This window comes from Populus trichocarpa, chromosome 1 (assembly GCF_000002775.5).
Source record: "Populus trichocarpa isolate Nisqually-1 chromosome 1, P.trichocarpa_v4.1, whole genome shotgun sequence".
NCBI classification, from domain to species: domain Eukaryota; kingdom Viridiplantae; phylum Streptophyta; class Magnoliopsida; order Malpighiales; family Salicaceae; genus Populus; species Populus trichocarpa.
Window position 1 is genome coordinate 39,700,268 of NC_037285.2, and position 72,089 is coordinate 39,772,356.

A 72,089-nucleotide genomic window follows, 5' to 3' on the forward strand; every position below is an offset into this window, starting at 1 on the left:
TTCTGATAGATTTATTAAGTGATACAAATCTAGGTTGATTGTAATAGCTTCAGTTTATCAGTGGTATATCTCTCAACTTGATGTTAAAAATATCTTTTTGAATGAAGATATTTAAGAAGAAGTTTATTTGGCGCCTATCATGGTGTTTCACATGATTTTAGGTATGTTTGCAAGCTCAAAAAAGCATTATATGGTCTTAAACAAGCACCTCATACTTTGTTTGAGAAATTTTCTAAGTATAGATTCATAATGCTTAGGTTCCTTTGAGCCACTTTGAGATTTTATAAGTACGGGCTTCACCCTTTATGAGTTCTCCTTGACCTCTTAATATTTTTTTTTCTAAATATAAATTCACCCTTCTTATGTTCCTCCAGCTACTTAAAATTTTTTTTAAGTATATACTCATTTTTCTTGGGTTCCTCCCGGTCACTTAAAACTTTTCTAAGTACAGGCTCCACCTTCTATAGTTTTCTCCACCTATTAGAAAACTTTTCTAAGTATAAAGTCATTTATATCTTACCTCACTCTCCTAGAATTTTTTTTAAGTATGGGTTCTTCCATGGTCCCCTTTATATACTTAGAAATTTCTTCAAACAATGTGCAAGCCTCTACACATAGACTCTTCGATGTATTACCTGGGGTTTTCACCTCTCTTCTCATACAAAGAAAATTTTATGAACTCATCATAATAACCAAGTATTTTTACAAGTTTTTGCGTATAAATATCACAAATACCTGGGGGCTACTAATAAATCCAAATTCAATAGACCTGAAAAAACCTTGAAAGCCTAAAAACTTATTGTCTTAGGCAACATACCTGGGCATAATTGTCTCCTGAGTTTAGCTTAGAAGAAGAGTCTAACCTTCATGGGCTAAACCTTGGAGAATAACCTAACACCATGGGCTAAGTCTTAGGGAAAAGCCCAACGCCATGAGCTCAACCTAGAGGATGAGCTCAACCCTTGTTAATGTTTGTTTAAGGAATATTTATCTATCATTAATACTATAAGAAAAAAAATGACATTCCAACCTCTCATTTCCACAAAATAACTGACTCATGAGCTATCAATACCTCATGAATAATCATTTTCAAGCTCTAGATTCATAATCTTCATTCTCTATTATATACATATTTTCAAAACATCTCTCTCTAAAATATCATTGCATTCTTTCTTTAAAAAGATACGCATTTAAGCATCTAAGAATCCCCAATTATACTGTAAGGGACCTTATACAGACACTAGGCACCAACCACTTTAGTTAGGAAAAATAAATCAGATTCTTACAACCAAGAAATTAACCAATTATCCAATATATAATAAGCCTTGCTCTTAAAGGTACTTTAAATTTTTGAGACATCATCACTTGGCTAAGGAGTTTTCCCATCTTCTTGTAATAAAAATAATCTAAACCAATATCATTTATGACTCCTATGATGTATAGGCCTAATTTTTCATTTTATGATGTAATTATTTGTTCATGTTATATCTAATTAACATATCAATGAATTACAATTAATTATTGATTCTAATTGAGTCAATTTTACAAACATAGAATATTTTTAAAGTACAAATTTATTAATTTAAGGGGTAATTTTGAATAATTAAGACAAATATATGAGCAAATTATAAATTAGGTATTGGTATAGAATTTTAAAAAGATTCATTCCTCCTTTGACTTTTAGGTTCAAATACTTGAACCATCACTTATGAAATAGTCAATGGTAATTAGAAAAGACTAGAACATTAAGGGCCCTTTGTCGCTATTCAAGTTTTTTTTAATGCAAAAAAAAAATCTAGTCATAAATACCGTGTTTTATAAAAGAATAAAACTTTACTCACGAATGCAAAATTTGACGATATATTTTTTCAATACCAAGACAGTGACATATTAGACAATTGTTTTTAAATGTTGAGATGACAACATGTTAAATAGATTTGTGTCAACTTGGTTTAACCAACTACTTAGACAATTTTAAAAGGATGAAAATGCAGCAATATTTTTTTAAAAAAATTAACAATCACGCCATACCCATTAAAAGAGGTCCGACATGCGTGCTAGGTCTTTTTTTTCCAATATCAGAGGGCAAACAATGTGTTATCCGCCTCTATTTTTTCAAATGATGCAACATCTTTAGAATCCAACAATCGCAGAGTCTCTAAAAAATAAAAGAGAGGGTATTTAATGCTTAAAAATCATTTTTAACCTATTTTTGATCCAAAACACTTAGAAAACACCTTAAAGACCTTGATAAATCAGTTTACATCCTCAAATAACCCAAAGACTAGTCAAAAAATCCAAAACTAACCCGAATTCAAAATATTTACCGAGCTCACATATACTCTTTCAAGTGATAGTAAAGCCAAAAAACACTCTAGTGGAACTTCTCTCATTGAATGAGACCCATTAACACTAAGATCGACCTCTTATGTGGCCAAACCAATATTCTCTCTCTTTCCACCATAATCGGTTACTTTCTCTGTTCTCTCTCAAACCAAGAACTAAAAAAGTAAGAAAAATGAAGTTTTGAACCAAAAATTATTTTTATTGAAACTAAAGGGACCAAAAATGTTAATTTGGAAAGTATGAGGACTAAAATGATTTTGTTGTGCTGATTTGAAACAACTACCTATTTTCCCTACTACTTTCACATGAATCCTTTGCCTTTTAATTATATTCTTTGTTAACAATTTAAAAGCAATTAGCCATTAATTTGGTCAGAACATGATTTAATCAAAGAGAAAAAAGTACGAGGATCAATTTTTTTTAAAAAAATCATTGATCTAATCTAAAGTGAAATATGAGAGGGAGAACATTGATTGGAGCTACAATATTTTCCTCAGAAGGCTTAATTTATTTTAATTCATCCAATCATAAATTTTAAATTTGAGATTTTTCATTAATTTCTTAATAAGATAGCATACTACTCAAATTAGTCCAACTTATATCATAAAAGAATTGTTTGGCATAGAAGAATCATTGTGCACCCTTTTTCATATTACAATGGACGAGAACAATATCTTTTTTAAGTTATTGAACGAAAGATAAGGGGGAGTGAGGAAAGAGGAAAAAAGAAGAAGAAGAAAAAAAAGGCGTTGGAGCTGCGTCATGTCTTCATCGACGACATGCACTACCCAAACATGGCAACTTCCTCACACTCTGACGCGTGTTTTACACGCGCCAACCAAATTATTTTTTAGCCACTCATTATTATTTTTTATCTAGTCCCTTTCTTTTTGTTAACTATTATATTTTTTGATTTGGTCCCTAAATCTTTTATAGGTCTTTAGTTTGGTCCCAAACTTCATTCCACCCAAGCCTAAAGAAGATTCAATCGAGGAGAAAGAAAGGAATGGAAATGAAAGAGATTTTTTTTTGTTCGGTCCCTGGTTCTCTGATAACTCTTGGATTTTTTTTAATTGTGGTTCCTGGTTTTTTTGTGGCTTTGTAGTTTGGTCCTAAACTTCATCCTTCCCGAGCCCAATGAAGGCCAACCAAAGAAAGAAATAATAGAAAAGACAACTAGCTAAACTGAGTTACCTCATTATGGTCATGTCATGACCTTACTTGCACATTTAGTGAGTTAACTTGGGTCGGTAGAGATCGACCTAATATGATGTTATCTTTTTATTCCTCTTTTTTTTAATCTATTTTTTGTGATTTTTTCTTTTTTTATTAGTTGTTTTGTATTTGAGCCTGATTAAGTTAGGCAGGGGTTGAAATGACAGTGTCTTTAAAGTTTTTTAAAGCCAGATCGGGTTTTGAACATGGCAGCCGAGTCGTGATTTATCCCTTTGGTCAAATGGCATATGCTAAAGCAATTCATCGAGTTAGACAAGGGTTAAAATAACAGTGTCCTTAGCCAAAATAGGTTTTGAATAGGTTGAATGGGTCGCGATTGGCCCCTTAGTCAAATAACACATATTGAACAAACTTTAACATAGTTGAATTTAAACCCGGACCATCCAATGGTCTACAACATGGAGCAACCATGACAAAAAAAGAAGAAGAAGCAAAGGAACCATGCTAGCATGTTGTTTTGTTTACAATTCAATTTTTATTTTTTCATCCTAAAAAAAACATTGACAAATAATTAAATAAATATTTTTAGTATATTTTTATGCATATAAATTTTGATTAATTTTATTGAATACATTGATCAATGCATATTTTAGATTTGTTTTATCTTCCACGTAGAATTTAACACTATCCATGCTTTGTTTTGTTCTTTTTTTCCCTGCACGCAACGTAGCATGGACTAGTACATTTGCCTGTGCTCCGTTGCGGGCCAAATTATTTTTTTTTCTAAACTTAAAAAAAAATATTGAGTATGTAGAATTTTTTGACAGTATTATTAAATCCAATCAAGTAGTTCAATCTTGAAACCTCCCAACCCGGCTCCTTACCTAACTCGAGTTTCAAATTAAACTGCGTGAGAGTTGATCTAAAATGAATTATTCAATTTAATGAGTTGAAAGATAACTTGAATGACCGGTAAAAATATAACATAACTTTTTTAAAAAAATTTAAGATGACAATTTGTTTTTTTATTGAGACGATGTCAAATTAGATCGATCTCAGTCACCCTGCGTCCTGTGTCATGGACTTCAATAGGTTTACTAACTTTATTATTTTTGTAAATAATTTTTATTTAATTTTATGATAACATTAGATGCTTTCAAAGTCGAGTATCAATCCTAAAAAAGATATTTATTTGAAATCGTGATAATCGTATAGAAAATAAAAATAAATAAATTATGAATTCCATTTCTCAACTAATCCAATACTAAATAAGAATGAAATAAAAAACAATTAAAAAAAATTAAAAGACCAAAAACTAAAAAAAAAATTGTATCATGTTTGACGAGTAAACCAACTAAACCCGTGAATTAGATAACCCGGGTCAACGCATCAAACCTGTAAACTAGGTAATGGACTCCATTGACATTAATAACTTATTTTTTCTAAACTATTATTTATTTAACTATATGATAAGAAAAATAGACTGTTGCAAAATTGAGTGTCAAACCAATACTGAAATTTTTTTTAAGACTAAAATAATCTCATAAAAAAATAAAATTGAAAAAAATAAATTTATTAAAAAAAAGGGTTAAACTTGCCACACAATAAATTTTAAATCTTACTTGGCGATTAAATTTTAACATCATAGTCTAGATTAAATTTTAAAATATATTTAGATTGAAAAATTATTAAGTCCAAACATTCTCTCACGACTATCATGTTACCAAACAGAGGTGAAAAAAAAAAGAAGCAAAACTGTACTATTCCTTTTGGGGGAGAGAGAGAGAGAGAGAGGATAGGGAATGACAATCCCAACAAACCCATAATAGTAGCAGCAGTTACAGATGACATATCAGAATCCATAGTCTCTCTCTCTCTCACAAACAAACAAAGTAACAACAACTTTAGCTGCTTAAGTCATCTTACGTTAGCAGCTGTCCTTCCTCTCCATTTTTAACGTTCCTCCCTTTCAACTCTCTCTCTTCTTCTCCCCCTCTATTGAGTAAGAGGGAACATTCTCAAAAAAAAAAAAAAAAAAGAAAGAAAAAAAACAAACAAATAAAAAAGCCAAATGTTCTTCTCTCGCATTTTCACCTCCCACTGCCAAAAACCCTAACTTTATTTCGCTCTCTCTCTCTCTCTCTTTACGTTCTCTCACTGCAGAATAAATAAATAAATAAATAGAACTAACAACTTTGATCACTCATTCCTCTTTTTTTTTTTCCTTTCCATTTCGGCTTAATATGTATCATCTCTGTCAGAATTCATCATCATCTTCATCATCATCATCGTATCCCTTTAATCTCTCTCTATAAGCTTATTACATTTCTATACATTTTCCTCTTCCTATCTGATCTTGCCTCTATTTCTCTTTCTCTTTCCTTTTCACTGATAGAAATAAAAAAAAAACTTGGTTGGATTTTATGCTCAGTAGTGTTTCTTGATTTCCAATAAATAAATAAAGTTAAGGTCTTTCTGGTTTCTGGGTTTTTTAGCATCTATCCATGGCTGCGGTTGCTGAGATTACCAGTGAGGCTGCAGTGGCTTCCAACAACACCACCACCGCCGCCAACAAAAATGATAACAACAATAATTTGGACTCAGAAACAAAGCCAGCATCAGAATCTGAATTCACTGTCCAAAAGCTTGTGGATATGTTCACCAAGCTGAATCCCTTGGCTAAGGAGTTTTTCCCATCGTCTTATAGTAAAAATAATCCAAACGAACTTCATTTCAACAATTTTGCAGTCCCTGTTAAGCAATCGGCCAATGACAACTTCCCTAAAAGGGTACTCTTTTTTTTTTTTTGTCTGATCGTTTCCATTTTGATCTTGCATTTCTGTTTTTTATATTTTTTTAATTGGTTCTATTTAGTTTTGATTGGTGTTTGGTCAATTCTTCTTCTTCTTCTTCTTCTTTCTGTGTTATTTGGGTTTTGTTTGTGTTTTTGACAAATGGGTTTTTTGGATTCTGCCAGATTTTGGAGTTCCCTATTTTTTGTACTCTTTGAGGTTATATATCTATCTATCAAATTTTGAATTTGATGACTGATCCATTTGTTTTCGGCTATAAAAATTATGTTGTTGATTTCTAAAATTAGCTAACAATTTGTTGTAATGTTATCGTTGGATTGAATATCATAACTGCCATTATGATTTCAACGATAACTGGGGTTTTAGGTTTTTATATATATTTTTTTTGTTAATCATTGGTCAATATGATTTTAGCTGGGTATGATAGAAGGGCTTTGTTATCTTAATCAGATCCTAAATTAATATGGTTGGTTGAATTAGAAGATAGGTTTCCCCATTTTACGTCTTAATTCGATTTTGTAGTTCTTACCGTGTATTAATCCTTCTTTATAATATTAATTTATATGTTATGAAGCGGGTTTCTGATATATGGTATGTTGTCTTTGAGTTAATTCGATTTTATAATATTAATTCGATTTTGTAGTTCTTACCGTGCATTTTTTTTTCTTAACCGTCGGTAGGATCACTCTGCATGTTTTTAGTTCTAAGCTGCTCGGCCTTTCATTCAACCGGGGATAGTTTTTTTCCCTCTTTTTTCTGCGTGTTTTTTTTTTATTAAAGTTTTAAGATTTTGGCAATTTCAGCAAACATTTCTTTTTCGGAATTAATATGGCAACGCCACTGGAAAACTATGAGAGAAGCTTTTGTGTCATGCTACTCTTTTTTATCTGTTCTTTTTCTTGGTTATGTTTGCTGAAATCTTACTTGTGTTTTTACAGAAAAGAAATAACTTTAACCAGGGGAGGAGGAAGTTGAATGGGAGAGCTTATAGAGCCCAACAAGAAGACAGTATTAGACGAACAGTATATGTTTCTGACATTGATCAACATGTATGTTTCTGAGTTCCATAGCAAAAGTTTTACGCTACGTTGATGCATCGATTTTTATAGCTAGTGGTTTTGCTCTTCTGTTCTGAGTTTAGAGAAACTGGTTCACAATTTAGGTAACTGAAGAGCGGCTTGCTGGCTTATTTAGTGGTTGTGGACAAGTAAGTTACGATCCTCATTAATATTAATTCGTTATTTGGCAGTTTCTACTACAAGGATAATTCTGAATCTCGGTTATCCATGTTAGTACATCATGCGTTTTTTTTATTTTTTTATTTTTTTTAATTTTATTATCATGATGGCCCTGTTTCACTTCAAAATGATCTTTTCCCCCCCAGCGAAGTGGATTTCATTTCCTTATTCATTAGTTGTGTTTAGTTCATCCTAAAGAACTAGAACTTGGAATATGTGCTCGCTTGATATTTTGCTCGTATGTTGTGTGTTTTTCCTTTGATCAATTGGTTCCTGTAGTTTTTCCACAGTTTATGATCATTATTTTTTCCTGTTTCTCAACAATATTGATGTCATTCTAATGAACAAGGATGAAGACATGCCAAATTCTCAGATATGGTGTCCTTACTTTAGTTTGGAAATTCTTAGAGTTTCGTTCATTTGTTTTCAATAAGAATTTGTTCAATTCAAGTACCATTGCTGTGTTTTCTGGAGACCACTAATTCTTTGGACCATACCATGAAAGTTCTATGGAAGGCAAATCTAAAGTTTGCCTTGAGGTTGCCCTTGATGTGAGGTACAAATTGCTGTTAGGTGTAAGTTGCCATTTGGCACTAAATCACAAGGAGCATACTTTATGTGCCCTAATCCAGTTGAATCATACCATTTTAACCTCAACTCATAGTGTTGCTGCACATTTTTCTTTCTCTTTTATATTTTTCCTTTCTAAAAAAAATTGAATTATGCACAACTTATGGGATAACTTTCCTTTCTTTTATTGATGGTGGGAGTGAGTAGAGTTTGATCAAGGTTCATGGAAGGACTTTAACTTTTCCAATTTAGCTTCTATTAATCCTACTAATAATATTTAAGGGCTCTCGGTCGGCGCGCAAACTGAAAGAAAAAACACAAGTTAGCACACCCACAGTTAATTGTTTGGGAGTGTGATAATAGTTGCTTTTCATCTAGAAATGCATTAAAATAATATTTTTTTATTTTTTAAAAATCATTTTGACATCAGCACATCAAAACGATTTGAAAACATTTAAAAAAATTAAATTTAAGCAAAAAAAAAATTTTTTTTTTTTGAATTTTTGTGGAACGCGGTTTGTACCGCGTTCTCAAACAGTCTCTTAGTTGCATATACTCATAATTGGTTTCAGATTTTGCATTTGAGTATAATTTTTAATAAAAAAAATATTTTTTATGTTGTTACTTTACCAATTCAATATATTTGTTTTATTATTTGGTCGTGTCGGATTCTTAGAATTACTGTTGATAGTTTCACACATTTGTTAAATCCTATTGGACTTAATAAAATTCAAGCTAGTTGTGGTAGTATGGCGATGTTTTCACTAGGAGATTTATGTTTTCCTTCTTGATCTTCATCTGGTATGTAGTTTTCATAATGGATGCTATTTATGGAACTGGCCTCGTGTGTTTCTGTTATTGACATATTTCTTTTCTTCTCACTGTTTTAACTTCTGCTAGAGAGTTGCAGTTCATGTTATCAGTTCTATATTGCTGGTTTTATTACATTATAATGACTTTATGTTGCATAAGAGCTTGTGAAGTTTTTGTCTTCTCATAGTTTAAAAGATTTGTAGTTTCAATGGATCTCTGCTATCATCTTTCTATCATACAATATAGTTTCCATACAAACATGATGGCAAGCATTTTTATCTCTCCAGAGGTTATAGGTGTATTATGTGCATGTACAGATATGCGCACATAATCAATTTGTGGTGAGTGTTTTAGTACTGTCTTGTATTTCATTATTTGTCAATTTGTGCCTCCACTTTTTTCTTTTTGTTTTCATCCATAATATGTTGGGTCCATGCTATTACCAATGGTTAAAAGTTCCCTTTTTATTTATTTTATCTCACATGCAAACTTAGACCATATTTTGAAGGATGTTTACAAGTCAGGTTCCACATTTACTTGTATTGAAGAATGAAGAAGTGACCTAAATTCTCAGCCTGGGCTATAAATAACAAGATAGCCTATGATTATCTACCATTTGTGTAACAGACAAAACTGGTTGAAATTTCTTATAACCCCTGAACCAACTTAATGATTGATGATTTACTTGTTTTGTTACTGCTTTCTTGTAATTGTTCAGTAGATGGTTTCCCTTTCACATTTTGCCATTCATTAACTTTGCTTTCACACAAGAGCCACCTTTTTTTAATGCTTAAAATTCAGATAAATTATAAATTAGTCCTTGTAGTTTTGAGAAATGAATTAATTAGTCCCCCCCTTTTCAAAAACTAATTATTTAATACTTTTCATCCATTTTATGTTCTTTTCCAATTTTAAAAAATCATAAAAGGAAAAAAATAAATAGATATTATGGAAATATTGATAAGAAAAGAAGACAATTTTTGAAATAAATTAATATTAAATTAAGCATGGTCATCACTGGCCAATAGACTAAATAATTAGGTTTTGATACATGGGGGACTAATTAATTTGTTTCTCAAAACTAGAGGGACTAATTTATAATTTACTCTTAAAGATTCACATTAGAATTATTAATTAGATTTTATGAGCTACTATCTATTGGTTCTCGTAGTTCATGAGATATTTGGTTGTTTGCATATAAATTGAGGTAACCTGAAAAAATGGTTCAAAATTTGCAAGATGATAGATTTTCACAATTCCAAAGACTCATAACCAACCAGTGCTTGCGTCCTAGTTGCTGCACTGCAGCTCCTTGAGTCCTTTAGCCACAATTTTCCTCCTTCCATGTGTTTTATGGTGTTTATAACTTTAACTATACCCTTGTGCTTTTGTCTTGAGACTTTGCCTTTATGGGCATATCAAAAGGAAATACATTACCTTGCCCCTTTTTGTTCAAGCTGCATGCCCCTTTTTTCATGAGCATGGTTTTTGCTATCTCATCAGTATTTATATGTTGGATTGAAGGTTGTTGATTGCCGGGTTTGTGGTGATCCGCATTCAGTTCTTCGTTTTGCATTTGTGGAGTTTGCTGATGAGCGTGAGTGAACAGCTGCCTGCAATCATTTAACATATGTATTTGTATTTGCACAATCTATATGTAATTATAAGTATTTCTTACATGAGAAGTTGGATTTATTTCAACAGAAGGAGCAAGAGCAGCTTTAAACCTCGGTGGGACAATGCTAGGATACTATCCAGTCAGAGTGCTACCTTCAAAAACTGCTATCCTTCCAGTGAATCCTACATTCCTCCCTAGGGTATGAATGAATTTTATTTTGTCCCTTTTAACTTGTGTTAATTTCTGCATGATAGTGCTATTTTAGCAAGTGCACAAGTTTTGATGCTTGAGAGGGGGCTTTCTTGATGATACCAACATTTTTACTAACTGCAGTCTGAAGATGAACGGGAGATGTGCACTAGGACAGTCTATTGTACCAACATCGATAAAAAGGTAACACCTCCTCCTTGCATTAAAAAGATTGATGAACCTTTGAGTCTATTGGCATCATGGGCTCAACTGTCTTCTGATATTTGCCATTGTACTGTTATGCTTGCTGATTTAGTTCACAACTTCACTCCTATTTAAATTCTTCCAGTTAATGAAGTTCATTGTAAATGCAGGTTTCTCAAGTTGAAGTCAAGAATTTCTTTGAATCAATATGTGGTGAGGTGAGCATAGCACCAAAACATCTCCACCCTCCCCCTTCAGACGAGTGAATGCCAAGAGTTCTTCATTGAGTGACCCAACTCTTTCTCTTGTCTTGTTTTATTGACAGGTTACTCGCTTGAGACTTTTAGGGGATCAGGTGCATTCAACTCGTATAGCATTTGTTGAATTTGCTATGGTAAGCTATGATGTTGATGTTATTGAAAATTCTTGAAATTGCATCAAGTTTATGAAATTGATGGCTAGTGTGGTCACACACACACACACACACACACACTCTTATGTAACAAAAGCAACATACTGGAAGCATGTTCGGCTTTTAATTTTGCTGGTTTGCACAAACTTTCCTTAATGAACAAAATTATTCTTTCATCTGTGTTTTTCACACACAACAATAGCTGACATAGTGTAAACATGTCTGTCTTTTCTTGGTACTGGTTTGAATGACCTGCCATTGGTTTTGTTTTTATGTTTTTCTTTATTTTTAAATTGAGGAGTTTTGGGGGCAGGGAGTATGGGAGCTATCTTGACTATTTTGATTTCAATTTTCTCTTATGGATTTTTGTTTTACCTATTTGGAGATATAAGTAGTCATTCTTCAACTCTGTATCATGGTTAGACTTAATGTAGTGAGAATAAACTTCTCGTGTTAAGAATAGGGTTCATATACTTTTCCACATAATATGCATCCTATCACACCATTTTACCCTTTTAGTGTCCTGTTTGTTGATGGCAGAGGCTGTGTGTATGCTATCTTGGGCAACTTGGAAGTACAATTGTTGTGATCGGTGGTTATTGAGCGGGATGCATGGAAATTTCATGGAAATTTTATATATATTTTTAGTATCCTATTGGATCTTGTATTTCCTTATGTTCATGTAGGATACACTTCTAGGACCTGCCCATGGATGTGGGAGAGGTAGTACTGACACTAAGTGCTGAATAAATTGTGACTATATTGAATGCATATTTGTTGCACTGCATCACATTTCATGGAACTTTAGGAGTATTTTTAGAATTTCAAGGTTTTCAAATCTTTTGAATTTCATACGAGTTTAGGAGAGTAATCTTGGGATTTAACAGACAAATGATATTTAAAATTTGATTATTTAAGATTTTGATCTATTAGGATTTTTGATCATGTCTAGTGATAAGTTTCCCAAGTTTTTGGGTTTGTAAGTGCAGTCTTGGCTCAATAACCTGAACTTGCTACAAAATTATTTAAAGGATCTTAACAGTGCATTAAAGGTGAAAATTTTAAAAGGGCTATTCTCGTATTTTAAAAGCTGGACCAACTAAAGTTTTAAATTTTATTGAGACCCTCACCTCCTTAACTCTTTGACCAAATACCTCCACTAACCTGTCTCACTATTGTGAATTGCTGTGTATCCTTTCTTTTCATGTCATATGTTCCTTCATGTAGGTTCAGCTTCTCTCTCTCTCTCTCTCTCTCTCTATACACAACAATAACCATGAACTTGGCAAAAAAATTTTGAACTCTAAATATTAAAAAATCTTATTGACTGGACTTACTAAAGATTTGAATTTTATTGACTCACACTCATTTTCTCTCCCACTTTTCTAACACCTCCTTCCTCCATTTACTTTGTGAACACATACCTTCACCAACTTTTTCTCTCTATTGTGAATTGCTGTCATGCTGTGTGTCCTTTCCTTGCTTGTTAGATTTTCGTTCTTGTAGGTTCAGCCTTTGTATGTTTGCGTGTTGCACGTTTACTTGCACGTGAGAGCAAAAATCATGCCCTGTATCTATAAAATATCATTTTCATGGATGCAATGAGAGAGTATTGTACAAGTTTTAGTGTGAATTTATTTCCAAGGTTGTTTAAGCTATTCAATTTGACAAAGGTGATTAATGATTCATTATGAAGAAAGTGGAACCTAGCATACCTCTAAAAGTTTGGTGTTGAACTAGATTTAATATCAGATAGTTGTTTAAGACAGGGAAATTGATAGGACTGGAGATGGTATAAGATAGCAACAGTAATCTCTATATAAGCTGCACTAGTACGTACTATACCCTATATTCTTCTTCTTCTTCTTCTTACGATGGAGCTATTAATCATGTGCTTACATTCTCAGAAAAAGCAAAAAAAAAAAAAGAAAAAAAGAAAAAGAAAAAAAAGCATTGCTTACCACTGATGTTGATTGTAATAGCTGTATTGCATCTTGCCGGCAACTGTATCGATTTATGTGCATGGTATTTTTACATGTAAATTAATCATCATAATGTTTAATATAGACAGCAAAGATGAAACATTTAGCTGTGATGCTCCCAGTTGATTTCATTTAATCATGCAAACAACTGCCATTCCTTTCCTTTTGCAATCTTGCTCTTTTCTGATTCTTTTGATTTTGTAAACAGGCAGAAAGTGCCATCGTTGCACTGAATTGCAGTGGGATGGCCCTGGGATCCCAGCCTGTCAGGTATATTGTCACTGAACTTGAATTGAATTTTCTTTTTAGAGGATTTGAACTAAGCCAATGCAACACATCTAAAGTATTTGAGTTTTTTTAGGGTAAGTCCTTCAAAGACTCCCGTGAGGCCGCGAGTTACTCGCCCAGCAATGCATTAACTAATCACAAGAGTCTAAGACCCTTGGATAGAATTCAGTTATTTCCTAGTTGAGAGGAACTCTGTCGTGCTGAAGGGATGGTGAAACTTTCTCTTGTTTCAGTGTTTCCATCTTTTCCATCGCAACCGAACTTTTAATGTGACTGAAACATATTGTTGCCTGCTTCAAATTGAAGTTTTTACAAGACTGTCTCAGTCTCCAAGGACCTTTTACCTTAATTCCATCCCTTTGTTTAAACCATTTCATCTGCTTTCTTAATTTTACCATCAATTGCATCTGTTATGATCGCGGTTCGCATATAACTTGATCAGGTAATTTCTTTAAATAAATTTTTAGTGCATTTTGCAGCAGTAATTGGGTGCCCCATCCTTGTAGTTGTGGAGGGGGCATTAATTCAGAAAAAAAGCTAACGTTTCAAGCAACCATGAATGATGCGGCACCTTCCTGACTACAACACTCAAATATTATTAGGGTTTACAAGTCATAGCCAGATCCGAGGGGTTAGGAAATGAGGGAATTGGTGATGGGTGACGATTAGGATGTGTTTACTGAGTATTTGGAATCTTGAAAAAAGGAAAAACAAAGCTCTTAGAAGTCACTCCTAGGCTTCACGATTCACACCTTGGATAAAATGGAGCACGCTTTTACCATAAATTCAGATTCCTAGATCGGATGTTCTAAAGGAGGTCCACCATAGCTTGTGCCAGGTAATCCCGAAAGAGTTGATTGGTCAATCTGAGAAAATTACAAAACTACCCCTTATCATACCACCGTAATTATTCTCTAATAACTAGCAGAGCAATGTGATCCAAGTTAACCCCGACTGGGAGGAGTTAAATGATATTTTTAATAGTAATAAATGTTATATTTTATAGTGTTTTTTATTTAAAAATATATTGAGATAATATTTTTTTATATTTTTAATATTAATACATTAAAATAATGAAAGATATTTAATTTAAAGTAAAGAAAAATTTAAAATTTCAACCATAGAGTCAAATACCTCATTATGTTTTTCATAAAGATTGAGATCGAGGCTTTAAAAAATTTCTGAGAAGCGATCTATGGCCATAAAGATTGTCATGGCTTGGCTTTAATTTGTTCTTGACAATCCAATACTAGGGCTTTAGACAAGGCTACCGTGGAATGAGAAACAGAGACCGGAATTCTGGCTCTTTCTGCTAGCCAATTAGCAAGTTTAGCAGAGTCTCCATCTTCATGGAGGCAGGCCCTCTCCTGTGTATTTCTCGTATATCTAACCTGGTCATGAATAGAATAGTCAGAAGCAAAGTCAATAACTTTAACATAGGTGTTCTTTTGGAGAGTCTTTGTTGAGATTTGTACATCTAGCGTAACTTTTATATCCATAGTAATAAGTAGAAACAACATTTTGCTAAAATTCTCAATGAGTTTGTATTCGACTCATCATGCGTCACATGTCGTTAAGCTTGGAGCCTAGAAAATGATATTTGACTATATTTGTTGCTTTTTTTTAGATTAATGTGGGTGTCTGGAGCAGCTTACGCGTATCTACCCTGAAGTTAACGACTATATAAGTCTTTAGTGGTCGTAAAATTTGTTAAACTTGAATTGATGATCTCTAGGGAGCAAAATATTTGTTGCTTTCTTACTCAAAGTCTTCATTGACTAGGAATTGATGTGTTCTTGCACATTTATAACTTCATTAATCGCTAGTGTAGAAAGTTATTTTAGTCTCATAGCATGCTGGTTTAAACTTACAGCTTGCTTACATTTTCTCTCTCGTTAGTCTTGCTTTTTTCCATGTTATTTTTGCATTTTAACTCACCGACTATTCTCTATTTTATTCTCTATCAACATTTTGAATTGGTTTTTCATTCTCCACGTTGATATATAGTTTAGGTTTAGTGAAGTATTAATATTGGCCATACTCTGTACGCTTTAAACAAGTGTCCCAACCATTAGGCTTCTTCAATGCCATTGTCATTGCCCTTTTCTTTTTCTAGGAATATAGGACTAATTAGAAGTTATATGATTTGCATAAAAAGTTTGAGATTATCCTGAATTCTAGACAATGTTGAATCTTTTAAGGCTAAATGGGTTAAACCTTTCTTAAATTTTAAGTCATATATAAACGGGTCCTTCAGCTAAAAAATTTAGAATGGACCTCCTACATCTTTATCTTGTTTAAAATTGAGTCATTTTATTAGATTTTGTAGGGTTTCATTCATTAATTATAGGGTTTTTGCACATAAAAGTGATGTGACTTGGGCACAAATTGATCTAAATCCTTGACTTATTGACTTATTTTTGAATTCTTAGATGATTTTGACTTTTAAATTGAAAAATTTAAATCTAATATAAATATCCATAATTATAATATTTTTTAAAAAATTATATATGAGTCACATGACTTTCATATGAAAAAAATCATTAATTAATTGATGAAACTCAAAATCTAATAGAAAGACCCAATCTAAAATGGGTTAAAGTTATATATATATAAAGTCTTTTTCTTGTTTACTACCTGTTAACAAATGATCTGATAATACTTTGCAAACACTAATTAGAAACCAAATAAATAGAAAACACACAAAAATTAAATGCACAAGATATTTAGTTACGAAGGGAAAACCTTTTGAATAACTCTTCAAAAGATAAAAAAAAACCTTTCAAAATAGATAACTTTTCACTAGTTTGAAAAATTACAAGAGGAGTATCTCTGATCACAAACCCTTTGTGTCTATACTACCTTACTTGTTGAGATAGTGAACTACATCATGTCTCCTATCGTAGTAACTTGCCAGTATACCTGATGATCTTCAAACTATTGTCATCCTAACTAGAACATCCAATTGTTAACAATTCACATAAGAACTCCTTATAGGAATCTGCAGGCTCTTCAACTCTTCAGGGACCAATTATAATCAAGAATTTCCTACACATTCATCGTGTGTCAAGAATATATGTTGCGTAACTTTGTGTAAACTCCTTAGTTGATTGGCACACTTACTTCAATATAATTCCTACTTTTATGTTATGAAACTCTCGTTTAAAGCACCTTTTTCTTCAGACTTAACCCTCCTTATATACATGTCTTATGTGATAAGGATAAAGATAATCTTCAAGCTTCCTAGTCTGTTACATTGATAACATATGTGTTTTACAAAAACACTGATAAAATTATTTTTGGATAACCTTTTCTTTTCTATCTGAACTTATCTCACTATCACAATCTTTAGATTTACCGACAGAATTTTCCGTCGGTATTTGTACTATCATTCTGTTGGTAATTAATTTACCAACAAAATCACCGACGGAAATGATTATCCGTAGGTCGGTAATTCTTTTTCTGTCGGTAAGTTCGTTGGTAATAAAAAAATATTATTACTGATGGATTTACTAACGGAAAAGGCACGCAAAAAAAATTATTCACTTCATTCCGTCGGTATTTCCCTCGGAAAAAACCGTGTGTAATTCCGTCGGTAATTATTTAAAAATATTTTTAAAAAATCCATTTTACAAAACTATAAAATAATTAAATTAATATAATCAACACTCTATAATACTCAAAACACTTGAAAAAAAGAAGAAAAAAATCCTACAACAATATTCATACAATTATTAAGAACAAAAACAATTAAAAATAAAATAAAATAACAAATATAGTGAAAAAAAACATGAAAAAAAAATCTTACCTTAATGTGGTTGCAAGTGAAGCTGAGAAGAGAAAAAAAAATAAAATTGTAAAGTATATTAATTAAAAAAAACTAAGAAGAAAAAAAAAGAAAATGAGAAGAATACATATCTGAGCATGGAGGAGAAGAGAAGGAGTTGAGGAGAGAATATAAGAGAAATAAATGGATATTGATGTTTTTTACATACGGGGAAGGGGAAGAAGAAGAAGAAGAAAGGAGCCATGTCTATTGTGAAATTATGGATTCTAAGCTTTTTATTGTGGCGTGTTATCGACGGTTTTACCGATGGATAATTAAATATTAATATTTTTAATCATTCCGTTAGTGATTCCATCTATAATATTTAATTTAAATTTTCAATTTAATAAATTTTTTTCAGAAACCGCCAAATATCACCGACGCCTTTTTAATCCGTCGGTGATTCCGTCTGTAATATTTAATTTAAAATTTTAATTTAATCGAAACTTTACAGAAAACCGCCAAATAACACCGACGACTTTTCAATCCGTCAGTGATTTTTTCTGTAAAGAATAGTAATTAACAGTGCAAATGGGAAGTGAACAATTCCAGAGCTCTCTGGAAAATACCAACGGAATTTTTCCGTTGGTGATTCCCTTTGTAATTGACATGATGAATAGTGTTCATAGTTTACCAACGAATTTACCAATAGATTTTACCGACAAAATTTATTCCTTCCCTAATTCCGTTGGTAAAAATGGCACGTCATTGTTTTTTTTGCTTTATTTTAATTATTTTTTTACCACTGTAATTCCCTCGGTAAATACCAAGGGAATATTTATGTCGGTAAAATCCGTCGGCAATTTACCAACAAAAATATTTTATCTGTATTTCCGTTTGTATTTATCGATTTTTCTGGTAGTGTCTCTTATATTAACTAAATTAATAAGATAATTACAAAGAAGATCTTGATAAACTTTTATTGTAAACCAACTATCTTCTTACCAATCATAAAAGGATCTTCACTGATCTAAACCAATAAAACAACATTTACAATCTTCCTTTTCGGCTTGATTTGTGACAAAACACAAAAACATGGAGTAATAAGCATCAAGTTTAAGTTTAGATCAAACAAAAATTCCTGTAGACATAATCAGTTAATATGTGAACAATTATCAGTGTTCTTACAATTTATAACTTGTATCATACTAACAATTTATAACATGCTCAAAAAATACTTCTATGCAAAAATTTTAAACAATTATTCAAATAATATATAATGCATATACATAAAGTTCGGATTAAAAATATTACATACAGCCAAAACATAAAAATTCTTATGCTTATCCCCGCCCGATATTAAAATCAATTCAAAACTTAAAATCAGCGGGAATAGAACAAAGTAACAAATGTTAGTAGCTTGCAGTTGCATTCCTCCATAAGAGACTACAAATTACCATAACCGTCCATTCACCATATGATCTGAAACTAAATCTTATTTTCAGAAGTTTTTGTTGAGTGAAATAAATTATTGGAAATTCTGTCTATATATTCTCATGCCGAAGGTGTCTTGATTTGATTGCGCAATGATATAAATCCACAACATCACGCATGCATAAAAGAAGAAGAAAAAAAAGAAAAGATATATGTACAGAAAGTCTAATTTCAACTCAATACGCAAAACCATGACAAGGCTTCGAGAGAAGAAAAAAAAACCCTTCAATAACCTCCTTAATTTTTTTAATGAAAATATTCATTGAGCCTCAGTGATATTACAAAGAAATATGGATAAAAACCAGTTTCATCCATGACCGTCAAAAGTCACTAAATCACTGAAGTAAACTAGATACTGTACGTTAATAAGGAAGACCAAAGTTCTAAATCTGAACATACAAAATGAAGAACTATATATATGCAGTCAAGCTAAATCCAGGTACTAGAAGCAAGAGGGTGGTGTTTGACGGCCATAAGAAGTACCCCTGGCGTTGGAACATAACGACCTTACAGAACCTCCACGACCGTGGAAAAAACTGATGTCTTTTAGCAGTATATTCTTGCATGGAACGGTTCGACTACAATTTAAAGTAACTGCAACATTCGATTCAGAAGTGCCCCAAATGTTGTTGAATGTAATGTCTTTGATTTGAATGCGTGAGGGAGTCTATGAACATGAAAGGAAAAGAATAGAAAGGTTAGGCAAAGTACTTGCTTGCTTCCCATGAAACAAGAACATAGCAACTCATTAAAGAACTCCTACGCAAAAAATGGATTCTGAAACAACATAATATAAGGGGTTTTAGGAAAATCTTGGCAAGATCGAATCATGCATGATGGTGGAAATTAGAGCTTGTAAAATAAGCTTGAATATGAACAAGATAATACCTTCATACCACAGGGAGGGTAAGGGCAATAATCTTGATCGATAATGATAGGATTGCCAACATTCATCATTCGAATGTTCTCATATATGAAATTGGAAGCAACACCGGCAGTGGAGGAAGCCCATGTTTTGATTCTTGTACCATCACTTGTACCGTTAAAGGTGCAATCCTTCACAGTTACTCCCACCACACTCTCTGTCACACTACCCTCCCCTCCCATACTTCCAACACTAATTCCATGCCCAGGGCCACAATGGACTTGAGAAATATTAATGTTCTTACTTCCAGAGAGTATAGCTACACAATCATCGCCGGTGCCAATTCTTGTTTTGGAAATCTTAATCTCTTCTGAACTCCCAATTTTGATCCCATCAGTGTTAGGGCTATCACCTGGAGCTGATAGTCTAAGATTAGACATGTTTAAGTTGACGCACCCAAAGAGTGACATGTGGGCGTTCTGGCTGTTGATTGATCTTATATGGCTGACCATCCCATTTTGGATAAATTCGAGTCTCAATGACTGATCCAAAATATCAAAAATTATTAGATGATTTGCATATTCAACTCAAGATACTAAATAAACGAGCATATACTTCACCTCTAATTAAAGGATTCAATGAAATCCCCCATTGAAAGAAGATAAATGTGTTCCAAATTAACTTATACATGGGAATCTAGAGCGTTGTGGCATTAATTGAATTAATATTACTATGAACTTACAATGGCAAGAGGATGGCAGTTATGGTTTTTGAGACAATCATGGCGGTTCCAATGCTTGTATCCTTCCCCATCCAAGGTACCACCGCCTCCGAGAAAGAACCCTTTAATATACCGGAAAGTAATCCACTGATCAGAAGTCTGCAGAATGCCTTTTGGCTTTAAAATCCCCTTCAAGTTAAATGCCATGTAACCATTGCATTCACCTAAAAATAGCACCGAGTCCAAAATGTATACTCCTCTTGGGATCAAAACCATAGCCTTTCCATGCCATTGACATGCCTCACTCCATGCTTTCAAGAACGCCTAAACTCAAATTGATTTGAAAGATAAGCATGTGCTTATTTTTAATAAAAAGACAAGAAAATCTAGTATATATTAAGGCAGTGATCAGCAAGCATGCACTAAATAAAGCAACTAAACTTGGAAATGAAACAGTACAAGAACATTAATTCATAGAAGGGAGGTTGCTTCTTCTTTTTTTTTTTTTTAATAGCTACCTCTTAACACTTGCAAAGTCCCCCAAGATGAAATAGCCATGAAAACAGAAATAAACCAACTAAATCGTCCCTTAAGTTATCAAGTGATAGTTATGCCTACGAAACATGATTATCTGAAATGGCCAGAAATATCAAATTAATGAATGATTTATTTATTACCTTGTTATTCTCTGTCTTGCCATCGGAGACTGCACCGTATCTCTTCACATTGAAAACCTTGTAGCCATTGCTAGCTCCAGCATCAGTATACCAGACCAAAAGGAACGTAAGAAACAAAACCCTAACAAAAGCCAAAATCAAACCCATCTTTCCGCCTGTTCTTTTTCAGAATGTTAATGAACTTTTTGCTTCTTGCAAATTATGAGGAGAATGTGTGCATATATATATATATTGACGGTTGAAAAACGTTCTGTTACCTTGTTTATCACTAACATTCTGCATATGCTTTGATTTCTTAGGATTCAGTGGATACGGTTTCATGATATTGATTAAGTTGACATAGTTAGGGAAATATGTTTGGAAATGTTTTGATTGCAGTTCCTCTATTTTAATTCTCACCGATATATTTCAACCTTTATTACAAGAAAATATTTTTAAGAAATTATAAAAAGGTAAATAATTAAAAGGCCTTTCGATTCTTGGAGTCGACTTAATTACCATATTATAAATCACAACCGAAGAAATTGTGATGTATGTTACCTCCCAATTATAATTTGTACATAATATAGGATAAGTATGGGTTCCTTAATTCACTCCCAGTTTCCATAATCAATTTAGTTTTATGGAAAAGTTTTGGAAAATATAGATATATACTGGATCTCAATTAAGGCCTTTGTCTGTAGATACTTAATTTATCAAAAGATATATATATATATATATAACAAATGGGAATGTATACTTTAGATAAACCTCAGCATGAGAGATTATATGGTTAATTCTTGGATAATAATTTTCCCATAACTGGAATCAAGTGGATTTTTAAGATCAAATTAGATGAGCATGAAAAAATCATAAGAAACAAAGCAAGACTAGTGGCACAAGGATACACTCAAGTCGAAAGGATTTATTTTGATGAAACATTTACACCAGTATCTCATTTGGTATTTGTTTACATATTACTTACAATTGTTTGTCACTTGAATTTTAAACAGTATCAAATGGATGTCAAGAGTGATTCCTAAATGAAATTTTACAATAAGAGGTCTACATAGAACAACCCAAAGATTTCACTAATCATTTGTTTCTTGATCATTTGTGCAGGTTGAAGAAAGCTCTTTATGGTCTAAACAAGCACTGCGAGCATGGTACGAATAGTTAACAAAATATTTGTTAGATAACAATTTCAAAAGAGAACAAACTAACAAGACATTTTTTATAAGAAAAACTGGTAAACATCTACTCATTTCTTAGATTTATGTTGATGACATTATATTTATAGCTATCCGTGATTCATTTTCTCATGAGTTTTCCAAAAAATGAAATCTGAATTTGAAAGGAGTATGATCGGTGAGTTAAACTTCTTCTTTGGCATACAAATTAAGTATATGTAGTGAAAATTGAATTTTTATTTCTCAATCTAAGTATGTTAGAAATATGGTTAATAAGTGTGGTATTGAAGGAAAGAGTCATGCTCATACACTTATGAACATGTATGTCTAAACCAGCTGATTATATAAGTAAGGGTGTTGATTCTACACTTTATAAAAGCATGATAAAGAGTCTACTTTACATTACTACAAGTAGACTTGGTATTGCTTTTAGTGTTGGTGTTTGTGTTAGATTTTAATATAATCCTAAAGAATCACATCCTACAGCAGTTAAAAGAATCTTAAAATATCTTAGTGCTATAATTGATTTTGAAATGTTATTCTTTTAAAAGACCAAATAAAAATATTATCTTAAAGCACTGTGAGGAATTCAAGTTATTTTACTACATGTTAGCAAAATTTAAATTGAGTTAAATACAAGTATGCTAACAATTAAGGATGAGTAATCTTGAATTGACTAAAACTAGTTGAATCTAGTACACAAGCTGTTAAGACATTCCTCCTAACATATTCTTGAGAAAAAATCAAGTGTTCATATCATTATGGAGATAGACGAACACTTCAATATGGATCAATTCTTCGTACGCTTCAATTCTTTGAGGAAAAAAAAGTCAATTGCTCATTATGGGGATAAACCAGAAATTACATAATAGAAATGATAGAGTTCATCAAATATTATGTAAGAGTGAAAATCTTATATATCTAGGTTCTAACATAAAGTCTGACTTTCAATGTATGCTCACACCTTGCTAGCATATCATATATTAAAGAGAAGAAGATGAAGGAAGAAATTTTAAAGCAGAACTATTGTATTTCTCACTCACACACTCACATATTGATTTGGTCAACTAAAAAGATATGTGTTCATAAATAAATATTGACCAATAAGATAAATATATCATTTTAAATTGTCAATTGTGAGTATTTTTACGCTAGAAAATTAGGTTACTTTATGTAGGTCTATATTTTTGCCTAAATGTATAATTAGACACACTTGTGAAAAACATGTGAAAATGAAGGGCCTAATTGATTTATGAAACAAAAAGAGAAATGGTTAGTCTAAGGAGTCTATTTTCTTCATAACACTGATATGTCCATAAAGGTTGTAGGTGCATATCATGAAGCTTATTGTGAGTAGGAATAAGAGAAAAATAGATGTTTCATGGTTGATTTAATGGTTTTGTTTATTAAAAAATGCAATCATCATTCTCTCTCTCTTTCTCTCTCTCATTGTTTCTTGTTTTAAGACACTCATCTTATAATTTTCCAAGAAAATATCTTCCTTCATCTTTACTTGTAGTCTTCTGATAAATACAAAAGAAATTTTTGAGATACGACATCTGTTTATTCTTCCATCTTGCACTTAACATTTCTACAAAAAATGGCAAGGATATCCTCTTTTATAATCATATATGCATTACATTTACAGAACACATTTGTTTTGATTTATTGTTTTTGAAAATGGTTAATGCATTTTCTTATTGAAGAGACATTATAAAGTAAAAGGTAAGAAGAAACCTGAAACCCCTACTTCAAACTCTACCGATAAGAAAGAACATGGGACCTCATCCCTTAAAAAAACTCTAGTCTAGCCCTCTACTACAAGTAGACCTGACATTGCTTTTAATGTTGGTGTTTGTGCTAGATTTCAATGTAATCTTAAAGAATCACATCTTACAGTAGATAAAAAAAAAATCTTTAAATACCTTAGTGTTACAATTGACTATGATGTATGGTATTCAAAAGATTCAAAATTGAGTCTAAGTGGCTATTCAGATGTTAACTGGGCAAGTAATGTTGACGATAAAAAAAACACTAATAAAGAGTGTTTTTACATTGGCGGAAACTTGGCAGCATCGATGAGTAAGAAACAAAATCCAATCTTATTATCCACTACAAAAGTCGAGAATATTGCAGCAGACAATTACTACACACAACTTTTTTGGAAGAAAAAGATACTAGAAGATCATGTTTTTTCTCAAGATACTATGACTATTTATTGTGATAATTCCAGTGCAATTAGTATCTCTAAAAATCTTGTGCAACATTCTAGAACCAATCATATAGATATAACACATCACTTCATTAGAGACTTGGTTGAATTAAAGATTGTGTCATTAGAACATGTGAACATCAAAAATCAATTGGCTGACTTATTCACGAAACCTCTAGATGGTCTAAGATTTAAATATCTTAGGAAAGTCATTTGTGTATGTGAAATGCCATAATTCTTAAAAGAGATAAAATTTGTAAATAATAAAAATAGGTACATTTAAATTTTTGTTTATGTTTTTATATTTTTTTCACAAAGATGACAAGTTGTTTACACTGAAGCACAAAAGCAAACCCTGTAATTATACTTAACTATACCTCCAAATCTCACAAATTTTGTTTTACCAAGATCAAGGAAAAACTTATTAGTATGGTCTTTATTTTTTAAATGTTATTCTTTTAAAAGGCCAAATAAAGATATTATCTTTAAGCACTGTGAGGAATTCAAGTTGTTTTACTACCTATCAGCAAAAGTCAAATTGAGTTAACTACAAGTATGCTGACAGTTAAGGAAGAGTAACCTTGAATTGACTAAAGCTAGTTGAACCTAGTAGACAAGCTGTTAAGACATTTCTCCTAACATATCCTTAAAAAAAAAAGTCAAGTATTCATATCATTGTGGAAATAAAAGAACATTTCAGTATGGATCTATTCTAATTTTCAATTCTTTAAAAGAAAAGTCAATTGCTCACTGTGGAAATAAACAATAAATTACATAATAGAAATGATATAGTTAATCAAATATTATGTTAGGAGTGAAGATCTTTCGTATCTAGGTCTTGACATAAAGTTTGACTTTCAAGATATGCTCATACCTTACTAGCATATCATAGATAAAAAATAATAAGATAAATAAAGAAATTTTAAAACATAAATGTTGTCTTTCTCACTCACACACTCACACCTTGATTTGGTCAAGTAAAAAGATACGCGTTCATAAATAAAGATTGACCAATATGTTAAGTATCTCATTTCAAATTATCAATTATGAGTATTTTTATGCTAGAAAATTAAGTTATTTTGTGTAGGTCCGTATCTCTGTCTAAGTGTACAATTAGATATACTTGTGAGAAAAACAAGTGAAAATGATATGCCTAATTGATTTATGAAAAAAAGAAGAAAAAGAAATGGTTAGTCTAAGGAGTCTATCTTTTTCATAGCACTGACGTGTCAAGAGAGGTTATAGGTTCATATCATGAAGCTTGTTGTGAGTTGTAATAAGAGAAAAACATATGTTTCATGGCTGATTTAATGGTTTTGTTTATCAAAAAATGCAATCATCATTCTCTTTCTCTTATTGTTTCTTATTTGAAGGCACTCATCTTGTGATTTTTCAAGAAAATCTCTTTCTTCATCTTTACTTACAATCTTCTGATAAATAAAAAAGAAATTTTTAAGACACAACATCTGCTTATTCTTCCATCTTACACTTAACATTTCTACAAAAATAATAAGGATATCCTCTCTTAATCTGAAATTTATTGAGAAGATTGTTAAAAAAATGTATTTTTATAATCATCTATGCATTACATTTGTAGAGCAAATTTGTTTTGATTTATTGTTTTTGAAAATGACAAATTTATTTTCTTGTTGAAGGGATATTATAAAGTAAAAGCTAAGAAGAAACTTGGAACCCCTACTTCAAACTCTACCAATAAAGAAGAATAGGAGACCTCATCATCTAAAAAGACTTTAGTCTCGCCCTTTAAGATTGAAAAGACAGAAGAAAATGGTAAAATAGTGACTAGTTCCTTTAAATTTACAACACAGTCTAGAAAAATTGACTGCTTCATTTCCTCCAATATAAAGATGGCTTATACAACCAACTTCTCTAAAAAGAACATATTGGTAAAAGAAGCTCCAATAAGTGATCTTTCTGATCCCACATCTATGTTTATAAAAGATATCTTTAAGAAAAAACAATAGAGTAAACTGACTAAAGGAGCAACTGCTCCAAATGATGAAGTAGTTAGGGATTTTTATGCCAATCGTGAGCATTTCCATCTTGATGACCACTTCATTACTTCTATTGTTATAGATCAAAACCTTGAGTTGTCTCATGTTATCATTAGGAAGTTATATGAGTTACATGAAATCACAGATCTTGGCTTTCCCTATAAAGGAATATTAGCCCCTTCAATAACTCAGATGAATGATCTATTTGTTATCCTTAAAGAACCAAAATGATCTATCAAAGCATATATATAGACTACCTATGAACACTATATTACATCCTTACTGACTATTAGCAAAAATTATGCTAACAAACCTCTAGCCTATTAGAAGACATATTGAGCTAACAATTAAGAAAACTTAGTTCATGTATGTTATTACTACTGATGTTTCTATCAACCTAGCCATTTACTTCGTTGATGTCATACAAAGAGCTGCAGTTGATAAGAAAGTGAGTTTACCTTTTAGTAGGTTGGCATCTAGGGTAACAATCATGGCTAAAATACCTTTGTGCGATAATGACCCCCAATAATAAATATTTATGGAAAGATCTTAGTCATAACTATTGTCAAATCTGAAGTTGTGGTCAGTTAAAAGAGGTCACATCTTGAAAAGTCTACATCCTCTTAGCTTAAAGACTCCTCAAACTAGCCTCCCACTCCCTCTTATAATTGAAAATTATAAGTAATATCAAACAAGTTTGATAATTTTACTGGTAAGTGGGAACAAAGGATTGATGCAATTGATAACAGATATGCAACAAAATATTATGCAAGTTAATAACAGACTTGTTCAACTCAACTTAGATGTCGAACAAGTGCATCAATATGTTATCAGTTAAGATAAGGAGTAGGATTGATGTCAAACCAAAAGGAAGACAAAGATGCAAGCAAGCAACCAACAACCACACAAGCAGCCAGCAGTCAGCCTCGAGCCTTATCAGAGAATTTTTTGTTGTTATGGAATTTTACTGATTTTTAATCAGTAATGAATATTGAATATTCTTATCTATAATAACTTGGATATTTTTTTAGTATAGAAACCTCTATGCTGAATACTTGATACATTGAACTTGATGCATGTAGTAGCATAACAATATTAATGCATAATAATTTTCGAACATATTATGAACTATTTATTATGTAACATGCTACATGAAGTGTTCTTTGAATAAATTATGAAATGTATACATGAAACATGTTAGAAACTGATAGGATGTTATTGCATGAAAATTAATTGTTCTCATGCTACATAACATTATTTCAATTATGCTTACAGGAATACTTTAATGAAGTATATATTTATGATTGAACTATTTGAACTACTTGCATGTTAATTCATCTTTAATATGTTTTGTCACAAATCAGCCAAAGAGAGAGATTATAAATGTCAAAATTATTGGCATTGATTAGTGAATGATTATTTGCGTTGATAAAGATGAATTTGTTTAGATTGTTAGTTTATCCAAATTAGATAAATAATTAGTCAAGTTTATTATTTATGTAATTACCTAATTTGTTTGAATAAATTATATAAGAAGCTTAGATAAGTTTTATTAAAAGAAGATAAATACAAGTTATCCAAAGATAACTGTTAGAGAAATGTTTTCGTGAAACATGATTAGTAGTTTGTTAGGCTTGAAGATAATGTTTATCAAAAGTTCTTATCCTTATCACATGGATGTATATTTAAGTAAGGACAATAAGAAGAATTAAAACGAGAGTAGCACTAGGTAAAGCAACACTTGCAGCGGAGTAAGAGTGCTCAACCAGCTAAAGAGTTATACAGAGTTTCGCAACATATACTCTTGATATACAAGTGGAGTGTGAAGAAAATTATCGATGAGAATTGTTCGATGAAGAGTTGGAGATCTTGCAGACTCCTAACGGGAGTTTCTGTGTTAACTATTAGTAATTGGATGTTCTAGTTAGAATTACAATAGTTTGAAAATCATTAGGTGTTCTGACAAGCTACTATGGTAGAAGACAAAACAGTTTGTTTGTCTTGCAATTTCATCCTTAGCCTTTTACGATTGGATCCTTAAATTTCTGTGTTTTTTTACAAAATAGTTATTAGTCTTGGATATTTTCAATTTAATTTTCTAATGGACCTTCAAACTTTTAATTTCTTCATTTTCATCCTTGTTTTTAACCAAATTAAGTCCCCAAAGTTTAACGTCTTTTTTAAAAAAGGTCATTGGTTGTGAATTTCTTCAATTTGACCCTTAATTAACCCCCCCCCCCCAAAACTTTGATTTTCTTACAATTTTATCCTTGATTTCACCAAATTGACTTGTAAAAATTAAATTGGTCATCTAAAACTCTAATCTTCTTAATTACGCCCAAATTAGGCTTCCAAACTTAATTTTTCACCAATTAAGTCCCTAATAAATATAATTTGACTAATTAAAAGTCTAATTATGTATTTGCACTTAATTAAATCTTTTAATTCGATATAAGGATTGAACTTGAAAAAAGAAAAAAATAAATAAAAGATGGCCCAGGCACATGGGCGTAGGCTTTTTTTTTTTCCTTTTTCCTTTATCTTTTTTCTAATTTTATATTTCAACATTAGGTTTATATTGAGTTTTTATTGATTTTTTTTCGACCTCATCCTACAACACAAGGTTTTTTTTAATTGACTTTTATAATTTATTTTGTTTTGTTTTTTTATATTTATCGTGATCTCAAACAAATGTCTTAATATTTGGTTGGTGCTTAATTTTACGAGTGTTTACTTTATTTTTTTTAATTAAATAAAAAATAATTTTTTAATTTTTTTTATTAAAACTAGTTCAATTCATAGCTTGGATCGTGACTTTGACATGTTAAGTTATGAACTCGGATCAATTCAATAAGTCGTGGTTTCAATATTTAAAACAAATTATGGGAAGGATCTCGGTTTTAGAGAATGAATGATCTTAGATTTATTTTTAAATCAAATCATGTTTTTATTATTTGTTAATGTTGTTTTTAGACTTATTATCGTGTTTGACATTGTGGTAACAATTAATTTTTAAATTGTTTTTCACTTAAAAATATATTAAAATATTTTTTTAATTTTTAAAATTTATTTTTGACATCCACGTATCAAAACAATTTAAAAACACTAAAAAAAATAATTTAAAACAAAATAAAATTTTAATTTTTTTAAAAAGCACGATGTGGCCGCAAAAGCAAATATGTTCTAAATTGATTAAAGTCAACCTCAAATTAGATTAAGATATTATTTGATATTCTGGTCCAATTATGCTATTTAAAATTTTTAAATTGTTTATGGAAAATTTTTAAATTAATATTTTTATTTTAGTTTAATGGGTTAATATAAGAAAAAAAAATATATATATATATATGATTTTAATAAATTTTCAAAAAACAATTTAAAAATAATCTTTATTCCACTTTTATACACGCTCTAGTGACATTTTCTGAGAATTCATTCTTGTCTTGACATTTTTTACGTTGAAAACAATTTTGTTCGGAACCGCAGCCGAGGCCGGTTATCTAGTTCATTATTAATTTATTATCACGCTGCGTCTCTCTCCGGCTTTACGATTTCAAAGATCAAGTCAAAATTCATCCCTGATTACTCACGATCCGAACACCCAATCTTCAATCAATTGCAGTAATTTGGGTTTTGTTTCTCTCTATTTCATTCGAAGAAGAAGAAGGCAAGTAACTAAGCAAAGAAGATGGGAGAAAGAAAGGTGTTAAACAAGTACTACCCCCCAGATTTTGATCCATCGAAATTACCCAGGATCCGAAGACCCAAGAACCAGCAAATCAAGGTCCGAATGATGCTTCCCATGAGCATTCGCTGCAATACTTGTGGTAATTACATCTATAAAGGCACCAAGTTTAATTCTCGCAAAGAAGACGTAATTGGCGAGGTAAAAATCAGGATTTAGTTTGTCCCAGTTCACTATCGTAGTTTTTTTTATTTATGATTATTTATTTATTTTGGGTTTTGGCTGTGATTTTTTTTTTTGCAGACGTATCTAGGAATACAAATATTTAGATTTTACTTCAAGTGTACCAAGTGTTCTGCCGAGATAGCAATGAAGACGGATCCTCAAAACTCGGATTATACAGTTGAAAGTGGTGCCACGCGGAATTTTGAACCTTGGCGTGCCGAGGATGAGGTAAAAATATTAGCTACCATGTTGTACTTTGGTTGTTGTTTATATGTGAGGATTGCTTGTTTGGAAAATAATGCTGTTGTTTGTGGTGGTAGGTGCTGGACGGTGAGAAGAAGAAGAGGGATGCTGAAGAGATGGGGGATGCCATGAAATCATTGGAGAATAGAACTTTGGATTCTAAAAGAGAGATGGACATTCTTGCTGCACTTGACGAAATGAAGTCCATGAAGGTAATTGGTTTGTGGGAAGTTGGTATTTTGATGCTTTGTATTGATGTTATTGGTTAAAATTATGCTCTGGTGATTTTTGTCTTCCTGTGCTGACTTTTGTTTTTGGTTTGTAGTCCCGGCATGCAACTGTCAGTGTAGATGCAATGCTCGAGGCTTTGCAGCACACTGCTTCTGAAAAGGTATGGAGTTTCAGCTATTCGATATATTCTCTCTTAGTTCATTGAAATGAAAAGCAGCGAAGCATTATGTGCATTCTGTGCTTTTACATGTGAAAGTGTGAAATCCAAAATAGAGATTCTTGCAGGCATAATGCTTGCTTTCTTCTGGGAACGTTTTCTTTTTTATCTCTGTGTTGTATTGCCTTTGTTCTGACACCGGCAATGGATTTATGTGCTGACAGGAGAAAAAGTTGGAAGAAGAGGATGAAGCTCTTATAAAATCAATATTCCAAGTTAGTGCTCAATTTCTGTACTTGCTAGTTTTTCCTAACCAGCTCCTTTGAATCCCCTTCCTTTCCTTACTTTCGTCTATATGACTGGTTGCCCCCAATACATGGTTTGTTTTGTGTTTAAAATTTAAAGCAAAGCAAAAAGGAGCTTATTAGAAGAATTTCTGATGAAGATTCTGATGATGATGAAGAGTTCAACATGTCAAATGATAAGCTCAAGGTATGAGAATCCTGTAATTCTATTTATTCCTTTTATTGGTTACTTTCTGGATATATGAGAAAAATATGAATGATACAGAATATAGTTGGTGTAATCATTTAAGGAAATTATGAGAAAACGAATCAAATGTGGTTGTAAACTTTCACATGCATTCTTTACCCTAGGCAATTTCCCCATCGGTATAATTTCAAAATATAAATGGTTATAGAACACATGTTTTACTTCTTCCAGAGAAAAGGAATGATTAATCTCAAAGCTAAATTCACTGTCTTTGTACTTTTATTTGCAAATATGACTATTGTTCCCCTTTAATTATTGTTGCTGCGGAGGCTTTGCCCTTTGATTGCGTTTATCACTTAGAAAATATAATGACGGAGCTTTGGATGCATTGAATTTGGAAAGAAATATGTAGATGCTCTTTGTAGGAATGAGCTAGTGTGTATGCTTTAGAGTTTACCTATAGAAAAACTGAAGTATTCAATTAATTAGCTCCAAACTTCAAGAATCTATCCCTCCTACTGAAATCAACTTTTCTTGGATTTAGTTTTTAGGTGTTTGGCAGTGTGGTAGTGGTTGCTTTTCAAATAGCTTTTCGTGCCGAAATACATGCCAATGATGTTTTTTTATTTTTTAAAAATCATTTTTGACATCAGCACATCAAAATGATCCAAAAAGTACAAACCGCACTCAATTTTAGCAAAAAAAAAAAATTTGAAATTCGGTCAAAAGCAGGTTCAACCGCAGAGCCAAACAGGGATGCGAAGGTGTATGTATTAAATCTTGTGCTTTTGGCTCACTGGTCCTGAATTTTGATCATATAGCCGTAGCTGAACCTACAACTGCAAAGACACATAGCAGGAGGGAAGCATATTTATGACAGGTGGGTCAAGAGTATTAACAAGGGGTGATATAGAGCATATATGAATATTTCGCAACCATGCCCATACTTGTGAAAATATTAATATTCCTACAATTATCTTCCATCCTTGCACTTTTTCACTCTACCAAAAAAACAAAATAAAAAAAATAGTTTTATTCCCTCATTTACTGCCCCACTTTCCAACCTTTCTATCTCTACAATTCCAGTTCAGAGAAAATGTTATGGTAATGACTTTTTGGAGCATACTAATTAAGTGACTCCTTATTCATTTAGGCACGAGGAGCAGTTTACCTGAATGCATATTTATCAGAAATACAGGCTGTCTGTGTGACCTTTTACATTCTGCAAGCATTGTGTCTGGATGCATCGCTGTCATGCATCAACTTTGTCAATTTTATAAAGTATTTCATCTACTGCACTCATCATGAGCGTAATTGAACCATTTATATTTGCCCTTCTTTCTCTTCTTTTTCATTTGCAATGTATTAAACTTCCAATATAGCAATTTATGGCTTTATGTGGAGATTAAATGGTTCCTTAACTTGAACTTTTGCCTGCGCATTGCAGAAGAGGAAAGTTGCTGATGAAGTTTCAAGTAAACCAACAGATTCATTAACAAAAGCTAGTGTTTCAGATAGCTCAAATAACAAAGGTACTCTATATCCGTCTTTTACCTTTTCCTTAATTTTTACAGAACTAAAATTCTTGAAGTGCAGTTAGATTAGAGTTCATAATTAGAAGAAGCAAGGAATGAGAAGATGAGTTATATATAAGCTCCTTGTTGACATTGAATGGAGCTATTCATTTATCAATATCGATAGATTGACTATGATGTTTGAATAATGTGACAACTATGAGGCAAGAACAGCTTAGATAGCTAGAATATTCTCAAAACACACTTCTGTGGCTAAATGTTCAGTGTATTTCTGCTAAATATCGAACATCTCCTGCAAAAAAGTATATTTTAATATTCAAAATGTTTCACTGCCTTTCTGGTGGTCTGCATGACAGGTCTAATGTATTCAGAAAAAACGTGTGTTGGTGTCCCAAATAGAAGTTATTAATGCTCTATGTAAAAGAATATCCTTCAAATGCTAATGTATTTAGAAACATTTATGTCAGAAAATTTGATTTCCTACACATCACGAAGATCATAATTTTCAGCTTAGGATTGTTACCTTTTGTTTTACTTGTTACATTCATCTGTTATTATGAAATCCTAGGTGAGTCTGACATTCATGTTCTTTGGTTGTCAACAGAAAATTCAAGCGGTTCAGGGACTAAGAATGATAGTAAACCCAGTTTCGGATCCCAGATGATCAGGATATCTGTGATAAAGAAACCAGTTGCATCTTCTGACAGTGAAAAGCCAGTGGAGAATAAACAAGTGGAGGAGAGTAAAGGCAATGATACAAGCACTGGGCTACAATCCCTATTCCAGAACTATGACAGTGATGATGAGGATGATTAGTAAATGGTATTGTTGTATACCAACATAGCTTCCTTTCCTTGATGAAGTTTTGGAAATCTATTTCACTCTCTTTCGCTCGAGGGGCAATGGTTATGGAATATTTTGTCCGAGTATAAGAAAATGTCACTTGAAAGCATATGCCAGGCCGTTAGAAAGCGAAGTTTTCCTATGGCTCGGCTCTGGGTGTGCAATGTTAGGCGTTCGCTCTTTGGATTCTGCTCTGCAAACTAGAAGAGACAGGCTCTATTTGAATCAACTTGGAATTACAGATTCTGTTTGATTTAATGGTTCTGATTTGCTTGATGATGAGCATCGGTGTAGATGGCAATTATAGCAGTAAGCGATGGGCAATAAGAACAATGGGAAGTAAAATATTTGTCAGTTAAGGTCCCTTTGTTTTGCAAAATGTTTTCCAAATTTTTCCATGTTCATAATTTACAGTAAAGTGTTTGTTTTTTTTTTTTTAATATTTTACAGTAAAATTAGTTAATAAAAAATATTTTATAATTAATTTTTAAATTTAGTTTATTTACTGTAAATTATTTTTATTTTATAAAATATTTTATACAATTTACTTACAATATCATTTAATTATTATTTTTATCTAATCATCATCTTCTTCTTTTTCACTATCATTACCATCTTTTCAATTATTAATATCATCTAACCATCATTTTTTTTAACTATCTTCATCTCACTGCTACGATTTTTTCCACCACAATTACCTCACCACTCTCTCAACCACCAGTCTCATCATCACTACAACCAGTTATCACTATTAAAAAAATATTTTATAAGCAGAACATTTTACACATAAAATATATAAAATATTTTTTTACTTGTAAAATATTTTATACAAAATAAAAAATTTTAATTGTAAAATGCCCTCTTGTTTTTTCATGAGAAAACTAATATTCTCTTGAATATAAAAAATTCTGATTTTTCTTTCTATGCAAAGTAAATTTAGATAGTAAAGAAAGCATATGACGGTGGCGGCGGCGGAAAGAGGTAAGAGCACTGGTGGTGAAAAATGAAAGAGAGAGCAAACTGTATATTTTTTTTTAGCTTTTTTTTAAAATTTTATTACCTTGCAGAGAAGGAGAGCGAACAGTGGGGATTTTCAGGGTATTTTTGGTCAACTTACTAATAAAAGCCTTGATAAAAAAATTATATTATTTATGATTTTGGAATTTTTTTAGTTCAAGAATCTCTTTCCCCTCAAATTTCATAACTTAATAAGGGTATTTTACAATTTAAGCAATACTAGATCATTGGTTCATGTTATTAAATTTTTTTAACTTAAAAAAATATTCAAGTGTTATTACCATGTTTTTTAATAAAAAAAATCTAATCATAAATTTAAAATATGATACATATTGGATGATATTTTTTTAATATTGATATGATGATATATTGAATGATTTTTTTTTCAAATAGTAATATAACAACGTATTGAATTAACCTGAGTTAACATGTTAAATGCGATCTAGGTTATGAGACTATAATAACTTATAGAAAGAAAATAAAAATAAATTATGAAAGTCAATTCTAAATTAACCCAATGTTGAATGATGAAATTAAAAAAAAGAACAAAAAAAAAATACTTAAGTCAACTTGGGTTAACCTATCAAATCCGTGACTCGGGTTATAAAATCAAGATAATCACATAGAAAGCAAATCGAGAAAAATTACAAAACTTAATTTTCAACTAACCTAATATTGAAGGATAAAATCGAAAAAAAGTCAAAAAAAAAAGGAACAAAAAAAAACTCAAATCAACCTGAGCTAACTTATTAAACTTACAACTTTGATTACGAGACTAAGATAACTTCATATAAAATAAATAAAAAAAGTTATGAAGCGTTATTTTCAATATATATAATGTTGAAGGTTAAAATATAATAAATAAATAAATTCATGAGACTAGGAAAACTCTCTTGAAAGCAAATTTTTCTTAAAAAAAATATGAAACTCAATTTCTAAACAATCAAATATTAAATGATGAAATTGAAAATAAAAACTAAATAGAAAAAAAGAAGATTGAGTTGTTGGAGGGTGAAATTAAAAAACAAATACTCAATTAAAAAAACCAAAAAAATAATGAAGTTAACTCGAGTCAACCTGTCAAACTTGAAACCCGAATCATGATATCAGGATAATCCTATATAAAAAAAAATACAAAAAGTTATGAAACCCAATTAAAAAGAGTATTCAATTAAAAAATAACTAAAAAATAAACAAAGTCAACTTGGTTAATTTATCGAACTTGTGACCTAGTTTATAAGATCACAATAACCTTATAGAAAGCAAATAAAAAAAATTATGAAGTTTAATGTACCGCTAAGTCAAAGTTGAAGGATGAAATCGAGAAATAATTAATAAGAAAAAGTAGGCTACAAAATTACCTAAGTCAACTCGAGTTAACATGTTAAACCCACAACCTAAGTCATAAGATCGTGATAAATTCATATACGCAAATAAAAAAAAATTATAAAGCTCCACTTCCAACATATCTAATATTAAATGTTAAAATTGACAAAAAAAAACCTAAATCTATGAGACTAGTATATAATCTAATAGAAAAAATATAAAACATAATTTCTAAAACAATTCAATATTGAAGAATGAAATTAAAAAAAAAAAATTTGAGTTGTTGAAGGTTAAAAATCGATAAAAAATTATAAAGCCTCAAATCTAATATATTTAATGTTAAAATTTGAGATTAAAAAAAAATTTATGAGACCAATATATAATTCAATAGAAAATAAATTATGAAGTATGATTTTAAAAAAAATTAAATGATAAAATAAAAAAAATAACTCTTTCCTAAAGCCTTTAATGTTTTGTTAATTAATAATAATAATAATTGTTCCCACAAAAGAAAGATTTACATTTCTTTCCTATAGGCTTCATGGGAATTTGGTGGTTCTGCATTTTTGATTGATCGATGCAGGGCCTAAGCTTAATGTTGTATGTTTAGGTAAAATAATTATGTTTTATTTGCAAAAGTGCATTAAGAAATACCAAGTGGGATATAGTTTTCCCCGCGCCACTATTCAGGAATAAATTAATATAGATTGTTACATCAATATGTTTTATTTTTAATTTTTTTCTATTACACTTTTATAGAACCAAATTAATAGCTATTTAAAGCAAATTTATTAAGAAAAGAAAAAAATTTAAAGCTAGGGAAATAAGATGAAAAAAAGTAGCCAAATTTTTTTTTCAAAACTTGGGACTAAAAGTACACTTTGGTTCTCCAACTTTATAAATTATAAACTTTCAATTCCTGACCATTTATGAAATTCAATTTTGATCCTAAATTTTTTTTTATTATTATTTATTTGAGAGATGAGAGAGAAAGTGACTGGATTTCAGTGATAAAAAAAAGAAAATCATGGTTAAAATCGATTTTGACTATGAAAACGGGTGGTTTTGGTGTCAATGAATTCCTTTTGATAAAGAAAGCTTATATAAGGTGTTTTTTTTTTTTCCTTAAAATGGTAGATCTAAACTTGAAAATGTTTTTGTTTCGGGTTGATTGTGAGTTTTGGAACTAATTTCTAAGTTGTTAGATGCTATAAATATATTTTAGAAGGTGTTTAAGGTTTTTTTTTTTTCCTGTTTTTCCGGGTTATAATATGGTTGAAAATTGGTTTCTCATGGTTTGAAACAGACCAACCTGATTTGTCAATGACCGAAGGTCGTCGAAATCTGGGCAGTCCAGGCAACACGTCGCTTACTATTTTATTTTTCAAAGCATTAAGAGGTGGACAACCCCTTAAAAAAATTAAAAAAAAATTAAGGTCCAGGCGCGTGGGCTACTTTAGACCCACACACCTAGGCCTTTTTCTAGAATCCTATGAACTTTGGATCTTCTTATCGTAAAAAATTGGGCCTCTTTTTTATTTTTATTTATTTAAATTGTATTTTTTTCTTGTTTATTTTTCAATTTCATTATTTGATATTTGATTAATTATTAATTTAATAACGTAATTTGTTAAAGTTTGATTTTTTTTCCAATCACTTTAATATAATTTTTTTTTTCAATCACTTTAATATTTTGTTCATTATTAAATTTATAGGTGTCTATATATTTTAGATCAAAAATCAACCAAACACAGCAAAATCAATTTGTAGCAGCAGAGTAGCTTTATTGGTAAACTCTCATGTTATATCAAAATCCAAATCCCTTATCAATAAAAAGGTTCAAACCCGTGGAGTTGTAATTGTAATGTACACTTCGGTATAGCATATTATAGTTGTTTTTTAAAATATTTTTTATTAAAAAATTATATTAAAATAATATTTTTTTATTTTTAAAAAATTATTTCTGATATCAACACATCAAAATAATTTAAAAATATAAAAAAATATATTAATTTTAAATAAAAAAAATATAAAAAAATTCAGAATTTTTCATAAAAAACAAATAGGCCGAAGCCCAAGAAAACCATCAAATTTCAATCATTCAAAGGGGTAGTTCGGTGTTTGCACTTTGCAGTATCCTCTCAAGCTCAAGTATCTTAAAAAAGAGTGAGGTCTCCACATATTTTATTGTGAAAGTTAGGAGGATTCCCAGTTTCACCAAAGCAACAACATGCTACAAAATCATCCCTGGAAAGGTTTAGATAACGTAACTTCAACATATATAAACATTGACAACAAAATGTGAAATGGTAAGCAACCATTTCCTTACCAACACAATAAAAAAAGGTGGATCAGGATTTCAACAACATAACATCTTATTTCTGGCCCTTCTTTTTCCACAAGTCTCCAAACTTCTTGATCCCAGAGCTCTTTCGCTTCACGCTACCAAAACCATCGTCCAAATCATCAGCCATTCCAGGTGATCCGACAAAACCAGCATACCCTCCTGCTGGTGGCTCGAATACACCACCAAAGTGCTTATCCATGGAGCCACACCTCTCTGGAATCCTTCCACTCATCTCCACTCCCCCAGCGAGTACTGCAGCAGCAGCATCTGCTGCTTTTCTCCACTGCTCTGTCTGCACTCTCATTTTCTTCATTTCTGTCTCCAATGCTTCGTTCGCTCCTTCGGCAGCTTCCAGTTTCCCCTTTAACTGGGCAGCATTTGCTTTACTTGCTTCCAGCTCTTCTCCCAATTGGCCCAGCTTCAAGGACACTTCCTCTTCCTTGGATTTGGCAGATGAGATGTACAAATTTGCTTCATTCAGTTGATTCTTCAAGTTCTCATTTTCCATACCAAACACCTCTAGGTCCTTTTGTTTCTCTTCTAGCTTGGTTTTTAGCATATTTATCTCATCATCCTTCAATGCCAGGTCATGAAAAGACAGCTTTTCTGGCTCTGAAATCACTAGCGGTTCAGCCGGTATATCAGTTGGGTTGTTTTCTTTTTCTACCTGATCAAGCAGGTCGCCAGGATCATCCTTGGGCTCAACAGTCTTTTTCTCCACTGGAACTTCAAAAACATCAGTTTCCAGCTGGTTGTCTTCAGAAACTTCATCTGCTGAGTTGCTATCTGCTTTTTTGGAATCCACCTCTGGCTCTGGAACAGCACCTTTCCTGGCTTTTTTCTCCAATTCTTTTTGAGCTTCTTTCTTTGCAGCTTCAGCTGAAGCCAACTGCTCTTTTAGAGTCTTCAGCTCTACTTGTGCTTGGCCAAGCTGAGATTCTAAATCTGCAATGCGGGTTCCAAGCTTCTTTTGGTTTAATGAGTCAGGCTGGGAGCCTCTTGGGGAGCAACGGTCTCCTAGCTTTTCTCTTCGATCAGTTATAGGTCTATGATGCAGTGGGTCGGAATCAGAGTTAGATGTCCTAAGTGGATGTGAGCCTCGAGGAGACTGCCTTTGAGGCATTTCTGATCCTCTAATTATCATTGAAACAGAAAATGGAAACCAAAATAGCCATCAGACATTTTTGACACAATGAATTCGTAAGTTACTGGTAATATTATAGCCAAAATCAAAATGAACAGCAACTTCATTTTCAAAAAACAAAACAAAAAAAGAATTTAGACTGTTAATGCATGCCACTTGTAATGTAATGTGACACTCACGATGTTCATTGTAAAATTGAATTGATTCAAGACTACATTGAGGAAAAAAATTGACAAGGAAATGATAGAACGAATCCAAAGTGATTGAGGATACAGCATCTATAGGACGAGTTGAGTAACCCTACTAAAGTATGGATATTATTTGCAGCTGCATGCAATCAGGAAGCCGAGTCAAACAATTGTTAAATAGCATAAATTCATTCTACTTGATTCGTGGTTGATTTCATCATTTTATACCATACAACAACAAAGCCTCAACCTGAAACTAGTTGGGGCATTTCATGCCATCCAACTGAAATAAAGTAGGTTTCTTCGATGACGCCTAGTTCCTGAGGGATAAATCAATGTATTGTCATGGTTTAAACCAAGCTACTAGTTTAACAACCGATGCTTCATGTTATGATTCTGGCATAAATCAAGAGTTTTATAATAATTTAACCTTGCTGAATGAAATGATAGTAGATTTGGATATCCTATAGAAGAATAGAATTTTGTAAGTACAATCACATCTAAAAGTACATATAAAGGCATCAATACACTCTAACAGAAAAACATGCCTGTAGCCTTTTAATTTGCTTTAAAGCATGTTATAAGTATAAAGCAAGTAAAATCTCTTAATCCAAATAACTTGAATCAACAGTTCAATCAGGGCACGCGCATGCATGTGATGTAAAAACAGTATATTGATAAATGATAGCAGGGTAATGTTCTCTGACCTTGATCTCGGCATTGAAGCACCTAAAGCAATGTTTGTTCAAGAGAGCTGGAAGCAACTGTCATTGGAAATTTGTGTTCTTAGCACTTAATATGTAAACAGAAGGGAAACTTAAAAAAAGAAAAAGAAAAAAGGAGGCTATAATGAAAATGATGAACAAAATATCAGTCCAATTATAGGTGTAAGAATGAAATCGCAATTTGTAATAAAAAATCCAGTGACCTCTGAGCCAAGCTCCAGCAAGCTATATTCCAAGCTATTTTTACAAGATCTTAACTCAACTCTTCTAGTTAACCGTAAAAGGTCAAAGCATGGGCTTGTGAAGCATTTAAAAACTCCCATGTGAAATGAAATAAATCCTGGCTTCACATCTTAATTTGTTCCATGAGCTATATTCTAGAGGGCACACTAAAGAAGAACGAGTGTAGCATCACAAATATAATCAAATAACTTGGAGTAGCAATAGCATTTGCAAAAGCCAACTTCTTGTGACGGTAAACATTACATGAGCCTACGTCCTTGAGGACATACAAGAGCCTGTGAAATGATCATTACTAAATAATGCAGACTTAAGCTTGCTACGCCAACTTTAATGTAAGAAAACATAATAAAGAGAACAGGTGTATATGCCCCCACAACATTGACCTGGCCTAACTTGACATGTTGCCCCAAATACACCACTAGATTTCCTCAGGGAAAAAAAGAAAAACACTGCAATGAGAAATCTGGATCACCAAAAGCTGGAAAACCTACAGTTAAGAAACAATAAATGGAGTACTGTGTTGCATTATTAATATCTCATGGTCCATCAAGAGAAACGGATGTAGAATCATACATTACATCCACCAAACACAAGTAATGAAGAACTAAGATAATCCAACCACCCCAGACAGGATTTTCCATCTTTTTATTTCGCAGGAAAAGCTGGTAAAGAGGTGACAGTTTTACTTTCCACATGGTCTCAACAGGTCCACAATATGCACATATCAGGGGCCTGTTAATCATTATCATTGGGACCCTTTAATGGGAGCAGTTAAGATATCAACTTTACTTCAAATAATTATAGGTAAAGTATAAGCTCTCAAACCACTTGATTAAGATAAAGATCGAGACCTGCCATTTTCAGGACCTAGCACACAGTTCAAATGCCAAGCCAAGCATGACAGAATTTTACTGGAAACCCTGATGAGATGATACCAGTCTACGGAGCAAAGCACATTCATATCATTTGACTTAATTGATTTCCATAGTCACATGATTTCTTTTCTGAAGATTTCCATTCCTTGTTACTCGTAGTCAATCCCTGAATACTAACTAGGCTACACAATCGAAAAAAGTACCATCCAATCCAACTTTTACAAGCACCAAGGCCGCGATATCCTGCCAGTGTGCTTTGTTTTCTTGGACAGTGCAAATGCAATCTTTTAACCACTCCTTTTCACTATCCATATCCATCAATCAAAATATGCCTTCCCTTTCACCTTAACTGCTTTTTAAAAAAGAGAGCTTCGAATCTCAACTTTGGCAGGGGCATTATTGTCCTTTCAGCCCCATATCTCTTCCACCTCTTTTTTTTTACAGAAAAAAGGTGAAGGATGACAACAAAGAAACGTTAAATAAGCGACTGGAAGGTGTCAGAGGAGGAGGGACATGCTCTGCCCAAGAATATTTCTAAAGACAAGAAAAGGAACATGCCACCACACGCGCCACCGTGCACGTGTTGGTGTATTACAACTTCAAAACTAGACATTTTTTAAAGTGAAAAAATAGTAATAAATAGTGATAGTGTTGACTCAATAATTCAAGACACAATTTTTTTTCTCTCGGTTTATTAAAACCAAAGAAATAAATTCAAACAAATCAAAGTACCCAGATAGATCTGAAACAGCATTCATGGATTCGCATGTTTGACCCATTTAACATCTCAACATTGTTTTTTCCTTAAAATGAACAGATGGGAAAATACAAATTATAGATACCCAAAACAGGTGTATGTGTAAAATGAGTGTTTGGTTGCCCAGAAAAAAACATGGACAGACTAAAGCTTGAATTTTATAACAGATTGAATTGTGGGTACTGGGTAGTGATGAGATTCCAAAGTTTCGCTCTTCTTATATTCTCTCTCTCGAAAACCAAATGGATCATAGTTAGAAGGGCAATGGTACTTTGTTGGTACCAAAATATTAAAAAAAAAAAAGAAGAAGAAAAACTCAACAAGCTAGCACACATGATTTACAGAAAAACAGAAGGAAAAAGAAGAATAACAATGAGATCCAAAGAAACTCCTTTTTTTTTGCACGTTCATCAACTACACCTACATGCATTGTTACATACAAATAAATTGCTTTGCTTCTCAAAAACAAAACAAAAAATGAGAAACTCACCTTGGTATCTATCTGAATGCAGAACTAGAACTGTTCCTTAAACCAGTCAGCTCCTCTTGTGGGTTGTAAGAGAGACAGAGTATTCATATAATCAATGATTCCATGAAACACCCTTCGGTTAACAGGTGTAGAGGGAGCTGCTTAATGTCAAAATTACGATACTTCTTTTTTCAAACACAAACACTAAAGACAAGGGAGTGGTAGCCTAAAAAATATGAAGTTAGAGAGAGGAAGTTTGAAGTTTGAAGTTTGAAGTTTGAAAGAAAGCTGGTACCAATAAGTGAAGGAAAAAAAATTAAAGAAGCAAGGTGACAAAAGGGTAATTTTTAAGGGAAAGGACGAGTGGGCAGTGTGATATGGTGATAATAAATGCAATAAGATAGTGGTGAATCTTTGGAAATCCAACCTCTATCTCACCTCTCCAAGAACTCTTGTCTTTTTTTGTCTCTTTTCAAAGTTCAAACCTTTTTTTTTTCTTGTCTTTTTTCAACTCCACTTCCAATACTGTTCTTAATAGCAAGTCCTTGTAGAACGTATCTTTTTTCCCGCCTGCAGTTTATTATCATGTTCTCCAACTTAAGTTTGAAAATTTAGTAGTAAAGTGTTGAAGAACAAACAAGTGATCAAGTATTAATATTTCTGTTTACTTGTGATTTATAGAAGAATTTACACTCATGGGTTTATTTCAGCTAGCATTACATGAGAAATGCACAGAGGAATTTTATAATTTGAAGTGCACCGGAAGCCGAATAAAGATGGAAGTTTTCATTTTATTTTACAAATATAAAGGTATTCTAAGATCCTCGAATGTTCAAATTAAAGAGTTTGTTTGCATAATTAAAAGCAGCTTATTTTATTTTTATTTTATACAATCAAGAGACTTCAACCATTTTTTTTTATATAAACACGTAATAATTCTAAGAGTGTAGTTGTGGTTGTTTTTCAAAGTACTTTTCGTGTCGAAATGCATCAAAATAATATTTTTTTTTATTTTAAAAAAATTATTTTTGAGATTAGCATATCAAAATGATACAAAATATTCAAAAAATAATAATTTTTTACAAAAAATTTAAAAATATGATTTGTACCTCGTTCCTTAACGCGCGCTAAATATTAGGGGTGTATGGTTGTTTTGTTTATAATCAATTTTTAAAACTTCAATTTTCAGTCATCATTTGGAAAAGCCTTTAATGGGTTTTTCAATGTTTTTGCATCGAAATCACTTTTAACTTAATGTATTATCATTATTAGACTATATCATTCATTAGCAGTATGTCATGGGTATGATTTTTTTTATTAAAAAAAACATATAAGATTTAGACATTATTAATATTTTTTTCTAGTAAAAAAAATTAAATCATATGGGTTGACTCGATATGACTCGGTTTATTTCATGAGTCCAAAAACAACTCGAATAACTAGTAAAAATATAGTTTAACTCAAAAACATTAGCATCTTTGTTTTAAATAATGAGACAAGAATTTATTGAATCGATTCGGGTCAATCCAAATTAACTTGTCAAATCTTAGACTTGAGTCATGAGACCATGATAACCTCATAGAAAGCAAATCGAAACAAGTTATGAATCTTAATTCCTAATCAATCTCATGTTGAAGAACAAAATTGAAAAAAAAATCTATTAAAAAAAGAACAGAAAAATCACGTGAGTCAACTCAGAATAGCTTGTCAAATCTTCAACCTGGATTATGAGACATGGATAACCCCATAAAAAGCAAATCGAAACAATTCATAAAACTCAATTTTTAATCAACCAAATATTGAAGTATGAAATTGAAAAATTCAATTAAAAAACAACAAAAATGACCTAATTTAACTAGAGTTAACCTGTCAAACTCATGTCCTGGTTCATGAGACCAGGATAATTATATAGAAAGCAAATAAAAACAAATTATGAAACTTAATTCTCAATCAATCAAATATTGAAGGATGAAATTGAAAAAAATAATTTAAAAAGGATAAAAAAAAGACTTGAATCAACTTGGACTCAGGTCATGATACCAGAATAACCTTAAAGAAAGAAAATTGAAACAAATTACGAAACTTAATTCTCAATCAACCTAACATTGAAGGATGAAATTGAAAAGAAAAAAAAACAAAACTCAACTCAACGAGGGTTAGCCTAGAAAACTCACAAATCGGGTCATGAGACCAGGATAACCTTGTAATGAAATTAAGAAAATCAATTAAAAAATATGAAAAATAAAGACTCAAGTCAACCGGGGTTAACATAGAAAACTCATTAGCCTGACATCGAAAAACCGAACCGAAAAAATAAAAAAACCAAACCAAATCGAAACCAAGCTCATTAAAAAGTCCAAAAAAAAACCTAAAAAAACAATATATTTTTTGGTTTTTAATATAAAATAACCGAACCGAACTGCACCAAAACCAAACCGAAAATAACCAAAACCGATCGGTTGAGTTTCGGTTTTTAATATAAAATAACTGAACCGAAACTAGTCGGTTTGAACCGATTTCAATTTTAATTTTTTTATTTTACAAAATTTAGGTTTGGTTGTTTTTATACGTAAAAACCGAATCGAACTGAAAATGATTACCTCTAAGATAACCTCATAGAAAGAAAATTAAAACAAATTCTAAAACTCAATCCCTAATAAACCCAATGTTAAAGGATAAAATTAAAAATAATAATTTATTCATAATATTTTAAATTTATTAATTTTTAAAAAAATAAATTTAGTTAAACAAAAACAAAAGGAAAAAAAATATCCCTAACATCCTATGGTTTGGTCATAATTGCACTTATTTATCAAGTTTTGTAAAATTACACAATGCATTTTAAACTTTATACGCTCACTAATACTTAATATCCTCGCCAAAAAAAGTCAACAAAAATTACCTAATTATTTACAAATTTGTCATTATTTTTCATTTAATAACTAAAATGACCTTATATTAAATATTATAATTTTTTCCATCAAATTAAAAAAAGAAAAACCTATCCACCAACCTCATCCTTTTTTCTCATTGTTGGAGTTTCAGCTGCCTAACAATTGAATAATGGAATGACCAATTTGATAGAAATAGAAGTTGTAATATTTTTTTAAGTCAAGTATCTAATACATAATTGTTATAAAATTTTAATCCAACCCAATTTTAGGGCAAGAAGTCCCTTCAAAGAGTATCCTAATTATGTTTCACAAGTAAGGCAACTCCATCACCTTTATTCGCTTCAAAAACTTGGATCTAAATGGTGAAACCAAATTGGGATAGAAATGATCTAAGAGCTTTTACTAAATTTTGCTAAGATCTTGAAATTTCTTGTTTTTCCTATATAAAAAAAAATTCAACCTAGATCTCTTTCACTTAGTTACAAATCTTAGTCATTTGCTCTTATTTATAGAAATTTGAAATGGAGGCAAACTCTTCCTAGTCTTGCACTAACAATTATTAAAAAAAAAAAAAACAAACATTTTCTTCTTAAATATGATGACTAGAGAGAAAATGAATAAAAACAATAGGACGAAATGCTTGAGAGAAAACATTGTTCACCATCTTCCAAAACTAAACCCTAGCCATCAAGACCACAAACTCAAAACCTAGCCAACACACCACCTCCATAACCACCTTGTTATACCTCCATACCAGTCTCTCTCCCTATCCAAACAACCTAACACCGAACCACCACTTCTCCTTATCCATTATGACAACAAAAAAAACAATCACCCTCCTATCAAAATTGCCACCATTTTCCCATTTCACAAACCACCACTCATAGTCCAAAGCCACTGCCACCATTTTCCTATCTCATAAATTACCACCCACAACTGAGAGCCATTGTCACTCTTTCCCCCACAACAACATCACCATAAATAAATCAACTAATAGGTCTTTATCCACTATCACTCTTTGCATAAGCGTAAGTATATTTTGGCTCACCTTCACCTCTCTCGATAATAAACCCAAATACTCCTAACCCCTAAAAAAATCCAAATACAAAACCAAATCCACCTTCTCCCACAAGGTTTTGGGTTGAAAACCTATTTGTTGCCTTAACGAGCTCTTTAAAAGCAAACAATTGAATTTGCCTAATTCACTTGATTCAATTAGATAATACCTAGAATTGCCTAGTCAATTGGGTTTTTTTTTTTTAAAAAAAATGTTGGATGTAGCCTTTAATAAATTCAACTTGGTTTATGGACAATCGATGAGATGATTGAAAAAAATAAAGTTCTTTCTAAGCTTTAGTTTGGGTTTTTTCAGGTGTTTTTAAGATATAGAAATTGTGTTTCGAGGAGAATGTTGGGGGTAATTTTTCCAAAACAAAAAATAAAAACAAGACATGCCCACCTATTTAGGCTTTATTAAAAAACCTAGGCTCACACTTGAGGTTTTTTATATTTTTTTCTTTGGAGTCATATGCTTTTTATATATATATATATATATAAAAAGAACTGGGAGACATGTCACAAATCACCACTCATAGTTAACTTGTCGCTTACTGTAATATTTTTTGGTCACCTCTAGTGATTAGAAAATCAAGATCCGAGTTTTTTATCATAAAAAAACATAATTTTCTAGTCATTTTTACCGGAAAACAACTCAAAAATACCATAATAACCTACATAAATCACTTACCAACCCCAAAATCAATTAAAAAATAATCAAATAAAAAAATTTAAATGAACCCTGATTTGCTTTTTTTCAACATGTTTATAAAAAAAATCTATTACCATCAAACCACTCTCGTTGACATCAACATTTACCTTTTTTATTGTTTGAAGGTAACCAACAGAAAACTCTCTTTTTTTTTTAATCATTTTCAATGTTTTTTTTTTCAAATTAAAAGACCGAATAAACAAGATAAATTTTTAGACTAAAATTACAATTCTAAAAACTATAAGAACCGAAAACACAAACAAAGAAAGATAGAGGGACTAAAAAGAACTTTTTTCAATGAGTTTGAAATTAACCATGGAATGTTTTCTTATTTAACACTTTGGTCCTATTTTGTTAATTTTTTTTCTTTCTCTAGTAAATAATAAAAAATTGATCAATAGTTGAATCTAGAAGATCACAATTAAAAAACAAAAAATTTGACGGGAAAAAAAGGAATCGTGAGAGACACGCCACTTCAATCTCCTTAAAAACATATCATTTACATGAATTCTCTCATTTGCCCTCACCTTAAACCACGGGGTTGAAAGCAATTCTCTAAATTCCTCATTTAAAAAAAATGAAGTTTTATCATTTGTATGGATATATTTATATTTTCTTTCATATGCTATTTTATAACTTTTTGGACAAAAATGCCTCTACAATCACTAATTGAAAAAACTAATTTCCAAAAGTCTAAAAAATAAAAAACTAATTTTCCAAAGGCAAAAGGAATAAAACTTGAAAAGCCAAGAAAAAACCTAGAAAACCTTAAAGCATAAAAAAAATGTCTAAGAAATAAAACAAGTTTTGCATAACATGGATTTTATATATTTTTTAGAGTTTATTTCAATGTTTTCTCGATGTTCCAAGTTTTTATTAATATTCCAAGTTTTTCAATTTTTGTGGCTATTTTAATTTTATTGTTTTTTCTAGGCATTTTAAGTTTTGATAAGTTTTTTGAAAAAAAAAATTATGCAAGGGTTGTATATATTATAAATATTATCTAAAAATAAATATTTTATTTTATTTTTAAAAATAAACTTAATCTATATAAAATACAAAAAAAAAAGTATAGATGAATCATACTAACCTCTTAAAACCTTAGATAAATACAATATACATAAAAAATAATCTCTACTTAGAAAAAAGGCTAAATAAGCTCAAAAAACACAAAGAAAGAGCATTAATTAAAATATCAATTTAGAAATTATTTAAAAAACATATAAAAAAAGTGTTAATTAAAAACATTAAAAAAAAAGAAAAAAAAAAGGAAACAAGCCATGTACTAAGTTTTAAGTAAAATCTTCTATGTGCTTAAAGAAAAAAAAATTATATTTGTTGGGTGCACATGTTAATTAGTGGTAACCATCCCACATTAAAAAGAAATGAAATGGAAATTTGTTTCCCCATGGTTGAGCAAAAGAGATAAGCTACAAGCTTTGGATGATGCGCTCAAATTGTTAAATACTTCCACTAAATAAGCTGATAGAACTATATATTTACTCAAGTATTTCTTTTGTCAATTGCATATATTAAATCTAAGAGACTCATTAACAAATATCCAAAATACCTTTGGTCTGAACTAATGAATAAGAAATTAAAAACATTACTCTAACTCATTTCTTAGTTTTATCATAAGTTATTTAATAAAAATTAATTGAATTGTGACTCAAAATTAACAATTATTTAACACAAGTTATGTTATTCCTAACCTTAATCTATTTTTTCTAGGAAACTTCATAGTATTTTCTTTCATTGGAACGTAGATCCAGAGAATCATGAGCAGCATAAGAAATAATAATTCCCTCCCATCCCAAATCCCTACCCCTAAAATCAATGCATAATTGATTACATTGTAAAGAAATGGGATAAGGCAAAAGCTGGTCTAGTATGCCTTGAATTGGTTCGGAGTTCAAAAACAAATGCCAACACTTGGCGGTGGGATGAATCACTTAATTTATTTTTCTAATCTCACTCTAATATTGGATGAGAAACTTATCATTAATGTAATTATACTATGGGCCAATGAAGGTAATACGGTCCTCCAACATCAATCATTTAATGAATAGCTTAGGGAAAGTAATGTTAACAAGTTTCGTCCATATCAAAACCATGTGCAAGAAAGTTTTGTTTTTGTTTTTTTTTTTTTTTTTTAATATGTAGGATATCTTGAGCCAGTTTGCGTATTTCAAACTAGATCTTTATATCCTGAATAAAATTTGCAAAACAAGACTTGTACCATATGTTCCGTAACCATTAATATTTATTAGTAGAAAGAAAATTAAACTAGAAACTATATAAAAAACATATATCTTGTCCATATCAATATGTGAAAGAATTTTATTTTTTTTGTTGTTGATATATAGAGTATCTCACGTCAACTTACGTGTATCAAACTAGAACTTTATATTCCAAATAAGAGTTGCAAAACATGATTTATATCATGTGATCCATGACCATTAGTATTAGTATACAAAGAAAATGAAACTAAAACCATATAAAAAGCATACCTCTTGTCCTCCATTCTTTTAACCATCTTGGCCACCACCCATTTCATTGTTAATGTGAAAGAAAGTTGAGCCTCCCTTGACTATTATTGAGACATACCATGTGGGGTGTAAATGATTGTTGATGCATCTTCAACTACTCCAATGCCCTAACTCATAAATCTCCTTCTTTATCATTGTTAGTTCACACTGACCGTACCCACATCTTTGAAGATGCATGGGGCTCATGATCCAATGGTCATGATTGGATCTGTCATGAACATATGATCTTGAGGATTGAGAGACAGCAAATTTATTTCAAGAAATAGTACAATTTAACCTTATTTTAGAGGAGATACACAAGTCCTTGGTCAAAATCACAGTTGCAATCATTATTTAAACTTATCCCACGTTTTTCTATTGCATTAATTCACAAGAATGCTATCTCTATGCATATGGTCGATGCTCAATCTCAATATATATTAGGTTACATGAAGCTTCAAAGTCGTTCGTACCAGGTTACTCACCCTGATTACCTTCACACGCAAAGAGTGAAGGGATTTACATGGCCTTGGAGTAAAGAAGAGCCTGAGCATGTCTGATAAGATTAAACCACGATCCCTGGATATCTATCAGAAAACCACCGCCAAATTTATGGTAAAGGCGTGTTCCGTTAGCTGATGAGAATGGATGATGACAAGAGATCGGGCAGCGATTTCAGGAGGAAACAATTTCTATCATTCATATACAAATCAAACATCAGTAGGGTTAGTTCAATTGACGAGACTCTTTCATCTATTAATTTCTCCAATTTCATAGAAGAAGAAGAAGAGCAAAGGGAATATATATTACTAGAAAATTGATCGCATAGCTGGATGACTCCCTAATTCTCTTGCACTCTATTCGTATCATTTTGATCTTATGGGATGCCTCCTATCCCTTCACGAGGACAAAGATTTGATGATTTCTTCCCAACATCATCCTCGTTCCTATCTAAATCCTTTCCTCACAAGCCATTTGCCCACCAGGCGTCCACTTTAATGGATTTGTTCTGTGTGTTTCATATTCTTAAACTCCTAAGACTTTCAAATCTTATAAACACGTATATGTTTTTGTAAAATTCGATTATTGGGGCCTCGAAAAGGTGTGAGAAGTTCTTCCGTCGAAAAATCACATGAATGCTATGTTTTTGGCACTCGAGGCAAATGATGGGCTAGGCAGTTCCTTTCCTTCCATCAATCCATCCCTCTACTTACTGCATGAATCTTTCATCGTGTTCCTTTCCAAATTCCAGACACAGCAATGGCATTAGATTATTGGTTACTTGAGACCCAAGGATCCAGAATCACCTCTACAAAGACACATCAATGGTGAGCAGATTAACATGTAGTTCCTTTACAGCACTGTAAGAAGCTGAGAAACCAAATAAAATCTAATCTTCCATTTTGGTCTGCACTCCGATAAATTGAGCAAGCGCATCTATTCATTAATCGTGGAAGAATGAAACCGTTACAGAAAAGATGGATGCCACCTAAAATTCTGTACAAGTGAATGTGATGATTCCATCATTAACTGATTTTGCTACCCTGTGAATCCTGAACAAGCTAGGAAATGATATAGAACCATGAAAAGAAACGACCACGGGACTTCGAATTGTTATGTTGTATCATTATCAAACAACCTTTCATTCACTAAAATAATACCTTTTCCTTTTAACAACTATATGTAGTGATATGAAGTGCAAAGGAGAGAATCTTCGCTACCTTGACCATTTAGCCAGTTGCAGGCACACATTGTGCACTGGACCTAGCTCAGTACTGAGCTAGCTGCAAAGCCATAGCCAGCATCATTTGTTCGAACTTTTTTCGCCTATACCCGAAATCTATTGCCATGCACTTTGGGGCCCACTAGTCATAGCTCGAGCCTCAGCAAGGGAAACAGCCATGGCCAGCATCATCTGCTCCTCAAAACTCTCTGGGATGGGTCCAGAGACATTCTGAAAGCTTCCTCCAATTTCATCTGTAGGTGGTGGTGGAGGTAACAGGGAAGAAATTCCACCAGCATCTTCTGCAGTCTCAGAACTTGCATAACTGGTCCCAGCTTCAGCAGCATCTGATCCACGATCTGCACCCCATTCCCCATCATCTCTTGTCACAATCATCCTGCAGTCTGGCAATACATTGCTAGAGCTCTGTGCAGGCGAGTAATTGTCTGCATCCTGCTCAAGCCTGTTGTAAAAGCTACTAGTGCTTGGAAGCATGTTGAATGATGGCATATTTCCACTATTGTGAACAATTGATTCCCCACCAGTCTGCTGACGCTCAGCGAGAGCAGCTATAGCACAAGCAAGACCTCCAGAAGGGGATGATGAAGATCCAGCCAGTGGTGGTGCCATCGCTGGAGTCACATAGCGTGCTTCCATGGTATATTGTGCAGGTGGTGCAGCATCACCACAAAGTGGATTTTTCTGTCTTCCATTTTCCTGGAGCAAGGTACAAGCTCAAATCATTTGTCACGACCAGGAATAAAACACTGTCAAATCTCCCAGGTCCATATCAGACAACAACAGTTCAGTTACTAAAGAGCAAACAGAACATTTTTTAGATCATGCATTGTATGAACACATGTCTGCATACCCAAAAATTTTAGTTGCCATAGCTGGGCCTGAGGAGGAGCATACACATGTATATTATACAAACAGAAAAGGCCTATCAACCTCATCCATAGATAAAAGCATGAACTGTCAAGAAAGCTTTATTTGACAAAAATATACTTGTGCTTGTGATAAAGGGGAAAAAAAGAGAACAGAACTGGACTCCCAAACCCGAGTTTCTCTAGGACAAATATGAAAAAACAATGTGCAAAGGGTATTCAATATCACAGCAAGGAAAAATACACAATGCAATACAAATTTTATTTTTCATGAAGAGGAAAGTCAAAAATCATCAAAGCAGTGTTTTAGGCACCAATAAGACATATTTGTAAGCAACAACTCTTTTGATAGCTTCAATTTGCTTCCATTTCAGATATCAACTTCTAAAAAAAGAACTGGTTTTTCTGCTGAGGTAAGGAACACTAGATTTATACACTATCAGTACTGTCATGTTTCTCTCTCTTTTTTGTAAATCTTTTTTAAATGCTTCCAATTTCATTGTATCTCTAATTTTCCTTTGTTCACTGGGCTGACATCTAGATGCACATATGCATAAGAACCCTGCTATCATATAAAAGACAGACGACTATGGATACCGCCCTCTTAAGGTGTTTACAGATGAGAAGAAATGTTAGTCACAAAGAAAAGCTCGAGGTGATTGTATCTGATGAAACATAATGCCATGGTGGATGGGGAGAGAGAGATTAACTTAAATCAGTTTGAAACTAGTTATAACTGATGACAGATAATTGAATTGTTAGACAAGAGCATCTATTTACTTGATAGATCTAACTTACTCTCCACTTTGAATTTTCATTTTAATAATCATCTCTCTATTCTAACAAATTTAGGTGACGTGTAATTATTATTATGATTTCTATTAAGGTGCTGGGTTATGTTTTTTTTACAATCATACGAAGTGACTGGCTTTAGACTTTATATCATAAGAGTTTTACATATCCAAAGTAAAAAAGGAAAGAAACACTATATGAAATGCTAAAAAAAAGTTAACCCATTTATGTAATCAGGAAATGAAATATGGTTGATTCATTGGGCGTACTAGATATAAGCTACACAAATAATAGACTTGAATAGACACAAAAATATTGATAAATAGAAACCTTAAACCATAGAGATGTGTTTCTAATGCAGTAAGATGCCTTTGAAATGCTGTACATTAAATTCTGCATCTTTTAAAATTTAAGATTAAGATGATATTCTCTAAAGTGTAAAGAAAAATTCAATCTGCACATCTCTTCTTCTAATTATTATTATTATTTAAAATCTGCACATCCCTAATATTACCCATCTCATTTGATTCATTCTTAACAGTACCATTGTATTTGTATTTAATATGAAGCCCCATAAACTGCAACAATGATATAAAATTAGTTCTAATAATAACAGAGATTCTGCTTATTAGGCACAATTACCCCAAACATAAATGACTCACAAAATTACACACAATTTAATCTAAAATTCATTCTACTGAAAACTTCTATTGGATATGATATCTCTATATTCTTAAGGGGATGATGTTAGCTACTTAATTATCGTGCATAATTAGAATTTTATTTCTTTCAACAGAAATAGTTGAAAACAAAACCTTCATGACTTCAGAGCTAAATTATTTAGGTAAAGATTTGTTCACAATTCTACTGGGTAGGCAACTCAATACATAAAGTTTCATACCTCTATTTCATTATATTAAAAGTGTCTTTTATACATTTATTCAAATTATCTTTCCAATAGCTTTTTGATTCAATAAATTACATTAGTTTTCAATCCTACATTAAGCCTTGACAAAATTTTCATATAGCATGAGTAATCCATGTGTGATGCCTATGCTATGATAATTATTAGGGATAAATGCCAGGATCCTTCTAGCACACCTGTATGAGCAAGATTAAGCTAGACATAGGCAATGGAAAAGGAAAGGGCAAAGAAATGACAGTAAGTAAAATGGGGAGTTAAAAATTTCTGTAAAACCTGAAGAGACAAAGGTCCAAATCCTCTAAAGTGCTCATTTTTCAAACAAATAATCAATTTATTGTTGTTCATCATAAATTTCATGCGCTCACTCTGAGTCATAATCTGGAAAATAGAGTTTCCTGACCAAATTAGCATAAAGATTAGATTGACAAGACAAAAATGTGACCATTCACTTCTGGACTTAAATCACAACAACAATAGCTGAGGGACATTGTTCAAGTTCTAGAAGAGTCAAGAGCATCCATTTCGAGCAGCAATGTCAAACAAGAAAATTTTGGAAGTGCATCCCATCAAATGCCAAAACTACAGAGGTTTCTAACGAAGCTCTACTACCTTACTGGAATTGATTTGAAGGGACACTCTCATGGTTATAATTATAAATGGGTGATCATAAAGTTGGAGTACAAGAAATCATAATCGCATCCAATCCCTAGACAGGTAAGATGCAAACAGTTATGAATGGTGCATGGATAATGCCAGACTAATACATGTGAAAAATCCAATCAGATACTAGAGGTAAGAAAATAAAATTAAAATGTTAGTTTAAACACCTGAAATTTCTTGGTCAATATTCATGTAAGTTGGAGGTAATCAATCAAAGACTGTTTACCTGAATGGAAAGCCAGATTGCTTCCATAACCATAATATCCTCGAGATCCAGGTCAAATTCATCATCCCTATAAATTTAATAAACATTTGATATACAAATTAGAACAATGGCAATCTGAAAGAAAATCAGAATCAGTTTAAGAATGTTATTGAGCCTAGTATAACAAGCTGCTGAACTGGAAATATGGTATTACATATGCTATTCTGAGTGCTGGTGCTGATAAAATCTATAAAAAAAAGGGTAAAACAACAATCTGAGGAACAAGCTATCTGACATCATGTAATAAGGAACTGTTGACACATTTGATTTAGAATTTGAAGTCAACAAACCATAACAAAACTTACAGTCATTCTAACCTATGCCTTCCCTTGATTAAAAAACAAACTCTGAGTCCCAATGAGATACAGCATGCATTGAAGCTTTTGTTTTTTCTTTTTCTAGAGAGACTTAACAGTGCAAAGCAGTTGTGACACTGCTATCTTCTCTCCTTCCTTTCATTCCATCACCACAGGAACTCCATGATTCAGGAACAGGTAAGGAATACAAAAATCATATCCAGGGGAGGGGGGGCAAGAGACGCAATATACCTGTTCGCTCCAGCGTGCGGAGGACGTCTGCTTGAGTATTGAGACGAAACGATTTCCCCACTTTCCACAGGAGTCGTATCGGATGGAACTGGGAGAGAGGATTGGAGAGGAGAATAAAAAGTATAACTATCACAGTAACCATGACATAAGCATAGGAGTGGATATCAGAATTTCAAAGAGAGGATACCAGTTGTTGGCCCACATTCAAGCTCCCCTGGTTCAATATTAGCACTTGACGAACTCACATCTAGTCTTTTCTGCATTCTCTCTTCTTCATCCTGAAGCTCCTGCTGTCGCATCCTAATTTTCGCTTCTATAACACGCTGTTCTTCCTGCAGAAAATGAAGAAATGCATATAAATCTCAACCACCATGTGGAAAATATAAGCACACAGTTCACCAAATAACAAAAATTAGGGCTTGTATGCCAATCAAATCTTACAATCTGCTCCAAACCCTTTTCCTCCTTTGTTTTCACACCTCGATACTCCACAGCATAATTTGAGGTTTTGCAAAATGGACATCTGATAACATTAAGTACCACAAGCATAGAAATATGGCTTCATGAGGAATAAGATGATGACAGTCAAATTAAGCAAATATGCAAGTAAATTAAAAAACATATATAATAATAATAATAATAATAAAGAATGAAGGATACTGGGTAGGACGAGTTGAATTAGGATTCTTCATCTGCAGAAAACACTCTGGTACAGAGAACACTGATCAAATTGTGTACATGATATGAATAACTAACTTTGCATGTCAAATTGCAGAAATCAATTGGCAATTACCTGTACAAATGCCCTTCATGCAACATCTTGATCGGTTGAGACTCGGATAATACTAAGAAAGAAACAAAACAAAAGTGCCAGATTGGTCACACCAACAATATATAACATCGTCTAATACCATTCAATCTAAGCTTTAGGAAATCAATTATTTCTCCTTGGTCAACGAGTAAACAAAGGGAGAGGAAAAACCATGGTATCTTAAAATAATTTTCCTAGGTCTCTCAAAAAGAAGGGAAAGAATCGATCAAATGCTATTTTCTCAAGAAAATATTAATGAGAATATACAAAAAGCAATTCCTTTCTTTTTCTTCAGCTTGGCAAGCAACTAAACACAGTGGAACTGAGCAAAACAAAATCATAATAAACTTGAGGGAAAAAAGGACAGGGAAACAAAGATAGTGATAGAAATACAGACCAAGAAACAGATTGGGCATTCCTCATGATCATTACAGCTGTCTTCATCCCCTGGAAAACAAGGGGCAAGCTTGGATTCGAGAATGAGCTTTCTCAGCTTTTTATGGTCCACATCTTTATGAACATAGAGACCTTGTGGTCTTGTATACCTCTCATCCACCACTTGTCTCCTTCTCCCCAGCTTATTCCCCATCCAGTACTCCCAAGAATTCCCTTCTACTCAGTTTTTGTTTGTTTTCTCAATTAAAAAAAAAACAAATTAACCATAACAAGAAAAAGCATTTCTCTTCCAATCACTATCTCGGTAAACTTATTTGAAATACATTAATCTGCAACACCAAAAAATTATCCATATTTAAAACCCTATTTCATTCTCTCAAGACAAAATAGACTTTCCCCTCCATTCACTTCCAATTTAAAGCACAAAATCATCACCACAAAAACCTGCAAGAATTGAATAAACACAAAGAAGCAACAAAAATTACTATTTGAAAGAAAGAAACAAATAATCACAACATTCAAAACCCTAACCCTTCATCACATAAAAGCATCCACTATAACCAATTCACAGCACAATTTGCTATTTGCTATATTTCGAAACATCTCCAAAGCCCTAGATACTACGAAAATCAAAAGTTCACCATAAAAAAATAAAAAATAAAAGAAAAACGCTAGCAGTTTATCTCCAAAATTCAAACAAGAAACAGAAATTGAAAGAAACAAGAAGAATTCACATTAAGAACTAACCTGTTCGAGATCTCCAACGTGAAATGAAAGAGAGAGAGAGAGAGATATGGAGAGATCGAGAGATTTGTAACAACAAGAGAAACAAAATCAGAACATTCTCTGATTTATACTTATATACAGAGAGAGAGTTTCCCTTTTCCCTTTTTATTTTTATTTTTAATTTGTTTTCAACTTGTAATTATGGTTATTTTCATCAAACATACACAAATGTGTGTGGGTGTTGAAGAATACACATACGTGACTTCTGTCTCTTTTTTTAATGATCCAACAAGGAGTTGTGTTTTATCCCTGTTGAATTTTTTTTTTTTGTTAATAATGCAATTCGGTCCCATGACTCTCCAATTTATTTTAATTTGGTATCTCTATTATTTCCTTTTGTTTTATAAGATTTGCTTTGTAAGTTATTGTTTTTTTATTAACGTGAATGTCTGGGCCAACTTGCGTGTACTTGACTAATCCCACAAGCCCTAAAATTAATCACTATATAAGCCTCCAGTGGCCCTGAGGTTTGTGAGACTCGAACTAGTGATATCTAAAAAGCGCATCTAAAACCTGACCAGTTGAGCTACACCCCTCAAGATTCTTTGTAAGTTATTGTTATTAATATTACTAAGATTTCTTCTGTAAAATATAGTAATTCTTTTGTTTTTATGGTCTTTACTTTTAAAATTAAAATCCTCTCCCATGAATAGGTACAAAAGGACAGAGTTATAGAAACAAGAGGTACTGGAGGATGTAATGATAAAAAAAATTAATTTTAGGGGATCAAATCATCAAACAAAGAAATATTAAAGAGTTGAGGGACCAAATAAATTTATTTTTTCTTTTTTTAGAGTGCTTGGCGATAGATAAAAAGAGAATGAAGGAATGATATAGAGAAGGAAGGCACGAAAGGGTAGAGTACCGAACGAGGAAAAGAATCAAAGATCATCATCCATCAAAGTTTCAACTAAGTGGGTCCATGTGTTTTGTAATCCTATAAAGAAAGAAACGAAAACGCGATGTTGGTTCGCGTGTAATACACGTGCTGACTGAAATGATATTAGCAAATTTAGGTTTTTTATTACATGTAAAAATACATTTTTGAATTAATTTGTATATTAATCAAAATTAAATATTTTCTTATAATTTTAAAGATTGTATCTTTAGTATCAACATAATATATTCTAGAAATTTATTTGGTATTAATCTTAACTTGATAATTACTAAAAAGAAATTTTACGATAATAAGATTTAAATTATGATATTTTATAAGTTATTTTTGTGTCAATTTAAAAAAATAAAAAATATATATAAATAAAGATATTTTTAAAAATAGATAATTAATTTCATCTTCTATTTTCAGTTTATATTTGTCTTTTCTTTAGTAGATACAAAAGGTAAGTAAGAGGATGTAACTAATTTTCATGTTCTATCTTGTTTATAACAAGGAGGAGACGTGTCTTGTTCTTGACACGGAATGCCTTAAAAATTGAGATATTGCCTACTCGCTTTCCATTACTGCCACACGTTTATTGCTTTGGCTTATTATATTACAAATACTAATTTTAATTAAAGTACTAATAATGATTATTTCCTTACTTAATAAAAAAAAACAACTAACATGAAAGGCAAATTTATTGTAGCCATATACATAATTTTTTATTTACCACTATAATAAAATGATATTTTTACCATTCACTAAAAAAATCATAAGTCTTAGTTTTAAGGGTATTTTAGTTATTTTTACAGTATATTAATCATTTAATAATTGTATAAGAATATTTATATCTTTTATATAATTTTTAAACAATTAAATTATTTAATTACTCCTAATTTAAAAAAAAAATTATATAACCATTTTTGCCTGCGGTCAATGAGAAATGAACAATTCACCCAAAGGTATTTTTGTTTTTTCAAATAGGTTTTATGGTGAATCACATATTCATAGGGAGTAATTTGATTCCTTTTCTTAAAATATTAATTTTTTATTATTTAAAATTATTGGTGTGTTTATCCAGCGTTAGCGTATAGGAGACGTCATGCCCTTTAGGCGGCGTGTGCGGCGCTTTCCAGTGATCGAACAAGCACTTTCATCATCTCATTGGATGTGCAACCACTTTCTTTTTCATTAAGTACGCTGTATGTCGATCTTATTCTTTTGATTTTTATTTTTTCTATCCTTTTATATAAGTTTTATTTATTTTTAATTTAGTTTTTTAATTTTAATTTGATATTTTTTTTTCCATTCGGTCTTTATTGTTTTGATTTCTGAATTTTTTACTAGATCTTTTTGTGAATTTTTTTTTTCAATTTCATCCTCAATTCTAATTTGTTATATAGATATTTTTCAATTTGTTCCATCTTCTTTTGATTTCTAGTTTTTTCTTTGGCTCTTTTGTTAGGGTTTTGGTGGTTTTCAATTCCATCCTTCAATCTAAGTTTGTTATATTTTTTTTCTAATTTGGTCCTCATATTTTTAATTTTTTTTTAATTTTGTTATTTTTTTGTTTTCAATTTAACCTTATGATAAAAGAATTGTTTGTGCCTTCTAATTTATTTATTTTTACCCTCATTCTTTTAATTACTTTATTTTATTTTCAATCCTTTCATTTAATTGGGTTTTTTTTCCCCGATTTCATCATTTGGCATTTGATTTGTTGAGAATTTAACTTCTCGGTTTTCTCATATATGATGATCCATGTCACGGTTTTTTAAAGTTATCTATAGCATAGCTTTCAAACTTGACTTGGGGGTCAACCCGGGACAAGACACGGGTCATGAGTTAAGTGGGTTGACCCAAGTTAGGTTGTTTGACCCGAGTCAACTCTTTTTTGAAACATATAAAAATGACATCATTTAAAAAAAAACTAAAAAGGATAAAAGAGTTTTTAGTAGGTTTTTCAGAGCTAATTGGGTTGCGGGTCAATGCTATTTTTTACTAGATCATACCGAGTCAATCCTCCCCCAGTTTGTTTCAAACCCAAAAAAATAAACTAAAAAAGGGGGAAAAACCAAGCAAATCTAGATGAACTTTTTAAGCTCTGGTAAATCTCTTAAAATCACAAACCGTTAAATTTCAAACCTAAACTCAATCAATATAAAAAAAAATCAATATTGAAGGATGAGATAAATTAATTTAATTAAAAAAAATTCTTGTTAAAAAAGAAAGATCTAACAAAGAGCATTAAAAAAATTAAGGCAATATTAGCCCAATTTAATGTTGAAGGATGAAATAAATTAATTTAATCTAATCAATTTTTTTAAAAAAAAGAGGTAGATCTAGCAAAGATAAAAAAAAAAAAAAAAACTGAGGCAACCTGTGTTACTCTAAAAAAGTTAGAAAAGTCCCTTTGAAAGTGGAAAAAAAATTGGATGATCAAACAAAAAACATTAAGCCAAACCAACTTAACTTTAATAACTCGTGGCCTGAGATATGAGATATGAGATACGTATAACCTCACAAAAATAAATAAGAACAAATCACGAAACGTAAGGCCTAATAAGTCAATGTCAAATGATGAAAATGAAAAAAAATAAAAAGAATTAAAAAAACAGAACTTAAACCAAGCTAATCATTGAAACTGGTAAACTGGATTATGATTGAAGAAGGTAAACATGAAAAACTAACGAAGCAAAATTCTCAATCATAAAAAAAAAGGACTAAATCATGCACAAAAAAGTAATTGAAAGAAAATAATTAGGGATTAAATTGAAAAACAAAATGAATGAAAAAAAAGATAAAAAAAAGAGCAATACAAAAATGAGGACTAAAATTGGAAACAAAACAAAATTAAATTATAAAGGATGAAATAAAAAAAAATTAATGCAAAGGATAAAAAAATAACAATAAAAAAAATAATGACTAAATTGAATATAAAAATTATGAAATAAAATGCAGTTAGATGAAATTGAAACAAAAAAAATTCAAGAAGCTTTAAAATCAAAACAAATAAAAATCATAAAAATAAGGACCAACTTTAAAACAAATACAAACTATAGGACACATCTGAATTTTTAAAGGCTCGATATGAAAACTAATGCACAAGAGAGAGAAAAGAAGGGGATGAGGAAAAACTTTCATCACCGCCGAACTGCCACCAACTAGGCTAAACACGCTACACCAACAGCTGCGCTGCCACTTGACACGTCGGATAATACGAAAGTCGATGGATTTTGACCATCTTAATATGTCCCACCCACCTCCTGATGGGGGGGGGGATGACGCGGTAACGCGTGCATAGCAAGCGTTAACCTTTAATATTGATTTATTAATATTTTAATAATTCAAATTACTAAAAAGCCGAGGATGATGACGCGTGTGTAGCACACATCAACCTTTTCTATTGATTTATTAATATTTTAATAATTCAAATTACTAAAAAGCCCTTGAGGGCATCCTAATATTACAAAAAAAAAACATGTTATTTTACTGTAGAAAAAAATATACATGCAAATAAAGTTGAAAAATAAACAAAAGTCCCTGAACAAAATATCTATTCTCTTAGCTTTGAAAGGTGACAAAGTAACAACTATATTTTTATCTCCCAAAAAAACAACTATAAACTTCACTTAGGTATCATCACATAAGCAATCAACCAAATACATAACTCATTGTACACACATTTTCCCAACCAAAGATATGTTTTAAAAAAAATTCAACAATTTGTTGTGATTAATGTAAACAAATTATTTGTAATTATCTGAATTATTTATTAATATAATTCATGCATGACACTATTAATGTTTTCGAGGATAATAATATCTTCGAATGAGTTTATGAATTAACTATATAAAAAAAAATTTCTAGATAATTTTAAAAACATATTTTTTACATGGAACTAATGAACAGATGAAATAATAATACAATCCAGGCTGAAGAGTGGTGCCTGCAGGCTTAACATCAGAGGAGTTGCAATTTTCTCCTCCCCTGTTATCGCCAACTCCATAATGCTTTCTTTCTTTACACACACACAATTGGTTAGTTACTACTACTCTAATGGTAATTCAAGCACCTTAATTTTTTAAAAAAAATTCTAATTTTTTTTTTAATTTTAACCTTTAATATTTTATTAATTTTGAATTGATTGTTATAATTTATTTTTATTTATTTTCTATAAAGTTATTGTAGTTTTAAACAAATATATCAGTATTTGGCTGGTGCTTAATTTTTACAAGCGTTTATTTTTGTTATCATATCATTAAATAAAAAATATTATAAAAAATAAAGTATTTAAACCAACTAGAGTTCATGATCCAGATCGCGGGTTTTACGAATTAAGACGTGAAGCCTAAGTTGAAATTTTTTAAAAGCCAAACATGTTTTTACTGGTCGTCCTGGTTGTTTTTAGACTTGCCAATTCAACTGTGTCGCCTAGAGTCAACTTCCGTGTGGATTAATTTTAAACTCAGGGTAGGTAAGGAATCGAGTTGAAAGGTTTCAAGGTTGACATTTTAAGTCGAGTTTAATAATAATACCAGATAGTTTTTTATTTTATTTTGTCTGCCAATTTTTTTCTTTCATTTGAATACTTATTGGATTTTTTTATTATCAATTTTATTCTTTAATATTTGGTTGATTTTGAATTAATATTTATAATTTATTTTAGTTTATTTTCTATGAGCTTATTACAATTTCAAACAAAAAATTTAACATTTGGTTGATACTTAATTTTGCGAGCATCTATTTTTATTATCATATCATTAAGTAAAAAATAATTTAAAAAATTGTTAAACCAATTGGAGTCTATGATCTAGGCTACAAGTTTGGTAGGTAAAACTGTAAAGCTCGGGTCAATTTTGTCTCAATATTAAAAAATATAGTCTTGAATTTTTTTTTTAAAATCAAACCAAGCTTTTCACCGATTATCCGGATTGTTTTCGAACCAATCAAGCTGGTTGAGTTATATTGATGCACTCTTACACGATTTAATTTAAAAATCAGACTAAATAAAAAGTTAAATTGAGAGTTTTTAAAATTCACTTGTTATACACTGTGTAACAACCAAAGAATTTTCCATAAACATACGTATTTTTTTAGGTTCAATTTTTTTTTTAATTATTTAGGTTTATTTTTTATTTTTTTAATTTAATCCACATAGCGTGCGTAAGGAAACTAGTAGAGGCTAAAAGTGAATACAATACAATTATAAAAGGCCAAAGCCTAGAAGGCTAACGCGCTACATCCATAACGGCAGTTTCATTTGATGGTAAATCCCCAAATAATAAGAGCCACCCAACCATCCAACTACATTCACTTCACCGCCCTAACGATTATTTATTACTTATTTTAATTATTTTATTTAAAGAACTAGATTTAACAATAGAAAATAACCACCCTTTTCTAAAATTGAAATCTAAACCTTCCAAGTAAAATCCCCAAATTGTAATATTCATATTTGTATTATTTGTATCTGTCAATTTTAAATTATCCTGTGATATAGAAATACGATAATGATTACTTTTCAAAGTATTTTTTACTAAAAAATATATTAAAATAATATTTTTTTCTTAAAAAAATTATTTTTGATATCAATATATTAAAATGATATGAAAACACTAAAAAAATATTAATTTTAAGTAAAGAAAAAAATAAAAAAAATTATTTTATTTTAAAATACTTTTAAAATATAAAAATAGTTAGCAAATAGTTGGATAAATTGGAGATATCCATGGACATTTAGCTGAATTTACACATTGACTTTAGTGAGCGAGGCCCGCTGACGAACACAGAACCATATTGCTTTTCCAAAATAATATATCCATGCGAGGCCCACCCCCGTTCAGAGAAGAAAGCAGTTCCATATTTTCACTCCAAAAATAAAGAAAGCAGTTTGACGTTCGAAGAACCCCAGTGGATACTTCGTTTCTCCATAAAGAAGTCACATGGTCCGTGATGGATGGTTATTTTTTGTCGACATTAGCATCATCAAGATTTATATATGATATTGGACCGTCTAATTGGTTGACCAAAACTCTAAGATACCTGACTCAGGTTTATCAACATTGAATAATATCCAAACACGTGTACCATTATTATATTATTCTCGTACTATTTAGGAGGAGGAGGAGGCAACGGTTTTTCTTTTTCAATTAAAAGAAATGTTAATGGAACCGTTATTTGGTGCACCAAAATACGGCACCATGGGCTTCTTCAACTCATATCATATAGAAACTTCAGTTACAAGAAAACCTCTTCTTTTTTTTTTTTTTTAATTCACATAAATATAACATTTTAATAGTTGAAAGGTATACAGTCACGTGACCATTAAAATAACACAATAGAAACTTAGGAGGATAATACTTTATCCCTATATTTGTGTCCATTGTTCAATTATACCTTTATATTCATTTTTTTCTAATTTCCTCCCATTGATAAATTTTGTTAGATTTTTTCACTAGCAACGTTAGCAACCTTTATAGCAAATCTATGAAGTTATCAATGGGATGAAATTGGACAAAACTAGATAACGCAAGATACTAATTGAATAATGATGATGTTCCACAATTCAATATGCTTAGAAATGAGGTTATTTAGTGTATGGATAGTGATTAATCAAATGTTCATGTCAATATTTTCTTCTTTTTAGTCCAAGAAGTATAAAATCAATGGTAAAAATCCTAGTACTTGCAAAAAAGTTCATACCAGTGGGGTTTAAGGACTCTCCGATGATAAAGTTAGTAACTTTAAATGGAAATGGTGATAAATGAAAAAAAAAAACTTTAAATTTCAAGAACAACAATTTTTGTTTTTGTTTTTTTGTGTGTTAAATGCTTTAAAGGCTCGAGTATATAAACTTGGATAATAGAAAGTTGTGAACCTTTTATTTGGGTGGTTCAGATGATATTTATACTCTCTGAACCTTGTCATTTTGATGGAGTGGAGGGCCTGAATAGTCATTTTCTCTACATGACATTTAATGAGGGAAAAAAAAAATCCTTTTACACATCATTAATGAGATGAAAATATGGTGTGTTCTTAGGAGACCATTCATACATCTACAGTTGTAAGGAGATAATTATTTCTGACATGAATAGGTTATGTTAATAATCTTAAGATAGAATTATATGGTCATAACATGGATCTCTAAGACCAATTGAGTTTAATGTCCACACCTAAGGAAGATGGTTCTGACAGTTCATCAACCCATGGAGTCTTTGGCTTATTTTGAGGCTAAACCTAAGTATATTGAGTCTAGAACTTTGCCAGACTCATGATGTCTGGGGCTCAGCTCATGGATAAACCCAAGGTGTCAGACCCACAGTACATGGGGCTCAGTTTATGACTGAACCCAAATATATTGGATTTAACACCTTGCCATACGTATGGTACCTTGAGCACGACTCATGGATGAACCCAAGTATATTTGGGCTAGCAAGTTGTCAAACCCATGGTGACTTGGGTTTAGCCGATGATTGAACTCATGTATATTAGGTTTGGCAATTTTCCAAACTCGTGGTAACTTGGGCTCAGTTCATAGCTGAACCCTAGTATATTGAATCTGACAAGATGTCAAACCCATGATGCCTTGGACTTAGCTCATGGATGAACCCAAGTATGTTGGGTATGGCAAATCGTTAGATTTATGAAGACTCAGGCTTAACGTACGACTGAACCCAAGGATATTGGGTCTGACTGCTTTGCCAGACCCATGTTTGATTGAGTTATCACCATATTATAGGTTTGAGCTCTTCCAAAGCATAAAAATATTGAGTAAAAAATACAGACTCATCAAATAACATGATAAAAATAAAAATAAAAATGGTTTGGCTATATTTGCACTTGTTACTTGAAAGGTAACACTTTTTTTAATAGCAATGGTACAACAAAGTTTCGGTAACAACATTTAATCCTTTTATTATTAATTTTCAAAAGAAACTAAAACGTCTCTTTGATTTTACTATAGACTAAGAGATAAAATATTGTGAATTGTAATAGTTCTCAACAATGCTTTTTTACATTTTTATTTGAGATTGGACTTAATGATATATTTTTGTTAGCTTGATGTTGGGTTCTTGTGATATTGACAAAAAATTTTGGAGCTCGGCTAATGTTCGATTTGTTAAAATTAAATAAGATTTTATTAATAAATAATTGAAGCTTTAGGGATCAAATTTAAAACTTAAGCAAATGTTCAAGCCTTTTTCTACCAAATCAAGGACCAAGTATTCATACCATTTTTTTTACTAAACTTTCTTTTTTCAAATTGGTATTTTCACACTTGGTTGATGTGTGATTGGATTTAATGATTTATTTCATTTGGCTTGATATTGGGTTCTCACGATGCTGGAAAAACATTATAGGGTTAGATTGATACTCGATTTCACAAAATAAAATACAATTTTATTAATTTGAGACAATTGAAGCTTTAGGGACCAAATTTAAAATGAAAATAAATGTTCAACCTCTTGTCTTCCTAAATCAAGGGCTAAAATAAAAGAAAAGAGAAAAGGTGGTTGGTGCATGTATCACATGTGCTAATGTGTGAGGGAGACCATTGTAATGTGGAGGCGTATGCAACCTCCTTAGATCTCCAATGATGGTTTTCCTTAGTGTACATCAAATCATCTCAACAAGATCTTCCTTGTAAGATGGCGCATGAACACATGAGGTTTCATTGTGGCTTTAATGACTCATTTTGTTTTTTTTTCTTTCTCTTTTATCTCTTCTTGGTTTTCATGCTTGACTCCCTTCAAAATAGCAAAACGACCTATTAATTTTTTTTGGATGTTAGATTTGGTACCTATTTTCTTAATTATTTATAGCAACAATTATTGTTGAGTTTCACACAATTGACATTTGATAAGCCAGGGAATGTTGTTTGATGCGAGAAAATGTGAGATGGAAGAGGTATTAGAAAGAAAATGATGAAAACACAACATAGAAGGAAAATGCAATAAGTTGTGGGTTGCAATAGTTACCATGTATTTTTTTTATCCTTTAAAGTGCTTTTAGCCATTTAACTTCTTTTTTTTTTTTTAATTTTATTCTTTTGCATATAGTTGATTTGAGAATGAGTTTAATGATTTGTTTTGGTGGACTTGATATCAGGTTCTTGCGATGTTAAGAATAAGTTACAACATTGATTTAATACTCAATTTGAAATAATTTTAGTTTTATTAATTCAAAATAATTGAAACTTTAGAGACCAAATCTGAAACTAAAATAAATATTCAGCTTTTTTTTTTTCCATTGTGCATTAAGCGATGTTAAGAATAAGTTCGACGTTGATTTAATCCTCGAGATTGAACTCTTTCTTTATCTAAAAAACACGCTAACAATAGCTATATATTCTTTTCTTTTTATTTTTTCTCTAAAAAATATTTTTACTTTACACCTTGTGAAGCCCGAACACCCTATCTAGTATACTTCTAAAAGACCATAATGAACTTCCTTATTAAAGGTTCCTCGAAGTAAAAGTGTTTGTCTAAAAGTATTTGATAATAAGTTGTTCTAATTTTAAGAAATTATATATTTCTTAAGAAAATATTATACTCCATGTGCTTTGCTTTAGATTAAAAGGAGGTATTATTCTTTTAACTAAAAGTAAATTTTTTTTTTTAAAATGATAAATTTCTTTACTTTCAAAGCAAAATAGTTCTTAACCAAATACTCATTTAGATTAAAAAGGAAAAGAAATTGAAAGAAAATAATAGATAAAAGCTAGTTATGCTTTTAAAAAACAAGAATACCAAATACGCACATAGTTGTCTACTAGGAGAGTTCCTTAAAGTTCAAAATTGATAATTTAAAACTAAAATGTTACTTATTACTCTAAATATACAATTTAAATTTTATAACTATATATAAAAACACAAACTTTATTCGATTTGAATAAAATAGTCTTAAGTTTTTATTAACTTAATTTCTAAAATAGAAATTTTAATACTTTTTTTATTGCTTTTCTTAGTAATTTTAATACCTTATTTATTTATTTTCTTTGTAAGATTTTCTGTACCTTTTTTAATCATTTTTCCTTTTCTATAATTAACCTTTATTAAATTCTCCATTTTCTTCTTTATTTTTTCTATATATATATATAGAAAAAATATATATAGAAAACATGGTAAGTCTAAATGAATTCAAATGTGAAAGTTACAGAAAAAAGCACAATAAGAAAGAGAGAGAGAGAGAGGATAAGAACACTAGAAAAAGAGGATGCTTCCAACGGTGAAAATGTCACCAACAACATCAAAAGTGGTCTTGTTTGTGAGGGCTAAAGTCCAAGAGAGAAGGGAGAGCTTCCACGATAATGCTATCTCAAAGATAAAAGATTATGAAAAGCAACAGACACTCAATTATAATAAAAATACTTTAATTTTAAAGCAATGCTAACGAAAAAAATAATGAATCCCTAAGCCAAATGAAAAGAGTGAAACAAATTATTAAGAAATACTTTAAAAGGGAAAAATATTATTCCCCATGCAACTGTTCATCAAAAAACAAATCATTATGAATTGCCACAATGATTTGTTTTTTATTTAGTCCCTCTTTTTTCTGTTTACATCCTTATAGGCCCAAATTTATGCTGGCCAATTAAAGCACATTTATTAAGGAAGGATAAAATTCAAAGATAGGGGACTAAGATGAAAAAAAGAGTAAAAAGAAATGGTTTTTTTTTAAACTTGGAGCTAAACATACACTTTGATCCTCCAACTTTTCAAATTATAAACTTTCAATCCCTAACAATTTATGAAATTCAATATTAGTCCCAAACTTTATTTTCCTTATTTTTTGGTTACTGGTTTGAGAGAGAAGAGAGAAAGTAACCGGATTTCAGTGATAGAGAGAGAAAGTCTCGATTAAGACCTATTCCGGCCACAAAAGTAGGTGGTTTTGATGTTAATGAGTTTTTTTTTTATGGGAAAAGTTTATACAAGGTGTTTTCCCCTAAAATTTGTCTAAAATGATAAATTTGAATATGAAAATAATTTTTTATTTTGGGTTAATTGTGGGTTTTACAGCTAATTTCTAGGTTGGTAGAGGTTATGGAAATATTTTAGAAGATGTTTAGTTTTTTTTTGGTTGAAATATGGTTGAAAATAGGCTTCTTTTGGTCTGAAACAGATCAACCTAATTTTTTCAGGTGGAAATATGATTGAAAATAGGCTTCTTTTGGTCTAAAACAAATCAACCCGATTTTATAGCTACCAGAGATCGCCGAAATCTAGGCAGTGCAGGCGACGCATCTTGTGCTGTTGTTTTTCAAAGCATTAAGGGGTAGACAACCTATTTTCTTCCCTTTAAGAAAATTAAAAAAAGGCCTCGGCACGTGGGTTGCTCCAGGCCTGGGCGTCTGAGCCTTTTTCTTGAGGCCAAGGAACTCTAGGCCTTCCTAGCCCGAGAGACTAGGCCCCTTTTACTTTTTTTTTCTTTTTTCTTTTTCATTTTTATACATTACAATTGTATTTTTTTTCTTGTTTTTTTTAATTTCATCACTTAATATTTGGTTGATTATTAATTGAGTAACATAATTTGTTTTAGTTTGATTTTTTTTTCTAGTCACTTTGATATTTTGTTGGTTCTTGATTTTATAAGTGTCTATTTTAGATAAAAAAAAACTATAAAAAAATTGTTGAACTCAATTTTTTTTTTATAGTCCATGACCTGAGTCGCATGTTTGGCTTATTAACTTTAACTAGGTTGAGATCATGATAGATAATATTTTTTATTGCATAATTAATGCTCAATTTATTTAATTAGATGTATGCATTAAATTTTTCAATTCCGTTTGAGATTCTTTTATATATAAAAACACGTCATAAATATCTATATATACACTTTTGTTTAAGAAAGAAATAATATTCGACCCGAGACGAAACGCGGGTCCAATAGCTATTTAGCAAACGAAAAGAGTTGGGTAAATCACTATAGCTCCTTCCACTATAATACAAGACATAGATTACCATGAACTATACTATTCATATGAACAATTCACATTTTTTTTTGTCATCAAACTTTTATTCTTTGTAATTTTATCTATCAAGTTACATTAGTATATAATTTTATTTACATTTCTTTCAATTTACATGATTTTGCATATGCTTAGTTTTGAGGGGTATTCGAAGATGAATAGAAATTAAGAAAGAAGAAAGACCAACTTTAACAAATAACAATAAAACATACCTTATTTAGATTTTGGAGCTTTGATCCCTAAAGTTTTAGTTTTTCTATTATTTGGTCCCTATTATTTTAGCAATTCACATTTTGATATTAAACTTTATTTTTTCACATTCCAGTCTCTAGATGTTGAGAGAGAAGAGAGAAAGTTATAAAAATATGTTGAGGAGATAGAAAGTGCTCGAATTGTCAAATTTTGATCTTTGTCTAAATGATTTTGTCTTCTTGCGAGGAGTTCAATAGAAGTGGTGTTTTCCTGTAACTATCCTAAAAAAATTAGATCGGCGTCTATAATTTTTTTTATTTTGGTTTTTTAGAGGGATTAAAGGGTATTTTTTAAAATTAGGTGTTTTTAAGCGAAAACAAGTTAAATATGAGTTTTTGATGTCCAAAAACTCGAACTTCAATTTTGAAGTCATTGTCGATGACTAGAAAACTGGTTAGCAAGTGAGCGATCATTTGCCACAACAAATGATCTTTCGTTCATTTGAAAAACAATGGAGCGGATGACTCGTCATCCACTCCTTTAGAAAAAACTAGCCAAATATGCGTGAGATTTTTTTATGGTTGGTCAGGCATGCCTAGACTAGTAGCGCCTTGCCTCATATTTCTCTTTTTATTATTGCACAATATTCTCTCTTATTTTTTAAATTGTTTAGTTTAATTTCTTTAAATAGAGTTTAACCATTTTATAAATTTTTTAATTTCACAATGCTTCAAAAACATTATTATAAATTTTCTATATATTTTTTCTCTTATATTTTACATAAATAAGTTATATTTGCATGACACATTTAAAAAAATAAATGTCATTTTTTATTAGCAATGAGAAGTAACCTCTGACATAAAATAATTGATGACATATAAAATAAAAACGGTAAAAAACATTTGCATTTGTATATATCTTTTTGTTTTTACTAGGAGTATTAGTTTCGTGCTTTTATTATTTAATTAGTATTAATGAATTTTTTTATTT

General features: G+C 31.3%; 5 protein-coding genes across 7 annotated transcripts; 2 read left to right on the top strand and 3 right to left on the bottom strand.

The window, feature by feature from the left end:
- The first annotated feature begins 5,465 nt into the window (after positions 1 to 5,465).
- Positions 5,466 to 14,020, top strand: LOC18095398 (polyadenylate-binding protein-interacting protein 9). 2 transcript variants are annotated; one of them, XM_006369982.3, is made up of 10 exons: positions 5,519 to 6,311; positions 7,274 to 7,384; positions 7,498 to 7,542; positions 10,481 to 10,553; positions 10,661 to 10,773; positions 10,908 to 10,967; positions 11,138 to 11,185; positions 11,293 to 11,361; positions 13,570 to 13,631; positions 13,723 to 14,020. In XM_006369982.3, the coding sequence occupies exons 1-10, from the start codon at positions 6,027 to 6,029 to the stop codon at positions 13,778 to 13,780; spliced, it is 924 nt and encodes a 307-aa protein (XP_006370044.3). In that variant the 5' UTR covers positions 5,519 to 6,026; the 3' UTR covers positions 13,781 to 14,020. The 2 variants fall into 2 exon arrangements, with proteins under 2 accessions (XP_052304094.1, XP_006370044.3); XM_052448134.1 differs by lacking the exons at positions 13,570 to 13,631; positions 13,723 to 14,020 and adding an exon at positions 11,920 to 12,166 and having other exon boundaries at positions 5,466 to 6,311.
- Positions 14,021 to 19,338: 5,318 nt separating this feature from the next.
- On the bottom strand, positions 19,339 to 21,319 carry LOC7491350 (exopolygalacturonase). Its single transcript, XM_002300389.4, has 4 exons — positions 21,173 to 21,319; positions 20,517 to 20,819; positions 19,798 to 20,316; positions 19,339 to 19,576 (listed from the first exon to the last, which is right to left on the bottom strand). Exons 1-4 carry the CDS (start codon positions 21,317 to 21,319, stop codon positions 19,352 to 19,354), a joined length of 1,194 nt encoding a protein of 397 aa, XP_002300425.4. The 3' UTR covers positions 19,339 to 19,351.
- An 8,679-nt stretch (positions 21,320 to 29,998) lies between these two features.
- On the top strand, positions 29,999 to 34,358 carry LOC7459112 (uncharacterized). The gene is made up of 8 exons (XM_002298878.4): positions 29,999 to 30,454; positions 30,557 to 30,706; positions 30,799 to 30,933; positions 31,047 to 31,112; positions 31,334 to 31,384; positions 31,515 to 31,601; positions 33,049 to 33,133; positions 33,741 to 34,358. The coding sequence occupies exons 1-8, from the start codon at positions 30,257 to 30,259 to the stop codon at positions 33,950 to 33,952; spliced, it is 984 nt and encodes a 327-aa protein (XP_002298914.4). The 5' UTR covers positions 29,999 to 30,256; the 3' UTR covers positions 33,953 to 34,358.
- Positions 34,359 to 38,478: 4,120 nt separating this feature from the next.
- Positions 38,479 to 43,424, bottom strand: LOC7491352 (interactor of constitutive active ROPs 4). Of its 2 annotated transcripts, none has more exons than XM_024592474.2 (3): positions 43,092 to 43,424; positions 40,709 to 40,765; positions 38,479 to 39,802 (listed from the first exon to the last, which is right to left on the bottom strand). In XM_024592474.2, exons 2-3 carry the CDS (start codon positions 40,720 to 40,722, stop codon positions 38,698 to 38,700), a joined length of 1,119 nt encoding a protein of 372 aa, XP_024448242.1. In that variant the 5' UTR covers positions 40,723 to 40,765; positions 43,092 to 43,424; the 3' UTR covers positions 38,479 to 38,697. The 2 variants fall into 2 exon arrangements, with proteins under 2 accessions (XP_024448242.1, XP_024448286.1); XM_024592518.2 differs by lacking the exon at positions 43,092 to 43,424 and adding an exon at positions 40,930 to 42,197.
- An 8,259-nt stretch (positions 43,425 to 51,683) lies between these two features.
- On the bottom strand, positions 51,684 to 58,264 carry LOC7459113 (E3 ubiquitin-protein ligase DA2L). Its single transcript, XM_002300391.4, has 9 exons — positions 58,015 to 58,264; positions 57,269 to 57,711; positions 56,854 to 56,905; positions 56,721 to 56,766; positions 56,502 to 56,583; positions 56,248 to 56,392; positions 56,061 to 56,148; positions 55,474 to 55,540; positions 51,684 to 52,700 (listed from the first exon to the last, which is right to left on the bottom strand). The coding sequence occupies exons 2-9, from the start codon at positions 57,458 to 57,460 to the stop codon at positions 52,101 to 52,103; spliced, it is 1,272 nt and encodes a 423-aa protein (XP_002300427.1). The 5' UTR covers positions 57,461 to 57,711; positions 58,015 to 58,264; the 3' UTR covers positions 51,684 to 52,100.
- Between the last annotated feature and the right edge of the window lie 13,825 nt (positions 58,265 to 72,089).

What these genes read in the sequence shown, in the direction of transcription:
- LOC7459113 (XM_002300391.4), bottom strand. Translation starts at nt 57,460, where the DNA reads ATGGGGAATAAGCTGGGGAGAAGGAGACAAGTGGTGGATGAGAGGTAT. An exon ending in CATGAAGGGCATTTGTACAG is followed by an intron (nt 56,767 to 56,853) that starts GTAATTGCCAAT and finishes TCTCTGTACCAG; the next exon opens with AGTGTTTTCTGCAGATGAAG. An exon ending in CCGCACGCTGGAGCGAACAG is followed by an intron (nt 55,541 to 56,060) that starts GTATATTGCGTC and finishes TTAAATTTATAG; the next exon opens with GGATGATGAATTTGACCTGG.
- LOC7459112 (XM_002298878.4), top strand. Translation starts at nt 30,257, where the DNA reads ATGGGAGAAAGAAAGGTGTTAAACAAGTACTACCCCCCAGATTTTGAT. An exon ending in TTATAAAATCAATATTCCAA is followed by an intron (nt 31,385 to 31,514) that starts GTTAGTGCTCAA and finishes TAAAATTTAAAG; the next exon opens with CAAAGCAAAAAGGAGCTTAT. An exon ending in AGATAGCTCAAATAACAAAG is followed by an intron (nt 33,134 to 33,740) that starts GTACTCTATATC and finishes GGTTGTCAACAG; the next exon opens with AAAATTCAAGCGGTTCAGGG.
- LOC7491350 (XM_002300389.4), bottom strand. Translation starts at nt 21,319, where the DNA reads ATGGGTTTGATTTTGGCTTTTGTTAGGGTTTTGTTTCTTACGTTCCTT. An exon ending in GCAAGACAGAGAATAACAAG is followed by an intron (nt 20,820 to 21,172) that starts GTAATAAATAAA and finishes ATTTGAGTTTAG; the next exon opens with GCGTTCTTGAAAGCATGGAG. An exon ending in ACCCTCCCTGTGGTATGAAG is followed by an intron (nt 19,577 to 19,797) that starts GTATTATCTTGT and finishes TCATGTTCATAG; the next exon opens with ACTCCCTCACGCATTCAAAT.
- LOC18095398 (XM_006369982.3), top strand. Translation starts at nt 6,027, where the DNA reads ATGGCTGCGGTTGCTGAGATTACCAGTGAGGCTGCAGTGGCTTCCAAC. An exon ending in GTACCAACATCGATAAAAAG is followed by an intron (nt 10,968 to 11,137) that starts GTAACACCTCCT and finishes TTGTAAATGCAG; the next exon opens with GTTTCTCAAGTTGAAGTCAA. An exon ending in CTGGGATCCCAGCCTGTCAG is followed by an intron (nt 13,632 to 13,722) that starts GTATATTGTCAC and finishes GAGTTTTTTTAG; the next exon opens with GGTAAGTCCTTCAAAGACTC.